At 44.7% G+C, this 71,149-nt stretch overlaps 3 protein-coding genes and 2 long non-coding RNA genes across 6 annotated transcripts; 3 read left to right on the forward strand and 2 right to left on the reverse strand.

Moving 5' to 3' along the window:
* Nucleotides 1-5,327: 5,327 nt before the first annotated feature.
* Nucleotides 5,328-18,924, reverse strand: dnajb6a (DnaJ heat shock protein family (Hsp40) member B6a). 2 transcript variants are annotated; one of them, XM_018757914.2, is made up of 10 exons: nt 18,783-18,924; nt 16,131-16,218; nt 15,898-16,007; nt 15,285-15,344; nt 14,965-15,075; nt 14,595-14,738; nt 14,331-14,481; nt 13,674-13,744; nt 8,195-8,371; nt 5,328-6,555 (listed from the first exon to the last, which is right to left on the reverse strand). In XM_018757914.2, exons 2-10 carry the CDS (start codon nt 16,193-16,195, stop codon nt 6,455-6,457), a joined length of 990 nt encoding a protein of 329 aa, XP_018613430.2. In that variant the 5' UTR covers nt 16,196-16,218; nt 18,783-18,924; the 3' UTR covers nt 5,328-6,454. The 2 variants fall into 2 exon arrangements, with proteins under 2 accessions (XP_018613430.2, XP_018613429.2); XM_018757913.2 differs by having other exon boundaries at nt 5,328-6,558.
* A 691-nt stretch (nt 18,925-19,615) lies between these two features.
* ube3c (ubiquitin protein ligase E3C) lies at nt 19,616-31,436 on the reverse strand. The gene is made up of 24 exons (XM_018757903.2): nt 31,298-31,436; nt 30,029-30,149; nt 29,629-29,682; nt 29,356-29,430; nt 28,437-28,583; nt 28,189-28,304; nt 27,759-27,916; nt 27,410-27,563; nt 26,737-26,957; nt 26,475-26,626; nt 26,209-26,396; nt 25,101-25,187; nt 24,783-24,940; nt 24,457-24,698; nt 23,664-23,768; nt 23,436-23,523; nt 23,212-23,309; nt 22,974-23,106; nt 22,608-22,855; nt 22,192-22,404; nt 21,314-21,502; nt 21,155-21,221; nt 20,930-21,060; nt 19,616-20,638 (listed from the first exon to the last, which is right to left on the reverse strand). The coding sequence occupies exons 2-24, from the start codon at nt 30,092-30,094 to the stop codon at nt 20,468-20,470; spliced, it is 3,261 nt and encodes a 1,086-aa protein (XP_018613419.1). The 5' UTR covers nt 30,095-30,149; nt 31,298-31,436; the 3' UTR covers nt 19,616-20,467.
* Nucleotides 31,437-33,767: 2,331 nt separating this feature from the next.
* Nucleotides 33,768-36,148, forward strand: LOC114910988 (uncharacterized). The gene is made up of 3 exons (XR_003797836.1): nt 33,768-33,836; nt 34,756-34,845; nt 35,399-36,148. It is a non-coding gene; the product is annotated as an uncharacterized LOC114910988 (long non-coding RNA).
* A 1,774-nt stretch (nt 36,149-37,922) lies between these two features.
* LOC108937486 (uncharacterized) lies at nt 37,923-41,515 on the forward strand. The gene is made up of 3 exons (XR_001966348.1): nt 37,923-37,990; nt 41,285-41,356; nt 41,489-41,515. It is a non-coding gene; the product is annotated as an uncharacterized LOC108937486 (long non-coding RNA).
* A 21,472-nt stretch (nt 41,516-62,987) lies between these two features.
* On the forward strand, nt 62,988-70,169 carry LOC108937569 (sonic hedgehog protein A-like). Its single transcript, XM_029253686.1, has 3 exons — nt 62,988-63,397; nt 67,781-68,042; nt 69,141-70,169. Exons 1-3 carry the CDS (start codon nt 63,065-63,067, stop codon nt 69,833-69,835), a joined length of 1,290 nt encoding a protein of 429 aa, XP_029109519.1. The 5' UTR covers nt 62,988-63,064; the 3' UTR covers nt 69,836-70,169.
* The last annotated feature ends 980 nt before the right edge of the window (nt 70,170-71,149 follow it).

Here is a 71,149-nt window from a genome sequence, read left to right on the forward strand (position 1 = left end):
TTTAACCCATTGGTACCCTTCTTCCACAGATGATACTATTTTATTCCACAAGAAGGCCATGTTTTACGGATATAACTTATAATCAGAGTTGCCAGTCACACACATACAAACACAGAAAAACTAATCACATGACCCAAATGCATGTAAATTACACAAACTAAACAGATAGGCTGATCACACAGTGATAATCACATAATTTGTGTATCAACCCACACTCATTTTATTGCAATGGGATGGGCTAAACTTTTGCTAAATCTTCTGAAAACTCAAAAACTCTGAGGATGCAGTCAAACAGTCAACGTTTTCATATCAAGGTTAAGTCTTCTTCAAGGTCAAACCACCTGAAACCCTTCGTCATATATTCTACAGTTTTGATTAACTGCATTATAAGAAGTCAGACTAAAGCTGCTGCAAAGGTGTGTGACTCATCCAGGACAAACAAGTTTATTAAAGAAAAAAAAAAATCTAATTCTACAAAGTCCTTTGGATATAACAATGTATGTTTATAAAAGGAAAAAAAAAAAAAAAACACACCTTTGACACGATTAAAGGACAACTAATTGTTGTTCTTCCCCAATTCAGTGTGGGGTTTATAAATATAGACATTGATCACAATTTGCAGCTTTGCCAGTTTTTTCCGACAGCACAAAGATAAAAGCATGTTCCTGTCCAGCATGAGATGAAACACCCACCACCAAATACATCGGAGGGACATCAGGACTGGAATGTTACTGCTGTGGCCAATGGCTCAGCCCAGAGGACTCCGTTGGAAGGAGTTGTTAAACCTTGTGATTCAGCATCCTGTGACAATGATTAGTTCCGTTTACAAGTACCATCTGCCATTGCATCAGAACTGGTAAAAATATGACACAAAATACTTACCTTTCTTGAGTTTAACATCAAATGTTTGTTTACATTGTGCTGTGATGGACTGGTGTCCTGTGCAAGGTGTACCTTGCCTCACCCCCTGTGTTTCTGGGATAGACGCTTGACCACCATGACCCTGCCCTGGGCATGTGGTTACTGATAATGAATGAATGAATGAATGATGGATTCTGTATAACTGCTATTTTCTTGTTGAGTGCTTTGGAGTAGCTTGTTGACCATATGTAGAGTTTCTCAAGCTCTGTCTTCCACTTGTGTCACAGCTGTGAAAGTGTTCAGCCCTGGCTTGCTGGAGGCCTTCAGCTGCAGAGAACAAATCTCTTTTTTCACACTCCATATCTCTGTGTCTTTCCTCCTGGCTTATCATCATCATCACTGAATGACCCCAATATCGCGACCTGTCACTCTTCATCAGGGGGCTTACAGCATGCCGGTCTTTTGCTGTACACAGGGGACTTTAACCATTTGCATACAAAAATTGCTTTCTTCTTGCTCAATGAAGAAAGCCTCCTTTGCATAATTACTGTTGATAAGGAGATGTGTGACAATACTGTAATTGGAAATTAGTGTGAAAATATAAATTAAAAAAACAGCAGTTCAAAGAGTCATGAAGCTGGATGAAGGACTGTATAACCCTAAATGGAACTAGAAGAGGTCATGACTGCATTCGGCTAGGATATACAGCTCATTAATATCTAAATTCAATGCCACGGACAAACACATGCACGCGTGCACACAACTACACGCACAGAGTGACGAAACACAGTGACACACCGGTCCAGCACCCACCATGTCCGCTGCAGCTCTCTCCACTGCTACAGAAGCGATTGTGACAGATCTCATTATTATTCCGCGAGACATTATAATAAAGAAGTTTCCCATCCGCACACATTGCGCATCCGGAGGCACCGTTGTGTATTTCCTTAAACATAACTAATTCATGCTGTTTTTTATTGCTTATACATTATGAAGAAAAAGAAGCTGCATACAAAATCATGGTTAGTATATTAAAAATTGCCTTAAATGTTGTTTTCATAAATGCAGCACACATTCATTCAGCCATGAATTGGTTAATTTCTTAGAAATATTATCAGTCTCTGAAATATTAGTGTCCAGTCACATTGCAAATGTCCTTGATTTTATTTTTGACTGCTGTGCCTGTATGCCTCAGCTATTGTAATGCTTATTTTATCAGTAACACTGCTTGTATATATTTGTTATTCTAAATATATATGGATATTAGCATGTGTCAACTGATATTGGATATGATGTCCGTTTTATTTATTGACCAACACAAGTGCAACTGGTTTGACTGAGAACATCCTAAGTTATACCAGTTTATCAGGAGTAACACCTTGTGTTTTCACACCAATATTTTGATACCCTTCAGGGATCATGGAACGTATTCAGGTCTCCTCCCCCAGCTGTCCGTGAACAAATAACAGATACTGACCTCTGACCTTTCCTTTGCATGAGAATCAACATCAGTATTCTGAAGTTACTGTTGGTTCAACTGGGACGACGCGAATGGTGGCTCCTGATTTATAACTGCCTACTTTTAATGAACGTGGGGGGGGGGGGGGTATCGAGCTCATCTGCATTGGAGATTAGACCTCTCTGAGAAAATCATCCATCCATAATTCATTACACGTTTCCTGTAGAACCTGGAGAACTGGAGAAGCCTGCGATCCTAGCAACAGGATCATAGCAACAGCAACAACTCTTTCTGACCTATCAGGATGCACGGTATCTGATCCAAAGGAGCTGACTGGCTGAGGTATTGGGGGAGTGTGGTTTGACTCCACCCACAAACAGCTAAATATGCTTATGAGTGGAGCCCATGTGTACTTTGACACAGCTTTGATCTTAAATCTTAATATTGTGGAAAACGGTAGAGTTTCCCTCTGAAAACAATGTTCAACAAACAATAGTTTTCATTCATTCATTCAAAACACACACACACACACACACACACACACACACACACACACACACACACCATCTGAAACCACTTGTCCTATACGGAGTCGTGGGGAGCTAGAGCCTAACCCAGCAACACAGGGCGAAAGGCTGGAGGGGACACACCCAAGACGAGACTCGAACCCCAGACCCACCAGAGAGCAGGACCCGGTCCAACCCACTGCACCCCCTTATTCAAAAACAGTGTTACACAAAAGTAAAAGCTGATCACTTACACCACCATCATGCCCAAAAACAATAAGCATTCTAAAGGATCTACTGTAATAAATATTAACTCTGACAGCAAGTTATAACAGTATCTCTGAATATGCTTTGCAAACACGTTATTAAATTACACAATCTACTGAAGTTTATTTTACTCTTCACTGCAAGATTGCAAGGGAAAAGCAGCACGAAAAATAGCAGCTTTGTATAAACAAATTCTTATGGGAAAAACACTGCCCTTGCTCTGATGAATCCAACGACGGCAGAAAAATTAACATACAACCTCAATCACCAACTTGCCGTCTTCTTGAACAAGACGGAGCTGAGAACTCTGATGAACCTGACGTCTGATGCCGAGAGGTCCTCATCAGTTTAACCTCCCGTCAGATACGATCCGTGGTTTTCCATCCATCACCGTGATCATCGCTGACGTCTCTATGAAGGACAAGTTGTCAGGCCTCCGTGCCGATGGTGCAACGGCACAGCAATCCCGTGTTACCTGCAAACCCCAGGGGTAACCCGGGCCACGACCGGATAATGAGGGTGGAGCAGTGCTTCCCATAGTAACAAAGACAGTGACAGGTTGTCAGGCCCGGATCAAGATGGCTGGTTTCCAGCATATTCGCTGCGCGTGTATCTGTGGCACAGCAGATGGCACAGTGGCCAGAGGTGTCACCTTAGAGTCTGAAGGAGCTGGATTCCAATCCTGGTCTAGTACCCTTGATTACAGTACTTACTCTAAACTGATCACACCATCACAACCATGGAAACAAGGCACTGTATGCCTCCCTCAAGTTTTCAAATTGAGAAAACTCGAAACTTCCACTGTTTATCATGAAGAGAAACAAAACTGACAGTTTCTGCTCATAAGTCATAGAATACTTGTAGACAAACTTGAAGACATGGCTGATACGGAAAACTGTGCTGCCTCCTATCCTGTCTGTTCTGGTCTCAGGAGAGAAATCCCCTCCTCTGGCGCCCCCTGTAGTTGGGAATGGGCCCTGCAGGTCCCTAGCGGCACTCCCACAGCTAAGCTGCAGTATGAAAATATGTATTTATCTTTAGAATAGCTTCAAAAATATTTAATAAGAAAACAATGATTTAAGATGCTTTTAAAATGTGCTAAACAATTAGCAAACCAAAAATGTACTAAATGTTAACCTATTATATTAATACTTCTCCAAGCTACATTTTCTAATTTTTGAAAATAAATTATTTCAATATTTATTCCTATACTTCGGTATGCATATTTGTAAAGACATTTAAATTGTCTACATTAGTATTCGTCATTAGTCACAGGCACTGCAACAACATTCATTTAAACTAAAGAACGGGATCTTCATCTTTCCCACCTTTCTTCTGTTTGCTTACCATGTTAATACCATATATGCCCTAGAGAGTGTGATGCTGGGGGGCGTGGTGGCGCAGTGGGTTGGACCGCAGTCCTGCTCTCCGGTGAGTCTGGGGTTTGAGTCCCGCTTGGGGTGCCTTGCGACGGACTGGCGTCCCGTCCTGGGTGTGTCTCCTCCCCCTCCGGCCTTACGCCCTGCGTTGCCGGGTAGGCTCCGGTTCCCCGTGACCCCGTATGGGACAAGCGGTTCTGGAAATATGTGTGTGTGTGTGTGTGTGTGTGTGTGTGTGTGTGTGTGTGTGTGTGTGTGTGTGTGTGTGTGTGTGTGTGTGTGTGTGTGTGTGTGTGTGATGCGTGTGTGTGATGCTGGCCTGGGGGTCTGGTTTGCTGTGTGGGCAGGTGACCACAAGCTGTGCTCTTGCCTCCCTCCATAGCTACACCCCTCCAGCTGTTGAGTCCTTCATGGGTCTCTTTGGGGGGGGGGGCACTGAGGTCAGTGGTGGGAACTCCAGGGCGTTCTCCACCTTCTCTTTTCTCCAGCTCTGCACTTCACAGTGCCACAGTACTGCTCAGAGAACACCCACAGTACCTTGCAGGCACAGAGAACATGTGGTAAATCGCTGCAGAAAACATCTCCAAGGGATGCGACCATGACGTCCCCAGTTGTACAGGTCACATTCAGCATAGAGGAGGCCAGGCTGTGTGATTAACACTTGCTCTAAAGATTAATTTGTTATTCATTTTTAAGTCACCATATTTTTGTTACTGTTATAGAAGTTTTTTTTTTTTTTTAAAAAAAAAAAAACAGGACTTTTAACTGTTTTCCATACAGTCCCTAAAAAGTTTCCCATGACGGTCACATTTTCCACCCATCACTACTTGCTGAGGAAAAATTTGAGGCAGATCATTGATTCATTTAGGTGAAGGCTCAGTTATTGTTTATTTAGGTCTCACTCTTTTCTAAGTCAACTTACAACATTGCGCTACACACGGCATTTTACTCATTTGTGGAGCTGGGTATCAGTTTACGGTGAGTACCTTGATCAAGGGTACTACTACTTGGGTGGGGATTTGAATCCATCATTTGCAGACTGCAAGGCCAGAGCTATAACCCCTGCATCACCTGCTCAAGAAACACTGCATGCACAAAATTCTCTCATGAAACAAGACAAGTGAAAGCCATCTGTGATATAGGTTGGGATGAAAGAGGAAAGGCAGAACACTGAATGTCAACATAACAAAGATACGCAGAGGGTCAGAATAGGTCTCGTCGGTGCCATCAAAGTGATGTTTTGCTCCTAATGGAATTTCCTCATCAGTGCTTTGGCTTCATCCAACCTGGTCCTGCAGAAGAGCATGATGAAGTGGTGTGCGATCTGTCCTCCTCAAGGAGAGCTGTGGCTGCCATGGGAAAGCCAGACCATCTAGAACAAACCTTTGCACTGGGGCAAAAAATGGGGGTCTCATTCTGGGTGTTCGATTTTCCATCCCCCCAGAATGCGAACTGCTTTCAGGCTGAGTTATCGACACAGTGAAGAACAGCTTTGTTACACCTTATGAGTCATACAGAGATCCAGCCTGTCCCGTCTGTCCTTAAGCGTCCATCGACCCCCTCACCTAGTGGTGCCATTCCCACCTGTCTCCACATGACCTCGTGGGGCAGTGAATGAGAACAGAAATATCATGCCCTTGAAAGATAGACTAGTCTCATATTCTGGGCCAAAGATAAACATCATGACAAATAATTACATGAATCTTTCCTTGATCTATAACACAATTCGTTTAAAGGTCTGGACCAAATAATAATAAACAGTACAGACAAACAGAATAATTCATAAGAAATGAGGGTAAAAGTGGTCCCTGCAAGGTACAAGTACCATCCTGAAAGGTTGAAGCCAATGGTCCATGTGCAGCTGTTTACATTGTTAATGCTTTCACTGATTATGATATTTGCTTGTTTTGTCATGTGGTTATTGGCAGACTGTCATGAGTGCAACCCAAACATGTAAAAGGGTTTGTGGGGGAAGTCGAAAATCACTGAGGGTCCGTTCCGGCTTGGTGAATGAGTCTTGGACGTTTCTTCCTTCCCTCGTCCCCCTTCCTCTCTGCTTTCCTCCACTTGATGTCAGGGTGTCCTGCTGAGACATAATTATGGCAATATATGAGATAGGAGTGGTAGGAGGCAGGGGATGCATCCTCAGAGTGCTCTGAAACAAACTTTGAAGGAAGGACTCAATCTGAGTTCAGGTTGGTGACCTCCCTGCAGGGCTGGAACAACAGAAACAGAAAAAAAATCACAGCTTCAAATGTAAATTTCAGAGCTGTGGCTTCCCATCAGCTCCTGTTTTAGACACACAGGATGGACTGGACTACACTTCATCAACCTGCTACAATACTGAAATACACTTTTTTCAGCAGGTTTAGTTCAGTCAAGTCTAACAGACTAATCTTTTCAACAGTCACTTTTAAAACACTGTAATAAACCCTCAGCTCCATATACAGATTATGGTGCAAAGAAACTAACTGCACTGAAGTATCACACATCTCCTAAGTTTTCTTTCTTCTAAAGTAATGCACACGTATTTTCTATGAGATGTATGTCACTTTGCAGAAAAGCGTCTGCTAAATGAATAAATGTAACTCAAACACACACACACACACACACACACACACACACACACACACACACACACACACACAGTCTGAAACTGCTTGTCCCAAGCGGGGTCGCAGCGAACCAGAACCTAACCCAGCAACACGTGGTACAAGGCTGGGGGGGGCACACCCAGGATGGAACGCCAGTCCGTTGCAAGGCACCCCAAGCGGGACTCGAACCCCAGACCCACCAGAGAACAGGACCCGGTCAAACCCGCTGCGCCACAGTACCCCCCTACAATAAATGTAACTGTAAAATGTAAATATAAATTCAGTACATAACACCAGTGTCAATACACCAGGGCACATTACAAACAACTCAGACTGGAAGTCTGTTTGCAACACGTTTTGTTTGTAACTCCAAAGTCACTTTTACCCACTAAGCCCCTTTTATGCACTAACCCAGAATCAATAAAAAGTAAATACTATGTCACTTGAGGTATTCAGAGGTTAAGTTCTGTAGATGTTTTTTATATAGCTATAATGAACTTAAAAACTCTGTTGAACTTCACTGACACGCAGTTAAAATGACTAAATAAAAAATGTCATCTCTACAAACAGATATTGACCAATTCAATACATAAACTTTTGTGATGTTCCTCATCTTGTTATTGATCACTGACACTTGGGAACACCAGGCAAATGCTTTAAACACTTTGACCTGTAGGGTGGTTACACATTTTCATTCTGTTTAGGTGCTCTTTACTGCCATCTATTGGATTGGAAGGTAAACACAGGTCACGTTTATTCCGATACAAACGGAAGTTTAAGAAAATACAATTAAAAATAAATTTAAAAAAAGGAAAATGTATTTTCAAAAATCCATAGTTTTAATGTTTGTAATATTAGCAGACAGTGACACTGGGTTTGTAAAAGCTCTTTAGAGGCATCATTACTGTAATTTAGAGTCTTGCTGTCATGTTCTGCAGCATTCGAACAAGCCCGTATGAGGTCTCTGCTCGTGCAGAAACATAAAAGTTACACCGAAGTACCGAATAAATTTCCCTCATCTGTGACTTATGATGCATGTTCTAAAAGAGAACATTTAGACTCTACCTACTTGGATGCCACACACCTCCCTGCCTGTTAGAACTAACACAGTGAAAAGGAGATTCAGACCTGTAGCCCGCCCTGGACCCTGCGGGTTGCTGTCCGGCAGCCGCTCCTCCTGGCGGCTGCTCTGCGAGACTCTTCCTGGGCATCGTGGGATTGCGGCCTGTCCGGTGCTGGGGAGCGGCCTGTGGATGGAGCGCCGTCGCTGCTGCTCCTCCTCCAGACACGCCTGACTGGCCACACCTGCAGATTGACAGCAGTCAGGGCAGAAGCTCACCACATGTAGACAAACATCCACTTACCCTCTGCTTATTCCTCTCGTGTGTTTTGGAAATGGAAAAGGAGGAGAGAAAAAAATACATACAGGTGCATAACAAAACATTTATGCATTTGACAGATGCTTCTCTCTAAAGCAACATGCAGCTCGGATATTTCAAATCGTATCAAGTTTGTTTATCTTATGCTAAAAAAAAAAAAAAAATAGAGGAAAAGGAAAGAAATCGATACCATACCTTTGGCTGAAAAGTTACCTCCAGATATATGTACTTTAAAAAGGGGACAGAGCACAGGCAGGAGGTTAGTGCAGCGCAGCGCAGAGTCGAGCAGCAAAGCATTTTCCCTTTGAGCCAGAGATTGAAACAAAAAACCTAAATAATTAACGGTTCCTGATGCACCGACCAGCTGTCATGCCGCATTGTGTATAAATTCTGTACATGATTTTCACTCTGGTTTGCCCTTGATTTAGGCTCCCCATAGAGACAAGTGCGCGATGCACCTGAGGGATGCGAATTGTAAATGAAGCTGCAGGCCAGTAGCGGTCAGCTCCCATGCTGCCCCACACATTGATGCTCCCGCCCCCACTATTCCAATCACAATTCAGGCAGCACACACTTTATTGTGATTAATCATGTAAATAAAAATGAGGATTCTTTCTTCCTTTCAGTCGGTAATTTACATTTATATTGAATTAGCGACGGAGGCGAGAATGAAGGACAGTGATTATAGGTGGAGATCAGCAGTGGATCTCCCTGCCATTGTGCGGTGTAATTGAAGTGGGCAGCAAGAGGGGGGCCGCTCTGCCCCCCATACCCAACCCCTCAGCTCAACTCGTGTTAATCAGGGAGGCGTCTGTCTGTTTGTCCGTCTCCAGTAAATATTTAACCGTCATGTCACACAAATTATGCAGCAGAAAAAGACGCTGTGCAATCTCTTGCACCCCGTTTGTCCTTTGCATTTAGGGTACTTAAACTATGTTTTACATTTAACAACTACGCTAAAGAGTCAATGTTCCATTTGAATAATGATATTTTGGAAAAAAGCATTATTTTTTACTACAAAGTAGCTGTTAGTCAACTGTACACTCAGCGGTAAGGGAAAAGGGAGTAAATATTTCTCTATGTCATATAGGGCCTGTAAGAATAAGGAAAATAATCCTTCTTCTGGATTAAAATATTATAAACCTTTATTTACCTGAAATCTTTCCTCAAGGTGACTTATACTGTTAAGTCTGTATGCTAAGCTGCTTACAATGTTTTACCCATTTATGTATAGAACAGGGTAATTTTAATTGCATCATTTCAGAGTAAATATCTTGATGAAGGGTACTACAGCAAGATGGGGATTCGAACTTTAGACTTCAATTGGAAGGTGACAATCTGAACCACTATGTCACAGAAATTCAAACCTGTTTGTGTATTTAGTCCTTACTTTAGTGTGGTGTCAGGTGTGTGACCTTGCAACCAAGTGGTTGTCAGTTCAAATTCACCAGAAAAACATACAGCTGTATAAATGCATTAAACTGTAGTCCCATTTACCTTCAGCAAAGTAACACAGTAGTAAGAAAAATGAGTGATGCGCTGACCTTTCAGAACAACTTCACACACCGTCCTGCATTTTAACATACAGATACCCGGGGACCACATAGAGGCAGGAAATAATTGTCAGAATGAAGTCATAAAGCGAGTTAGAGAAGTACCATAGTGCATTTACAACACGGGTAGGGAGTCTCGCATCACACCCCGTTACCATGGCAACAGAAGAGCGACAGCTCTAGAATCATAAATTCTTCATTTCTTGAGCCCCAAAGGCTCAGCCATGTCTCAGGGGGCCAGACAACATCCAAGCATTCCTTCAGTTCAAGAGCATACACCATGCAATTGTTATCTCATTTAATTCGGAAATCACGGCAGGGAAAGAATAATTATTATGCAAATCTCACTTTGTTATTAGCATTTCACTGTGGTTTGCTTCTCATACACTGGCATCAGTAGCTTCACTTAAAGAGCTTAATTTTTGATAATAAAACTTTCCATGTAAGTGCGAGCAGTACCACTTTCATGGACCAGGCCAGTTCTGTACTCGGACCATAGTGACATCCTCTAGTAAAGATCCACAGGTCTAATTGTGGGGGGTTTCTTGGGTCACATGAAAAACTCAGAATCACATTTTGAGGCCCTTGGCCAAAAGGGCTTTGGATCTGTGTACAAATAAATACATGAACAAGCCAGCATTTTTGAAGAATGTGTCAATAAGAAAGGGCAGAGTCTCACAACCTCATCAATATGCATTTTCATTTAATTAAACAAATGTTAAGAGAAGGTGCTTGCTGAGGCCCACGCTGCTAAAATGAAAATGTGATCCTTTTAAAACATATAAACCCCAGTAATTAAAAACATGAATCACTGTAACGAGATATTGAATATCCACACAAAAAGGCTTTGGCTGTCCATGAGAAAAGCCAATTTCATTAAAGATGCAAAAGCACAGTTCAGCCTCCTTCAATTTGTATTCTTTGACCTGGCTGAAGACCATGAGCCCTCAGGAAAATCTTGAGCGAACGGCCTTCGAAGGGGTGGGAACCTGCCATTTAACGAACACACAGAGGAGGTTGTGGGGTCGAGGGCAGAAGAAGATGGCTCGGCGTGATCCTATGACCCGAGGGGGACTGATCACTCCTGAGACACATCATTAACTAACCAACCACAGACATCTTTATAAAGGCTTAGTGCGTGCAATGCTTTTAAACACGAGTTTCAAATTACTATATTTTCGTATCATGAAATATTACAAGAAATGGTTCTTCAGTACTGACGTACAAATTAGTTGTACTGTTCAGAAGACAAAGTGTGTATACACACACACACACACACACACACACACACACACACACACACACACACAGAGAAAAAAGGAAGGTGAGAATGAACGTTCAGATGTTGGCAAATGATAAAAATTGTCCAATGTAAACTAATCTAATTGAAAATGCAGTAACAAATCAGAAAACGGTGGAATGTAACATTCCTCCTGTGAGGACACAACGTACAAAAGAAGCTGTAGCGGAAGGTCTTACTGAGCACAATGTCTAACTGCTTCTGGTTTCATACCTCTCGAACTTGAGATTCTTAAATAAACACTAAAATGCAAAGACGACAAAAACACAACCAGCAAAGGGAGCCACTGCAACACGACACGCATCATTAGAAAGAACTGACAGCTACACAACACGCAACACCTGCATGCACACGGCTTCTTACACACAGTCAGGACAGGAAGTTGTTCCATAACCTGTTTTTATCTCTAATTCCAAAAATCACTCTTACCACAAAGCCTCACTCAGTACGAGCTTAATAGTAAAAATGTCCCTTTATTTGGAGCTTAGATTCTGCAAATATAAGTTATAATAAATTAAAAACACTTTCCAAAAGTTAAACTTGTTTCTACTTTGAGCCATATTTAAAGGTAAAAATTATTTGAAATGACTGAAAATAAAAATTCATCATCTCCACAAAGTCCTGTTCAATGCCAATCTCTAAGTAGTTCACCCCATAAACATACCAGCTGTCTCATGCCCAGGATCAACACACACAAGGTGTAAACACTGTAGAAGCAAGTTTGATCATGGTGGTCTCCCTACTGTGTGTGGGTGCTCTTTACTGCCATCGCTTGGCTTAGAAGGTAAACATAGGTCACATTCATCATGCTTAAAACAAGCGTTAGAAAAATGTTCCGTTAACTGCAATTATAAAACCTTTTGTGACAGATTATATCCCTGAACCGCATTATTTCTACACGGCAAAAAACGGAAAGCACAAAGCTACAGCAATTTTAAACCAAACGCAAAGATCATACATCATGTGATCACAGACTTTCATGGCTGATTTACAGAAGTCTAAAACAATATAACTGTTACCAATTGTACTTATACAAATTGCCACCATAATCTTGCAGAAATAGAACTTAAACTCCAATTCAATGAAAAAAACGGAGGATTAGTGATAACCTTGAAAAAAGTGAGGTTTGCCAAAATGTTTTCAGGGGGTCGCTAACATGCGCCACTACGAGGGTCTTATACAGCAGAATGAATCACAAAAGCACAAGTGCAGCAAGATACGACTTTAATTTCACATGAAAAACAACAAAGGAAAATGCTGGACACATTTAAGACGGCAAGTGCGGCAAGGAAAGGGCTCTAACAAACTGGGGCTTTTACAGGAGGCAGGTGGACCCAAATTCCCCTTGGTGTAGCAAACACAACACGTACGTTAGTTCAGTACAGACTACACATTTATCCCATTTCAATCCACGCGGACCTGTGCTGAGCAGTGCCATGAAGTAGGACCTTATACCTCTCCTTATCAAGTCCATGGACATTACAAACACGGAGGAACCTCAGCTGTAGACAAACACATAAGCTGCTTTCGTTTATGTTAAGAGCAGCGACACTGCAAAGCAAGCATCTGATTTGACAAATATTCATAAATTACAAAAATCAGCCATCATGCAGATGTGCTTGTGTGCATAGCTGGCAGTTTCTACATCATACACAGCTGCCGCATCCTCCGAAAGGATGGAACTGGAGTTTATTCACCCCCAATATTTGTTTTTCAAAGTACACAAAATCCCCAGGAGTATCCATATATATACAGCACTAATAACAGGGGGGTGTTCAAGATTTTTTGGACTTAACATTAATAATATGAACAGGAATCACTGGCAATCATGCATAAATATAAAAAAAATTAAAAAGGAGAAATTCATTAACACAATCTATCAGTCTAGCAGTATTTACAAAAAAAATACTGAAACTAATACAGTGGGTTTTAATATTAAGCACTACCCATCTCTTCCAGTGAAATATTTCAGTGTCCGAATGGAAAAAAGCAAATGTTGTGCTTTATTGAAAATGTACAGCTTTTTTTACTTCCCTAGGCAATGCGCATCCAAATGAGAACCAAAATACTGCAAAGCGGGCAGAGGGGTTAGAGGTTGGAAGAGCAGGCGGAGGCCCAGGTCCTGCTCCGACTGGTCCCCAACAAATGAACAAAAACAAAAAGATAAAAGCACCAACTTTCTTTGTAAATACATCAAACGGGAACGTTTCATGAAAAGGTGACTGCACTGTGAACGGTGGCGAAAAACGGTACGAAACCAACAGACATTCATCTGAAGGGCATCAGATGGACAGCAGGACGTGACCGCGGGCCGATGCCGACCCTCGAACTGAGTCAGAGTCACTTGTTATCCAGCCTCAGCATCTGTTCCTTACCATTGATAGTTAGAGATTTTAACTGTCCGTCTTCCTCCACCTCGACTCGTTCCTGTCCGTTCTCTATCGTCCTGCCAGGAACAGAGCATGAAAATGGTATAAACATGTTGCACTTTCACAGATGCTGACATGTTTCTGTTATACGTACTGTGTTCCTCCACCTCTGGTCTTTCGGTGTGTTACTCGCAAGGGTCCAAAATAAAGTCTACTGGTTCTCAGTTTTGTCCCTGATGTGGCAGAATGAGTTTCCTCTGTCCCTCAGAGCTGCTGAATCCTTCCCAACATTCAACATAGGTCTCAAACCCATCTCTTTCAGAGCCATTTCTCTCCAGATCTCCTGGACAGCTACATAAATGAGTCCAAGACCATCTGCTATGACAGTGTTTCTGCTATTTAAATGTCAGTTCTGTAGGCAGCTACTTGAGGGATGTGAACCAGCAACATGGTGGTATCAGACAGACAATCTGCGTGGTGATAATCCTGCGTCTAAAGCTTTTCGTCTGTTGTTGACGAGCTATTGTTTACTCTGAGCTGTGTGTCACTTTGGAGAAAAGAGTCTCAAATGAACAAGCATGTAATTTGCATGCTTGCAAGCATGTAACATGTAATTTCATTGATTCCTGAGGTGAATGACTGTCAGGCTCTTCAAGGAATTACCTCTTAGTGGTGATTTTCCTGCCGTTGACATACTTAGTGGAGGTGGAAACTGAGCGGAAGCTTCCCATCCCACCGCCGCCAAATGAAGTCGAGGAAAATGAGGCAAAGTTCCCACCTCCCATCTGGCCAAGGTGTCCAAATGAGGTGAACCCTGCACAAAGATCAGCAGTCAGCAAGTCCGCCCAAAGGGGGCAGCGTTTACCACGTCCCTGCAATGACAGACCTCTAATGTGAAAATGATACCCAACACCTGGGGGCACCGACCTGGGTCAAACCCTGAAAATCCAGCTCCGAAAGATGGAAACCCCCCAAAGGGAGAGAAAAAGGACCCAGCCGGACTGCTCCTGTGTACGCTGCGCTGGTGCCTTCGACCACCACCAAAGAAATCATCAAATGGATCATCCAGGCCTGTAGAGAGAGGGAGGGAGGGAAAGACAAAGAAAGAGAGAGAGATTATCATATAGCAGTTTGATCTGGGATGTATCTACATAGTGACATGAGGGGCAGAGTGTTGTCAAGATGACAGTGCACATGGCAGAGCACCACTGATATTAACTGCACAGCGTGCGTGTCTGTGCAGACCTTCGCACACCCTGCCCACACCATCAAATGGGCTGAAGGAGACAACGCTTACCGAAGAAATCAGCAAAGGGATCTCGCCCGCCAAAGAACTCCCTGAAGACATCCTCTGGATTGCGGAAGGTGAACCCTCCGCCAAAGTGGTCGCCGTTGTGGTAACGTCCTCCTACCAACAAGAAATGGCACAAGGTGAGTATTTGGGTGGAAACAGGAAATCAAACCATCGGCACAAGTCTTGTCACAAGCAGTCTTGAAATGACTCCTTGGTGAGACTCTGCGCTGGGCACCAGGCTCTGACAGATGTGATCAGGTTCCACTCCCAGTGTCCAACAGCCCAAATACCACAATAAATATTCACAGATGCTATCATCTCACCTCCTCCACCACCAGTTAGACCCTCCTTCCCAAACCGGTCATATATACTGCGCTTGTTGGCTGAAAAAGAACACAGCGTGGTAAAAATGCGGTAAACTGAAACATGAGTGAGTTAATACAATGCATCCTGTTCCGTTTCTCAAAGCAACAGACAGAAATCCATTTTAAACTCTGCGCATTTGAGTTTCCTGAATTATTTACTAATACATGTTGTGACAAATCTGTTGTCATCAGTAAAGGGCTCCATCACTTATAAATAATAAACCAAACATGAAATGAACACCTGAAACATGAAGTCAACAATTGGGCCCAGCAGCAACATCCCGAGAGCACCCAAACACCATTCATTTAGCAAAACACGTTTGTAACTCTGGATTATGGGTTTACAACTGAGATATGGACATGGATGTTACAGGTCATCTTCCATTCAGGCTCCAAACCCCTGTCCTACTACCAGCTCTTCTAGAATTCACCTTAACACTAAGCAGTAATGCTGCATGTTACTGAACTTTTTCCCTCTCACTGATCTTCGATTTCCTGCCTACACTGTGTATGTGTGTTTCAGCTGTGCATCACATCGCAGACGCTTATCAACCCAAAACCCGTGTCTCACCATCAGACAGAACTTCATAGGCTTCCGACAGCTCTTTGAATTTTCTCTCCGCTTCCTCCTTGTTCTCTGGATTCTTATCCGGGTGCCACCTGAGTGCCAGTTTTCTGTACCTGGGCAAAAGGGACCAGAGGCAAACCCTCAGAACAGGGGATGTGTCAGTCCAGTCTGATCCACTCATCGGGCCCAGAACAAGAACGTGCTGGTCACTTGGTTCCTGACCGTAAGCCACTTACGCTTTTTTGATGTCTTCTTGGGATGCATTCCTCTGTACTCCCAAGACCTGGTAATAATCCACCATATTGATGCTGGCTGCAGTCAAGTCTACAGGGTAAACAAACAAAGAACAGGGGGGTGAGTGTCACCACATTTAAAACATTGTATTTACATGTTTATCTATAAAATGTCCCCTGTTGTAAAAGGAAAAACTTTCAGATGATCAGGCAGGAGTAGGGAAATCCCTGATGGACATACTACAACATAACTAATCACCCTGCATGACCCTAAGAACTGGCACCACTTGGGATGGGTATGCTGGAGCCAAGAAACACATGGCAGCAGGGGGGTGGGGGGGTGTAAAAGAACTTCAGACCTTGCATGTCCAACATCCAATTCAATCACCAAAAAAAATAAAGAAATAATCTCTCACACACGTAGTAGTCATGCCCCTGGGCCACACCTTCTAGGCCCCAACCCTAAAGGCCTCCAAGTAAGGTGATGGAGCCGTAGGGGGTTGTTACTCACCTGCACACTGATCTTATTGTGGGGGTTGCTCTGGATTATATTCTTACTTCTTTACTTTCTGATCTTCCAAAAATTCTTTTCCTTCCCAGCTCATGTGTTTTTGGTACTTTCTGCTATTTTCAAACTGTGACCTCGTCACTTCCTGAACCAACAAACCCTACACTGAGTCAGGTCCCATAACACAGATCAGTCAGAATTTCTGGCTTCTCTGCACTCTGCTATCAAACATAAACAAGGAGAAAGAGATGCAGGCATCCCACACTGTATGTCAGTGTCATTATTTACTGTACTGGGACTTGAATAGTGTACAATTTTATAGATTTAGGCAGCTATATATTTTTTGAAGGGGGGAGTGAGGTGAAGTCCCTTTTATGAGTAATACAGGAGGGCCTCTCCTGGGATGTGAACACACAACCTGTTACTCATCACACCATCTGCCGCTAGGGTTTGGATTCCACTGCTCAGAGCCGGTCCCTTTGGTGAAGATTTGAAACAAAGCTTGAAAGCTCTGATAAAGAGGTGAGCCAAGTGCTGTCAGTACATGAGCTGCTCTGCAGAGCATGAATAAGAACATAATGGATTTCCAAAACAAACAGACAATGGTTTCTACACACTGCACCTCCTATACTGGTAAGAAGAACAGTACAATGAAGGTACAATACATAGTAGAACCACAAAGTCAAAGACAGTAAGCAGTCACTTCTGGGGAAGGGATGTCTGTTATTCCATCAGTGTTCTGCTCCACAACATCCAGGACTCAGATATGGACATTTAAAGCTCCTCTTTCTGCCTGAAATTAGACCACACTTGCAAGGGGTCTCAGGTGGACATCTCCAAACTCAACAGCAGAACTCGCAAAAGGGTCAAAGGCTGCAGATGCCATAGCAACACATTTTAGACTGCAAGTTCTGTATCACCAGTTTACTGTTCAAGTACCACACTGGGCACGATGAAGACCAAATAGCATTATAAGGAAGCTAGAAATTCAGTTATGCACAAGCATACAGAAGGAAAAGAGTACAAAACAATATCTGTGAATATGGATATCCCAGTCAGTCCTGCTAGCTCACTAATGATGAAATCAAAGGTGCCCCCCAAAAGTTATATCGAAAGCTCTTTGTTTTCAAATTCATTGTTTAAGCTGTAGACCTTATGGGGTTAAGCATATCTATAAATGTAAATGCATCAAACAGTGCCAACACTGTCCCATAAAAAGTCATGCTATGAATTAAAAAAAAAAAAAAAAAACTTGGGGGTTGCCACCGGAAATCTAACACTCACTCACTAAAAGAACTCTGGTTCAATGGCAGAGAGTGGAGAAAAGGTGCATCAGGGACCTGTATCATTACCCCTCCATGTTGGCTTATATGGCAGAGGGTGAAAGCAAAGAACCTTTTACTCCCGAAGAACCCTATTAAAATATGGTTTTTCCAGCTCAGATACAGGAAAAGACTGTGCTTGGTCTGTGTGGGACCAAACTGTGCTTTCTGGCCACAATGCGCTGGCCTCACACAGCACTCTGTGTGCACAAACACTGCTCAACAAACAAACAAAGAAAAAGGAAAGAAAAGAAAAAAAAAAAAAAAAAACACTATTTTTGAAGTGTGGTGGTGGGAGCACAATGCTGTGGGGGATACTTCAGTGTCCAAAAACTGAAGCCTGGAAGTAACCTTAAATCTACTCAACAAACAGTGAGCGATCCCAAACAGAGCTAAAACTGGAGCATATGATTATGACACAACAATAGTTTAAGTGGATCCGAGTGCTTAGCATTTCTATGTATATGCATCGAGATAACATGACATGTCATAAGTGTACACACCAATTGACTGTAGCACAACTGGAAACAGTGAGTTATCAGTGAGTCTGGCAATGATCTGATGGCGAAATATTTCCTATTTGAAACAATAGACAATCCAACCACGTGATTAGCAGCAGCACTAGGATTATAAACCATAATAACTGAGTCAGGATCATAACGGAACCACTTAAAACGGATCATAAGGACACATGACAAACACGAGAACGAGTTTTATCAATATAACGGACCAGTAGACCGCACAGTCTCTCAACCGCAAATCAGCACTGTGCTACTCACGGACGGAGCAGCAACGTCCTCGGTGGGATTTTATTCCCCCTCTCACCTTCGTCGTCAATCTTTTTTTCCAGACGCTCCTCCTCCGATTCAATTCCTCGTTTTTTCGTCCGTTTAAACCCACCGTCCAGCTACGTTCCGCATAAAAGACCCTCTCTCGGATGGCTTCATGAACGGCACAGGTTCGCTTCCGGGACACAGGACGTCACTTCCTATTACAATTGTGGCGGAATGATTGGACTATTTCGGACAGTCGCTTCCGACAGTGTAACGTCACTTCCTGTCCAGGTGGACCGTTACCGTCGGCAACACGAAAACCTACTGTAAAAGGCCACCAGGTGGTGCTCTTTTGCCGCCCAACATTTTTATCCTTCAAATGCCATTTGAAAACACGTTTTTTTCTTCTGCGCAATCGCACTGCTCTGTTCCACCTCGTATAAAACGGCACAGCGAGTAGCGCTGCTGTCTCACAGGGCCTTGGTGGTGCGAAAGGACATAGGTTGATCCCCACTCAGTCTATGTGGAGTTTGCATGTTCCCCCCGTGTCTGTGTGGGTTTCCTCTGGGTGCTCTGGTTTCCTCCTGCAGTCCAAAGGCATGCTGTTGAGGTTCACCCATAGTGTGTGAGTGACAGATACAAGTGTGTTCCACTCATGTATGGATGAGTGACCCAGTGTAAGTAGTGTATCTAGCAGTGTAAGTCACCTTGCTGAAAAAGGTGTGTGGGTTGATAACACTAAATACGAGTTCAGTGGAAGTCACTTTTTAAGCATCTGCTAAATAAATGTACAACGCAATGTAAACAGACCCCTCGGCTATCTAGCCAGCCAAACTCGGAATTTGAGTGTTACTTTAAAATATCCTTCAACGTGATATTATGGGGATCTCGTTTTTATTTAAATGTCACAATGACATCGTTCACACAGAGTTCATTTAAATACATCTGTCTCACTTTGTTGATACAGTTTCTAAGCAAAGTGGGGCACACACTTGTCTTTTTCCACTTTTAATAATTTGGGAAAACAGAAGCATATCCAATGCACAATTAAGAGGAAAAGGAAAAAAAATGTACATTTACTGTGTAAAGGACATCAAAACAGTGTAAACATACATATATTCACAAATCCATCATCAGGTGTCCAGCTGTGATCATATGTGCTTCCAAATCAAACCAACACTACAGGCAGACCGAAAGAATTTGCATCCTCTGGTGTTAATGTATAAAAGATAACACTTATGATATAAATCACAAACTAGATTTTTTTTTTCCCATTTTATGATGACTGCCAATGGAAAAAGGGCAAAAGTTAACAGTCTGGCATCACCCTGGAAATCCCTTTCCACACACAGACGGCCAGAGGCAGAGCATGCCGGAGTTCCGCCCCAGCTGTCACTTTTCACCATGCCGTTTTATTGCCTGCGTTTCAGCATCTGGAAAGTGCCGGAAACAGCTGTGCCCCTTGGGCGTGTCTTTGGTGAATGCTCTGACGCCGCAACACCGTGCCCCACAGCAGAACAGCAAGCCTGGTTTCTGGATGTCAAGCCATTCATATTTTCCTCCCCCTCCATGTTCTCCGTCTTAAGCAGCACAGGTTTCGTTGTCAATGTTCGCATTAAATACAATTAAGGTCATTTAAAATGAAAACATTAAAACTTAGGACAACCCCCCAGTGCCCTTTACCATCACCAGACTGGTCTTCAGCAAATCTCGCCCCCCGGCCCAAGGGGCCGGCGCTCAGCTGAGCTCAAATCCAGCTGATGACTCGATGGCGTACAGGAGCTTGTTTCGCATCAGATTTGGGTCGCAGAACTCCGGTAGTTTGAGTAGGTTCATGCAGGTGCTGGCAGTGGGGAGGCGGTCCAAGTCGTTGCCCCCGTTGTGGATGCAGAAGGCCGGGTACAGCTCCTGGGTGGGCAGGGCAGTCAGACGAGCATTTGCACACGTGTACCAACATATGCACAGACCAGTGTCTCTTTACAGGTTCACTGTAGTACAGAACTTCTTCATCTCACCTCACCTGACCTGAAAAAAATACTTATACTTGAAAAAGAAATGTTGTGCTGTTACACATGAACGTGATTTTAACCCCACATCATCAGGCAATACCATGTAACAGACCAGCAGACAGCAGGTACCCAGTGTAACTCACCCATGTCCTCTGTGGTGCCCCATGCTGGACCCCAGCAGCATACTAACCTTAAAGCCTAGCAGCGGAGGCCTGGAGCAGCTTGTCACAAACCGCAGCAGCTTGCGTTTCTCCTCGTCCGTGAAGCCTTCCACCACCTCCCAGAAGATCTTGATCACGGGATGAGTAGCCGAGTAGCCACCTGCAGAACAGTGAAACACACCAACAGCTTCACACCTGGGGTGGCACCCAACTCTCCAAATCTAGTCAAACTAAATTCAGCGAAGACATCCTACCTGAATAGTTAGTGAATTTCTTCAGGTCCTCCAGGCAAATGGGAATATGCGCACCAGATATGAGGACCTGGGAAGAGGAGGTGGAGGGAGGGCCACCATTATTGTAAGAACACTGAATGCTAAATATGCATTTACACATTTATGTATCAGCCTCCCTACCTGCATCTCCTGCTGGTCAAACATACGCAGCCATTCGAGGTTAACCACGTTGGCCAGGCCCTGTCGGAAAGCCAGGCAATGTGGCCGGATCTGCTTGTTGAGCCGGTAATCAGCCACCAAATGGATGTAGGCGATGCGGTTACCGTTGGTTACCGGGATGTCCTTTCCCCCTGGCTTCAGTTCAACCACCTGGGAGTGGGGGAAGACACAGGTAGGTGCAATGGATTATTTTCTACTTATGGTTGAACCATTATATATAAAATAAAAATGAGTGCTTATAACATAGAATACACTAGCTCTTCACGGTACAAAGTTTTCAAAGACATCTATAGTGCAATCAAACAGAACAGGAACGGAGGAACAGCATAATTCAATTCATTTCCACATCATTTACAGCTCTTGTCTGGTGTTTTTGAATGTCAGTAATTGGTAACAATACAAGGAACATTACATATGTATGAGATGAATCAGTCTATAAGGACTGAATACAAGCTTGTGGAAAGAGTATTTTTATTTTCACAGATAAAAATACTGTAATAAACAGTATAACTAACAAGCAGAGCCCCCTTGCACAGTAATTTTTATTTACAATAACAATATCCAAATTTTTTTTTAATCTCATCAGTAAATATATTCAAGGCTGCTGCATTGTTAACCTTTAACTGATTGTGACTTAGTGGTGGAAATAACAAAACAAACCCGTTTTGTTACAAACAAAATGAGCTTTGCTGTGGTCATAACCCTGCGGTAGGTATGAAAAAAAGGGGGGGAAAAAAAAAAAAAAAATCAGATGTTTTGAAATTACTCAAGACACCAGATGATATATACCCAGAGGACAGTCCAGGTGGGAAAGCCTAAAGGCAAAGAGGAGGTCCCACCTGTGCCTCACCAAGGTCATTGTTGACCACGGTGAAGTTGAGCCCCAGCTCCTCTACATCCTCATCATAGCTCTTGAGGAAGAGCAGGTTGCGGTAGACCTCAGGGTCCAGGGAGGCCAGGTGGTGAATGTCCACCTCGGCGCTAGTGCCGAGTAGCTTGGACAGGAAGAAGCTGGCAAAGGGGAGCTCCACGAGCATGTTCTCATACAGCGCCTGGACAGCACATACACACACAGATGAGTAACTTACACTTCTTCATCTTAACCATTGATGTCCCTTCATCTTTTTGCTGAAGGCTCCTCATGGGGACTGGCAACATCCCACTTCATTTTGTTTCGTTAACCACTGAAACTCCTGCTACTGCCCATCCATAAGGCCAGTCTCAATCATACAAGCCCAAGTTGGGCCAGCCATACCTTTCCCAGAATCCTCCCCAGGAAATAGTAATGCCTGGTGAAGGAGTCTCCGACGAGCATCTGGGCACTGGGGCTGGGGTACAGTAGGCCCTCGTTGGTCGTCTTGAAGAAGCCCTGGTTGGGGTTGAAGCCCGTCTTCAGCAATTCGTTGAGGAACTCCCGGAAGATTCCGCCACCATCAATACCGGCCTCATCCAGACCGTGTGCATTCAGGAGGTGGACGCGGATCCGCTTCTTCAAATCCGGTTCTGAACACACACACACAAAAAAAAAAAATACATGTAAGTGGAAACATTATGGCCTGATTTCTGTATTCATCATCAGTAAAGTACAACAAATAGTCCAAAAACCATGTGCCATTCTTACCGTTTTCAGGAGACAGCTTGTCATATGCGTCCTCATAGATGTAGTTACGTCGGATAGTAATGTTGATTCCATCGAGAAAGGGTCCGTCACCCTGGATGTCCCTTTTGTCTGCATAGATCAACCGCTGAAAGATCTGAAAGGAAGAAAGAACACCGTTGTCAGTTTCAAATGGTCACTGACAGCTGCTGAGGTAACCCTGAAAGGTCCAAGTGGGCCCAAGGGAGCGAGGGGGCGGTACCTTGACGCGCTCCTCAAAAGGGACAACGAACGGGAGCTCGGTAAGGATGGCCAGCTGTCTCTCCTCAGATACTGAGAGCTGCGGGGACTCCAGGCCCACTGAGAAAACGTCAGCCACAGGATGGAAATACAACAGGCATGAACAACAACAAGGGATGAGGAAGACGCACACAGCCTCGCACACACACACGTGGGTGTGTACAACACAGCTTTGTTCCCTCTTACCATCCAGTGTGGACTGTAGTGGTCCGATGCGCCCCATCCTGCGGGTTCTCCACACATGTCTGGCAGACGGTACATACAGCTGAGTGACCTGGAAATTGCAACCTGGTCAGAACAGTACTTGTGCGCACACACACACACACACACACACACACACACACACACACACACACACACACACACACACACACACACACACACACACACACACACACAGAGGAAAACAGCTACCTTATCAGCTCGGATGTTGACCTCCTCTGAGAGCCAGTGGCCCAGGGGACAGAAGGGTCTCCTGGTGTCCCTTGCTTTCACCATCTTCACCAGGTTAGTGATGACCTAAAAAGCAACAGAAAACCTCCACCTGAACTCCAACCCAAATTCAGAACAGAACCAACTTGTGCAACCAGCTTGTCCACAGTCTCTACTGGTTTACAGAAACATTCCTATGAATAACTCTGTTACCCTATATACCAAATAAACCTTTTTTAAATTAAAAAAAAAAGACAACTATAAAACAAGAATTTCTGCATTTATATAAAATTAAGTGTAAATGAGGGCCTCGCAGCTCCCGAGCTACTTGGGGGGTGTGGGGTTCAAGTCCTGCTCAGAGTGCGCATAGTTTGCATGTTTCTCCCCATGTTTGCACTCCTCACACATGGACAGAAAGAGGCACTGGAAAACCATGCAAGTGGTCGCTCTGAGTCAGAGTTCACTTAATGGCATGTCTATTCATATAACTGAGTGGATTAAAACTGTTCAAAAATAATTACAAGATAATTCATTTTACATCTTTTCCAAACGTGAATTAAAGAAAACACCAAATGAATAGAAAACTTTTTAATTTAAATGTCTACGGTTCCTACAACAGCTGGGTGCACAATTCAAGGAAACTTTGGAATCAAATTCTAAAAAAAAAATATTTTTCAACAACAGACTGAAGAAAAAACTGATTTAAAAAAAGACAAGACAACATGAAGAGTTGTGACTATAGTGCAATATGGTGAGGAGCGCCCTCTAGCCTCACCTTGAAGAGCTGCACCCAACGCTTCTGCTCAGCTTGGATTCGCTGCTGCACTTGTGAGTTGGTCTTGACCCCGACACTGCGGAAGGCGGCCACGTATTCCTCACGGTGTTCGGGCTTCGTCTCGGGGTACGCCAGCTTGATGATCCCCAGACAGGCATCGCGCAGGCAACGCGACAGCAACACAAGCTCCATTGGCGAGAAGGGCATCATGGACGGCCTGCTCGGGCCTGCAGAGGCACCCGCTGGGCATGCATGAGAACAAGCGGTCAGGATCCCAACAATCACATACCTGCATGTATGTCAGAGATAAAGGCTGTGAGCAACACCTTCTGCTGGGACGCCAAAGAACTCGCTGTCATGCACGGAGATGAGGGAGTGGCTGAAAAGGGAGCTGAATAGGTAGAAGAGTGGGATGATGCGGTTGGAGTCCTCTGGTGACATGGGTGACCCCCGCGAGATGACTTGCAGCAGGGGCACCATGGACCTGAAAGAGGAGAAAGATGATGGTACAGACTGTCTGCTGAGAAAGCTCAAGGTATTGGACTCTGAAGGCTGGCACTGACTCGGTGCTTAAGTGCAGGCAGAAATCACCAAAGAGGTGGGGACTGCTCATATACACGCAGTGAAAATGTTAGTTGACATACCCCGTGATCATCTTGGTAGTCATTGACGTTATGAGGTGCCAGAGGTGCCTGAGGAACCGGGCATTGAAGGCTAAGCTGTACAGAAGCCTGAAGGCAGAGAGAAGACAGTGAGGAATGGTCAAAGAACACCAGGTATGTCAAAGAGCATGTCTCACGTTCAAGTACAAGTTTTATTTGTCACATACACAACCATACTTAGTACGACGTGCAGTGAAATGCTTTTCCAACTGTCCGTAGTACAGATAAATAAGACAATACAAGTAGAAACTAAAAACATACTACAGACATATGAAGAATATATAATGATGAAAATATGATAGAATAAGTAATAAAATAAGTAAAATAATATGTGGAGTCTAATATTAAAGGTTAAATAAAAAGTGCTATATAGTGCGGAGGAAAAAAAAAAAATCTAAGCCTCATACATGGTACAGGTGCACTTGGGAACAACCGCAGTGTACTGCATCATGGAGATGTGAACTAATATTAATATTTTCTCTGAGATGTACACTGGTTTGAAAAAAAGCATCTGCTAAATGAATAAATGTAAATGTAATACATTCCAGAGAAACTTCAGCTCTTAGTTTATATTATTTAAAGTACATCGGCTCCACATGTCTCAGTTGAAGCATAGAGTATGAGGCAGGGTACATCCACATGGGACACCAGTACATCAATCACACATATTCATTCAGCCCCCCACACACACACACACACACACACACACACACACACTGAGGGCAACTGAGAGTGACCAAGTCACGTGAAATACATGTCTTTGGACTGTGAGAGGAAACCTATGTGAACATACACACGCCATATAGACTGAGCCAGGTTCAAACCCATATACAATGCACCACCGTGTCACCCAGACAAAAGTACGTAATTAACCATTGAAATAAAATATTTTTAACTTATTACAACATCAGAGAATAAATGGAGAGGTCTGTATAATGAACCTTTTAAGAAAGCTTTTTTAAACATAGTGGTAAATGTGACTTAGGTACAAGCAACAAACAAAACAAGTTATGAACAAATTTCCAGTCTCAGTTGTGGTTATTAGTCAAGAAGCCTGACCATCTCACGGCATGATAACGCATGACCTCACCTGACCCTGGGCACCATGAGTCGGTGCTGCACCATGAGTGTGTGGCACACAGATGCCATCATGGTGAAGACCTCTTCACTGGCGGAGTCACGCCACACGAGGCTCAGCAGGGCGTTGGTCTGCTGCTTGGAGTCAAGCCTGTGGATGCACTCCTCGGTGACCCTCTGCACAGACACTCGCCCGTCATCCTGTGGGAAGCACACACTCTCTTAGCAGGCTGTCACTTGGGGAAGCCATAGAACATCCCTTCATCTGATCGCTGTTACCTGTGCAGCCAGACCCTGTGCAGTGCTGTCGTCCTCCTCCTCAGAGTCACTGGACACCTCCTGTCTGGAGCTGACCTCGGCCACAGGCAGGAGTGGCAGGAGGGTCTGCAGAGCGTGCAAGTACAGGAGGAGGCCTTCCTCCGACAGGCATGCTGTACACACAGAGCTGACGTTACCTGATGCTCCTCAATACCACCTCTCCACCAGCAGGTGGTGGACACAAGCAACACGGCAGAACCCTGGTGCCAAAGCACCGCCTCACCTAGGTTGGCTTCGCCCACAGCGAGTACAAAGTAGAAGAGCCAGGGTGCCTGGCAGTGCGCCATCTCCGAGGTGCCCACCGTGCTCTGCAAGGAGGCCAGGAAGACCTCGAAGGGAAAGGCGTGGCGTGGATCCTCCAGGGCCGGAATGAAGAAATGGAATATCTGCTCTGTGAATGGGGCGGATATGAACTCCTTTGTGAAGGCGGAAAAGACGTACTGTCTGAAAGAGAGCAAGAAGATGGTGTCAGTCTTGCACTGGCAGGAAGAGTAATGCTGTGAAATGTTCCGTCTGTAATTCTTGCTATTCGTACCTACTACTGACTTCTATGGACAACCATGATAAACACATACAGATGCGCATGTATATATATTTGTGTGTGTAAATATATATATGTGTGTTAACATATTTCAAGCTATGTAAATGAACTGAAAACTCAAATACTTTTACTTAACTTTTCATGGATTAATCCAATCACACCACTGGAACAGGTGGGACACTTTCACTTGTCAAAGTGAATTCTAGATAGTCAGTAAAAACTAAAGGCATTCATTTCAAAAGCAGGACAGGCAATGTTTTAGTAAAGGAAAGACTAGGAGGCAAAACCTTTTCAATAAGAAAATGGCATAATAAATAACTAGAGGTCATGAGTACACCTGAAAGGGGAATATCACCTTGCGCCGGGTGTGCAGGAGGAGTAGCTAAAGTGCAAGGGTTTGAGTGTGTGCTCCAGGAGGGTGCTGGCCAAAGGTACGTGGGGGGCATCGCTATACTCTAAGCTCGCAGGAAGCTTTTCGTTCACCAGAATGTACAGTGACTGGTAGTAACCTGAACAGAGAAAGCAAAGATCAGCTTAATCACTGACGTCAAACAGCACACACTGTGGGATCCCTCCTTCGAGACCACAAGAAAAATTCACTTTACAACATAAGCCACAGATCGGCGGTGTGGAAAATACACTTTTGGTTTCACAGCTGTTACATCAGACTGAGTTGCGGTGGTAAAATGGCCCCAGTGTCTTACCTCTCTGTACCATATAGTGCAAAATCTGTTCAATCAGAGCTGCTACACAATTAGCATCCTGAAGAACAGGCAAATAGGTCGTCTCGGAGGAAAAAACCTCGAGCATCCTCATGGGAGCTGTCACATTCAAGCTGTCTTGCTTACAAGTCTGTAAAAGCCTGCAAAGAAAAAGGTTTGCTAAAGGTTTACACTTTATTATTAACGTTAAAAGGAGGCAAATGCAAATCATCTTTGTCATGAACCCCACAAGAAATATTTGGAAATATGAATGTTTATCACAGCACCATCAACTCCTGGGATGCTCCTAAATGGGATCCCCCTGCCACTGCAGATTTGTAGAGGTTCCCACTCAGAATGGAAACCCTGCGGGAAGAACCCAGGTGATGTCAGAATCGACACTGAGGCTTGGAGACACAGCCTGTGTTCTTACTTGCAGCACAAACCCAGAATCCTCTTGATCTGAAAGACGCAGGTGTGCCTGTCAGAGCCGGTGAGCTCCTTGACAAACTGCGCGTTGGCCTTTACCAGGCATTGGCACATCCAGATCTGCAAAGGAACACAGGTCCATTTCACAATAAACATCCTGTGTCCTTAATCAACTGCTGGCAACGGCTATGTCACCGACAGGATGGGCTACACCTGCGGCTCTGAACAGGAAGTCACCAGCAGTGGCCTTACCAGTCGGTTGGAGTCTTCGCTCTGCCGATAGAAAAATAAGAGCTGTCGCACTAAAAGGCTGAGACTGGCTGCATCGTTGATGGGAAGGCCCCCTGCAGACTGTGCCTGGCTGACTGTGCGGTCAAATTTGCTCCTCTGGATCGCATGCTGCGGAAAAGGGGGGGACAGGAATCAGTCTGTACACATGCGCCAACGCACACACACACACACACACACACACACACACACACACACACACACACACACACATACAACAAAGACCAGAATTTTAACTTCCTAGTAAACTGACACTTCATCACAGCTAACCCCAGATGTGACGTCAAAGGTTTACCACAGTAAATTAAGCATGTGCCCTCATCATTCTTGTTAAACATCATCAGGTAATCTCAACTATTACTGATTACATGTACAGAGTCCCTCCAGAAAGTTCTGTCCTACATTTGTCTCCTTAGTGCTGAAAGAGGTGTCTTCATTGCCACTGTGATTGAGTCCATCCATCTGGTTGCTGCTTGCTCTCTTCTTCTTTGTTCACCTTTTCTCACCAACATCTTTGTGAGAGAATCCAATCTTCTCATGATGTGTCCAAGTATGACAACCTCAGCATCATCATTTGTTTCCAAAAAGAGTTGGTCTGATTTGAGCCAACATCCTGCTTTCCAAACTATCCATAGTGTCCTTAAATGTCTCCTTCACCACCATAGTTTAAAATAAAAATAATAAAAAAAAAAAGGTCCATGTTTTCAGGTCCTGCTCCTTCAATGTCCACCTTTGACATCTATATGGTGTTGCTGAAAACACTATTCCTTGGCTAATTGTAATCGTCCTTCTCACAGACATGTCAGAATATTCAAGCGTCTTTTCCAGATCTTTCACTGCAGCTGTTAACATAAATAAGCATAAACAACAGCGTTTTTTTCACCTGCTGTTTTCTGACCCGGTATCCTCGGATGTATGACTGAATGATGATGGCGTTCCGCAGCCTTCGCCGGTCATCCTGAAGAGAGACAGCCAGAGGCAATCAGAAAAGTCATTCCAGGTATTCAGGCCATTTTGACAAGCTCACCTTTCACATAGCAATTCGTGCTCAACACAGAAACATCTACTTCACCAAGATTATTAGAGCCTCCCAGTTAAAGTAGCCACACTTTCCAATTAAACACAACGACCCCAAGCGTGATGTCAGATGCCGCACCTCTCGCTTCCGTCGCTCCTCCTGCGTGCGATGTAGCAGAGATGCCTTCTCTTCCTTAGGGACACAAAATCAACAGAAAATCAGAACCAAAATTACACCATTTATTCATTATGGCCAAAAATTTAAAAAAAAAAAAAAAAAAAAAAAAAAAAAACTCACCACAATTTCTCTACAACATTAGGAGGAGAAATCTTTATATATCTCATCATGCTCAAAACACTCAAATTATAAACACACGCACGCTGGAAACTGACGTCAGTTTGTTACTAGTTCAAGTCCCTGGAGAGGTTACTGAGCAATGTCCTCAACCAGAATGGCTTCAATGATCAAATCTGGCTGCGCAGACAATCTACAGCAGGACACATACACCAGTAAAGGTGCTAAAGGGGTGAACCGGTACCTTTTTACTAGCTCCTCCGAGAGACACCTTGGGTCGCGTCTTGAAATCTCCCTCGAAGCTGAACATGGTTTACGTTTTCATTTAACCACACGTTGTTGCCGCAATGCTGCGCGAATGTCACCTGCAACAAAAGCAGCAAAAGGGAAAATGTAGAAAGAATGCATCCTCGGCACCTGGACTCGTCCGAAAGATCGGTCCGTCACCCGCTGTCGTCACCTGTCCCTGCGTCACCAGGAAGCGAAGCAGCACCCCCACAGGACACAATCAGGGCACTAATCATCAATGTCCTCAATGTGTGAAAGTGGGACAACATGAAGACCACCTAGAGATGGCTGTAACTTAACATGCGCGTAGGTGAACTTCGGGTGTTGTCAGTGTTTAAAAGACACAGACTGGCAGGTCCAGTTTTCAAAAAAAAAAAAAAAAAAAAAAAAAAAAAAAAAATCGCCAGAAAACAGTCAACAGAGTCATAACAGAGGAAAAACTATGGGCTAGTGAGGTAAAACGATGTGCAGCAAGGTAAAGGTTGGCCACCGACTGTCAGATACATAAAATGCAACTGACAGGCGGACGAAAGCAAAGCCGCACGTCCAATGGAGACTGACAGCTCAGGGACGGATGTGCTGCGGTGTGCGTACCACACCTGTCCAGGTACACACAGCATCTGTGTGTAACAGCTGGCCTGCACACCAGTGAGTTTGGCAAAGGGAGAACCTCTGAAACGCGCTAAAAGGCCGCAGGGGGTCACACCTGTGACAGGTGTCCTCTGACGTCACCTGGGCGGGGTAACTAAGGAAGCCACGTCCGTCACTGTGCGGACAGGTCTCCGGCAGACGAGGACGTTCCAGACACGGTTCGTGTCCCCGCTATCTCCGATAGGACACACCGGCCACTCGGCAGCGTCGAGTCGTTTTTGCGACCAAAATTAATTTTGGCGAAATGACTCAGCAGACCGGTAGGAAACCCGTCGTCGACAGGCGGAGGCGCCACACAGAGCGACAGACAGACAGAGATTGTCCGGGAACCGGGGAAGAGACCCCTCCTGGACATCGCAGCCCCCCCGGGTATGTGGAGGACCCCTGCGGAGCCTCTCTGTCGGGGGTCCCAGAGGCAGAGCGCGGGACCGCAGCGGACGGGAGTGCGACCGACCCCGACGACGTTCGTGCGACTGCGCGTCACCGCCAGCAGCTGTGCCTCAACCTCCCTGTCGCCTGTAACACACGGCCTGGCACCGGTTTGTCATCCTGTCACCGCGGACACGCCATTTACCTGACAACAGGGCCACCGCGGGCGGACACAGCGCGCCGTCTCGCGCCGGGAAACACAAAAAACGACGGCGCACAACAACAAAATCCCTCTTCCCCCTTTCCCTTCTTTTCCAGAAACGAAACCCCGTGATGCGGAAGTCCCGCCCAACCGCCTAGCAAAGCCATATTTTAATTGGCCTGCGAGCTTGTAGCTGCTTTGCTATTGGCCCACACTGAAGTCATCACAAGGGGACCTGTTTCTTGACGCGAAGCCGCTTCCTGGAGGGAGTGTGGCGAAAGTGCGGCGGAAGTGCGGGACGAATTGGACACCGGGCGAATGTTCGAGTAACGTTTCGGCAACGTTCCGGCTGCTTCCGGTTATTGAGTCATTGTCTGAGTCAGGGAGTGCGGGTCTGTTTGGGCTGCGGTTACGAAAGCGCTCCTTTACAACACTAGAAATGAGGGTCACAGCCGTAGGGACACTAGGACAGTTTGGACTGACCATAACTGGTAAAGTGACAAAACGTGAACTCATTCTAATCTCATAAAAAAAAAAAAATGTGACGCTGACGAAAGAAGAACCGGTTTTCTTGTCAACTGAAGCACATTCCAAATACATTCCTCCACATGTATGAAATGTGTGTGTGTGTGTGTGTGTGTGTGTGTGTGCTGAAGATACACACGTATTCAGAGTTCCTGGCAGCTCCAGGACTCCTGTATCGGAGTCTGTCCGTTCACCAATAAGCGCTTGTCCAATGCAGGGTCCCGGTGGTCCGGAGCCCATCCCAGAAGCACAGGCTCTGAGACAGGGTACGCCCTGGATGAGACGCGACTCCTCGGCAGGGCAGTCTCACACGTTCCTTTGCTCACGCAAACATAAACACAAACACACACACTGTAGGCAATTTAGAGTCACCAGTCCACCTAGAACACATGTTTTTTGGACTGTGAGAGGAAACCAGAGCACCTGGAGGCACCCTGCGCGAACAAGGGAGAACATACAAATTCTACACAGGTTTTACTGCAGATGCAGGACAATGGAGGATCTGGGGTGGTACTGGTATTCCAGCGGAGCGGGAGATGAGAACCCCCTGCAGTGTGAGGAGACCCCGGAACATCTCTCTGGGATATTTCTGATGGAAGACGGCACACCTCTGGGTGATGCGTAACCCAAGTGGCCCTGGTGCTCCGGTGTTCATCCTCTGCGTCATGCAGGATATCAGTGACAGCAAATGTCTCTCCTGTCTTCGAGGACACAGAGGTCTCTCTCCTTGGACGGGTCCAAGTCCAGCTCAGCTGTTGTTGCATGTTGTCTACAAGTAATCCCCTAAAATATATATTCACCCTCACCGCTAAAAAAAAAGCAGCTTTATCTTTTTACACGATTTCCACATCGCCTTTTTAACACAAAGTCTTGTGAGACAGATGTGCAAAAGCTGTATGTCCCTCTCACATTTATCCATTTAAAGTGTTTTACACGGTGCAACTGGATCCAAGTGCGGGGAGGGGGGTGAGGCTGCTTTTCAGTTTGTGGCAGCGACATGCAGACACAGCTGCGATATTTCAGGGGTCAAAGTCAGACTGGGAATGGCTTTTCAGTGCCCTGCAAATAAGGACATTAAAAAAAACTGAAAATCGGACGAGGCGGTGCAGTGGGTTGGACCGGGTCCTCCTCTCCAGTGGGTCTGGGGTTCGAGACCCACTTGGGGTGCCTTGGGACGGACTGGCGTCCCATCCTGGGTGTGTCCCCTCCCCCTCCGGCCTTACGCCCTGTGTTGCCGGGTAGGCTCCGGTTCCCCGTGACCCCGTAAGGGACAAGCGGTTCTGAAAATGTGTGTGTGTGTGAAAGTCAGACAGCATGAGTACCAAATTGTCACACTTTGGATTTTATTCAGCGAAGACTAAATGGACCTTGCTCCACAGATCAGATACATTCGGTCTTTGCTTTTTACTCTGCGCTCATCAGAGTGGCAAAAAAGACACTATAAGTGAAAGTGAGTGAAACACTGTAATGAAATACACCCTGGGGGAAGTCCCTGTACTGCGGAGTAGCAGTGACTCATTACAAGTCGCAATTTTTTCGCCCCACGCTGCCCTCTTGTGGACAACAACGGTATTTCCTTGTCACCTATAATGACTACGCGTGTTTGTAGTAATCATTTATTTATTGTTATTTATTTATTATGTTTAGTTTAGTGTAGTGTAGATTAGGTTGTTGTGTGGGTGCATGTTGTGTTCTAATTTCTGTATATGTATTTTATCATTCACCTATCCCACTAAAACATGATCTGAATAGGGGAGACGTCAGCTGTTGCGAAAAGGGGATCACCCACAAATGGTAGGTAAAGTGTACGGTAACACCCTAGGACCAGGCCAGGGGACCAGGCCAGGGGACCAAGTCACGGGACCAGGCCAGGGGACCAGGCCAGGGGACCAAGTCACGGGACCAGGCCAGGGGACCAGGCCAGGGGACCAGGCCAGGGGACCAAGTCACGGGACCAGGCCAGGGAACCAGGCCAGGGGCCAGGGGACCGCCCCGCTTGAGCGGTGAATGTTACCGGGTAAGTTCCTTTTAATTATTTATCATGTTTGCTTTTAAGCCTTGGGGTATGTTTTTAGTGTTTTAAAGGTTCTGCCATGCGGTCTTTATATAGCTGGTCTTGTTGATTTTTATTGTTTTATTTTAAATTTGCCGGGTAGGCTCCGGTTCCCCGTGACCCCGTAAGGGACAAGCGGTTCTGAAAATGTGTGTGTGTGTGTGTGTATTTTAAATTTTATTATTGGCATGGCCGTTTTTAGGATTAATTTATTTATTGAATAAAGATTTTAATTACCGGAAATGATGACTGGAGAAACTTATTTCTGTCGAGTTGGACAGCGTGTTGAACCAGACGCCCTGATGGGCTGGTGATCTATTCTGATCCGCAAAAAAATAAAAAAATATATTTAAAAAAATAAAATTTTCTGTTGCGCACAGGGAACCCGAACCCCAACCCACCCTCCCGGTCAGGCTTCACACAATAAAATATTGTAACCCAAGTGCAAATGATATTTAATCGATTTCGAATTTCTCCAGAATGAGCTATAATTACAGGTTAAATGTTCTAATTGTTTCTGTATCATTTTCAGTGTAGTATAAGTAGTGAAAAGTAGTAGATAAATAGTAGATATTTTATTATCTGCTTATCTGTTTCATCACTTTGTGTTAACATGTCATATTTGTGTATGCATGCTGTATATTGTATACTGATGCAATCGAGTGGAATTTTCCTCTGGAATGAGTAAAGTCATTAATTAATTAATTCATTCATTCATTCATTCATAACAGGACAAGGGTCTTCCTATATACATATTACAACATTCTCATGGGTAAACAGCAGATTAATAGATTATGTACTTTTCATAAACATGTTATTGCCATCATTTTGGATCCCATGCTGTGCAGTAAATGTCAGAGGTGCAATTCTGTCTCCCTCTCAGCCACAGGGAATTAGATTTCCTTCACGGGACGGCATCTGAAGGTCAGGGATCATCGTAGCTGTCGCCTGAAGACACTGAGCTGTTTTAAAGGTATGTGGATCCACACTCTAGAGTAATGATTCCTGAACAACTGCTCCACGCTTGTTAACATATAGCTGGATTAATTTCTCACCACAAACCCACTGAATAGCGCTGGTTATTCATGAGAAGATTGAGAACGTGCTCCAAATTTATTTTGAAGCCATTCAACCCAGGCTGGCTGTCCCGGTGGTCTTAACCAGAGTATTTCAGGGTAATTTAACCTATTGGAAGGGGGGTGCAATGGTGCAGTGGTGCAGAGGGCTTGGCTGGGTCCCGCTCTCTGGTGGGTCTGGGGTTTGAGTCCTGCTCGGGGTGCCTTATAATGGACTGGTGTCCCGTCCTGGGTGTGACCCCTCCCCCCTCCAGCCTTACGCTATGTGTTGTTGGGTTAGGCTCTGGTTGGCCGTGACCCCGCTTGGGGTATATGGTTTCAGACAGTGTGTGTGTGTGTGTGTGTGTGTGTTAACCTGTTGGTTTGTTTGCATAGCTCACATCAGACAGCTCAGTAAGTTATACAGCGGTAACACAGGAAAAATGTGTGTTTGTGTGTGTATATATACAGGGATGACAGCAATACCATACACCACAGTGGGTCAGGAATTTAGCTTCTGGCCAGCAACCCTTGTTCCTGTGGTCCAGACACGGAGAGCCCTTCACAACCACAACCCATGAGGTAAGACCACCAAACCCATCCACATGAACTATAAAGGGGCAGCGTAATCGTGGCGAACCTCAGATAGTCCACCATGCTGGAGTTCAGGCCGTCCGTAAAACCACTCGGTCTCTGGCGCTCGTTGAAGGAGCCAGTGCTGCAGTTTCTACCACTGCTGTGGGTCGGGACCTCTCCTGTAGAGGGAAGGTGGGAATGGGAAGAAGCAGGAGCCGCTTTGTGTCTTCTCTTTCGTTAGGCGACTCTGGGACCAGGTTGGACCGCCGAGACCTGGATGGATGACACGTGAGTGCCGTTGAATGACTTCTAGTGAGAAACGAATCTTCCCCATGTAACTGCTACACACACATTTCCATTTGGCTCGTGTGGACAGCAAGGGGCGCGGTGGCTTGCTGTAAATGCTGGAGCCCTCATCCGCTGCAGTACTGCCCGTCGCCACAGGGGGGCCCTGCGTGTCTTTCTTCAACATTGCTGGAATATTCCTTCCCCGGTAATTTGCGGCTGGTAAGAGCGGTGAAAGGTGTCAGTGCTGCTCTCCCGCGGACAAGTGTGTATTTTCAAGTAATGGGAAGGATTTGTCGGAGCGGCACAGTAGCACAGCGAGTAGCGCTGCTGTCTCACAGTGCCCGGGTGGTGCGAGAGGACGTGGGCTCGATTCCTGCTCAGTCTGTGTGGAGTTTGCATTTCTCCCTCTCTGCGTGGGTTTTTTCTGGGTGCTCCGGTTTCCTCCCACACTCTAAAGATATGCTGTTCAGGTTCCCCCAGAGAGAGTGTGTTCCACTGATGAGTGACCCATTGTAAGTAGTGTATCTAGCAGTGTAAGTCACCATGGTGACTAAGGTGTGTGGGCTGATAACACTACATAGAGTTCACTGGAAGTTGCTTGGGAAAAAAAGCATCTGATAAATAAATGTAATTCTGAGATTCTGGGGCAATCAATGGCATCACACTGTGACTGAAATGAAGACCTGTCTCTGGGGGAAGGATGCCAGCAATGTACAGGGATCTTTTTTAACTTGGGGTATATGACAACATTATTGTGTTTCAGTGTTTTTACTCTAGTAAATAACTGTTCACACAAAAACCAGGGGGAGTAGAGGGCATGGTGATTAAAGTTACTGCTTTGGATGGTATCCAGAAGGACATGGGTTTAAATTCCACCTCCTGCTGTAGTACCCTTGATCAAGCCACTTATGCTGAATTAATACTGTAAAAATGACCCTGCTGTGTAAACAAGTAAATCAGTGTAACTGAGTAGTGTAAGCTGCACTGAAGAAAAGTGCCAGTTGCCTCTTTCACAACAATCCTTTATATCATATTTGCATGAATGTGGAGGTATAAAAATGACCCGAGGCCACACGCAGTGTCACAGGCGAATCTGGAGTCGCATACTTAAACTGTGTTTACCGTGTTTACCCTACTGCCCCCTGTGCTTTTAAAATAGCAAACAGGATAAGAAGTGTCTCACAGGCTGAAGTGTTTGGACCACAGCCAGGAGCGCAATGAAACCAGGAGGCGGCGGCGGCGGAGATGTGTGCAGCGATAGGCCTCAGCGGGGGGCCTTTTCCCAGGTTTCCCTGCAGCTGTTAATCTGGCCTCTTGTCTCTTTGACTCGCCGCGATTTGCAGAAACAAAGTACCGCGCTCCTGTACCCAGAAATCCTCCCTTTTGATGCACTTGGGTGAAAATCACAGTACCGTACCACGTATCGGATGGAGCGGGGAGGGGGTCGGGCATAGTTCAAGAACCACACACCGTGAGGAACTTCTGCGGTCTCCATGGAAACGGGCTGTTAAACAATCTGAGTTGCATGCGGACTGTTGGGATATTAATAACCCCTTGTAAGTAGTGTATCTAGCAGTGTAAGTCACCTTGGTGAATAAGGTGTGTGGGCTAGTAACGCTACATAGTATCCGTTGTAAGTCGCTTTGGACCAAAGCGTCTGCTAAGTGAATAAATGTAAATGTAAAGGTAATAGAGCTCCTCATTAATGCCTTATTTCATGTTATGTTATTTATTCATTTATCTGACACTTTTCTTCAAAGTGAGTTACACTGGGAGGTTTGTGCTCGCACTGATTTACCCATTTATAGCACAGGGTAATTTCTACTGTATCAGTTTAGGGTAAGTAACCATGCTCAAGAGTACCGCAGCAGGAAATGGAATTTGTTCCCAGGTCTTCTGACTGTAAGGGGATGCCTTTAGCTATAACGCCACCTGCTGATGGAAGGGGTGTGTCCATGTCTCCTCTCCCTTGTCGTTTCCCTGTCACCACACACACACAGCCCTGGGAAGTAACTTCTCGGCAGAGTCTAAATAAAAGTATAAATGTATAAATAAAGAATAAAAGTATAAATAAAAGTTATATTTGTTTTGGCTTTGTGAATCTCTGGCACTTCCTGCCATCTGGTGAGGTCTTGGCTGAAGGTTCAGGAGACGCAGCAGGTGTGAAGATGTGAACAGGATCAACGCTCCTAAACCCAGGTAGGCGAGGCTAAAGAAGTCTCTCCTGCTCAGAGTCATTAATGTCAGTAAGATGAAAGATCCTTATTAAAAAAGAGCTGCAAGAGGGGAGCTCTGCACTGACTGGGAACCCCCGGCAGTGCACAGAGGCACTCTTTCTTTTCACTTTTAGAACCCGGGCAGAGCAATCAAGTCCCGGCAGAGGGACAGCGGAAGCAACTTGACTTCCAGTGGGTTTCTGCCTCTGTGTTTCTGGAAAAATACCTCTTTTCCTCCCAGCTCACACGAGCTGAAACCTGCACTGACAGCCAGAGAACACAGAGCCCAGGGCGTTTTTTCGTAACGTGTCTGACATTATTTTTCGATTAGCTTCAATGGAACTGCGATTACACAAGCTACTCAACTTACAAACATAATTGGGACTGGATGTCTGTTGGTAACTCGTTTTGTTCATAACTCCAGCGACAGTTTTACTGCCAAGTCACAATCAATACAAGGTAAAAACAACACAGACTCCCCTCGATTTATTCATTGTTTTGGTTTTTGTAAAACTCTTAGGTACACACACATTGTCTGAAACCGCTGAGCCCAAGCAGGGTCATGGCGAACCGGAGCCTCACCCGGCAACAGAGGGCACAAGGCTGGAGGGGTGGAGGGGGGGGGGACACACCCAGGACGGGATGCCAGTCTGTCACTAAGCACTTCAAGTGGGACTCGAACCTAAGACCCACCAGACAGCAGGACCCGGCCAAACCTGCTGCTCCTCCATCTTGGATGCAACTACAATAAAAATACTATAAATGGCTTTTCACTGTAATATTTTTATTCACTTTAAATTTTATCAAAAGGAAAACTGATTAAAAGTGATTAAAAGTAAATATGTAATCTCCACAAACTCCTATTCAATGCAAATTGCTGAACGATTACAATCCCAAAAAAAACATGCAATGTCCTCTCCCCCCCCCCCCCCCCCATCTTGCTATTGACGACCGATGCTCAGGAACACCAGAGATGGGCTGTGAACGCTGCGGAAGTGAGTTGAATGTGCTGTAGTCAAACAGAACTTTTCATAAGTAGATATGTGAAGAAAAGGCAATTAAAAATTAAAAGTTACCTGGAAAAAATGCGTGCGTCTTCAAAAAATGTGTAACTCAATCATTCATAACAGAGGCGCCCAGTTGTTACGCATTATAGGTAGAGCAGAGTGCAGTTTACCATACTGGTTGCTAGAGGGAGGACCGTGGCCCTTTGTGGTTGTACTTGCCGCCCCTCCCGAACTCAGACCTGCAACCAATCCTGGACCTTCCATGGAGGACAAATAACATTCCAGTTGTGCTCAGGTGCGCACATAACTGCTCCTTGATTTTATCTCGCTGTTTTCCGAAAGTGCTATTTCATGCTGTTGTCATTTTCCTTTGAATACTGTAAAAGGTGGGCAGAGCAGATCAGACAAGTGATTATCAGAAATTATCAGAAAAGAACAGCAGCAAAGAACCTAAATTATTCCTCCTACATATTCAAAATGTTGAAGCTTCCAACATGGCCAAGATTTCCCTCAACAGAACATTTGGCTTTTATAACAACTCAATGTTTCTCATTTGTTTGCACGCCGACACTTTTTTTATACTGCACTTATTTGTCCTACTATCTATTACACCTACACATTATATCCTAAGGACCTCAGGTTGGCATCATAACCAACTGATTGTAAAACTTCTGTTACTGCTGATTTGGAGCTCATTGGCCTGTGTTTCCTTGTCTTTGTCTTTATGATCACATCTACATTTGTGCCGTGCATGTTTCTAGGAATGACCTGTGCACAGTGAAATGGCACCACACTTGATCTACAATAAGGAACTTCTGCTGAAATTCCAAAATCCTCATTCTCACATCCATTTCTGATGCTGCAGGTGTGGACAGCTAGTAATGGAGTGGTTACAGCTGTTGCCTTTAGACCCAAAGGTTACAGGTTTGAGTCTCACCTCTTTCTGTAGTACCCTTGAGCAAGGTACTTACTGTGAATTGCTTTAGTAAAACTATCCAGTTGTATAAATGGGTGCATAATTGCTACAGCTTTGGAGAAAAGGGTTAGATAAACGACTGTAAATGTGCATTTAGAGGAGGAAATAGAATTTGAGGGCTAAAGGGCAAAACCATGAAGGACCAGATGGTTAGAACATTGATGCTCAAAACTGTGGGAGCATCTTCAAGGCAAGTGAAGCAAATGTTCATAACCTCTGTTGTCCAGAACTGGACCAGCTGTCCAGGCTTGAGCTGTAGTTGAACAGCCTTTGACCTGATATGTTCACAAACACTTCAGCAGAGCACATTTTACTTTCTTCCCTGAACAAGCTTCGGCAAGTTCAAGAACGACACACTTAATGCTATTTTTTTTTCAAAGACAATCAGAAATATGAAGGTATTTTCTTTGATACTCAGAGTTTAGGACATCACTCAACATCGTGTTCCGAAGTAAAGCCCCTCGACGTTTTTCTCTTAATCCGTCATATTTGTACCATTTTTTTACTTCTTTAACAAAAATCTTTCCAACCCATCAAAACCGTTTTATGCTCAGGGATACAGAAGTCCTGTTTGTACTGTTAAATTCAACTCAGAAACTGGTGGACAGACATGAAGGAGAAACAACAAGCGAGTGTCCTTCTCTCCTCCGGCCAGAAAGGATGTCAAAAGGATGTCCTTTTAAGATCAAACCAAAGTGACCATCATCACGAGACAAATGTGCATCTTTCTGGGCAGAGAACTAACAACTGTCTGCACACGATGGTTATAATTATTATTTATTCACATATGATTTATGTTGCTTTTCTCCATGATGACTTAAAATATGAAGTTTACGCAAAAAGACCCATCCATGCATCCATCCATCCATCATCAACAACCGCATTCATACGCCAGGGTAACATTTCCTGTATTAAAGGGTAAGTACCCTTTTGAAGGGTACTAGAGCAAGAGCAGGATTTCCAACCCAGAATCTTCTCATTGCAAAGCAGCAGCTCTAACTACTGTGCCACCTGCTGCTCCCAGATGCATAATGTTGCCCTGAAATACAGCACTGCAATAATTTTTTTTACCTAAATCCAATGACAAATACAAATCGGGGACCACCTGTAGATGCTATTTATAGATGCTCTAACATATGTTAAATCATTAATGTTTTTGAAATGTCAATATTGCAATGACTTAAGTAATTAAATAATTAGGAGAGGAGATTAGAGGAAAGACCTGTGTGCACATGCTCCCCACATGGAAGTGTGATCCCCCTCCCCCCCCCCCCCCGCCCCTGTGTAATTACAGGACATCTTCAGCGGCGTCCCTGCTGGGCCCTTGCCTGCATTTCTGAGCCGTCAGACCTAAAAGACACAGAAGGTGAGCTGAGCACCTCATGAAGGACGCTTTCTTACATCTGTCATCGGAGCAGATCTCGGAGCCCCTGTTTGCCTTCTCCTCTCCCATTAAATACCGTTTTAAAAAGCTTTCTATTTAACTTTTGTCTAACAGAACCTCTTGCTGAGTCGTGGTATTTAACAAAAAAACAAAAATCCTCTCATCATCGTGCCAAGAAGCCAGCGACTTAGGAGGACAGAGGCCTGCTGCCGCAGCCCGCCTTTGAAAACAAACCCGGCGCTGAACCGCTGCGCAGACCGTCTGCGCAGAGACACCGTGAAAGGGCCCGGCTAATCCCACCCTTCATCTGCGCTTATCTCTGCTTTCGTGCCGGGTACACCACCGACAGAATAACAGCCAAGGCATCAAAAAAGGTACAAAAGAATGGAAGAAAGGAAGGAGAAACAAGACAGGAATGTAAAATAAACATTTACACTCGTGTCCTGCTGGAAAGGAGCACGCTGTGGTTGCAGGTCAGACCACGGCCAGTAGGGGGCGGTGTGACGGCCGTCCGGTCATGACCATGAGCACATGGTACTCTGCTGTTCTTGCTTGTCTGGAAGTTTGCGAGGCCTCCGAAAAACAGTTGCTGAATTTCACATCTTCGGCAAGTGTTTGGAAAGGGGATCCTCGGCTATCTATTTGGAAAAGAGCCGAAAATGATTCCGAAGACACGGTTCCGGGCGGTTTCCCGTTCTCCTTTCTGAGAACACAGATAAAGCATCTTCCAGCGCTCTGATCTGCTCCATATGCTTTCACTGCCTTGTCTATTGAAAAAAAATGTTCTCCCTATTAATTCTAAATGCGGCCACTCCGGCGAAAAGACTGTTTCTGTATCCCGACCGTATCTCTCCATCTATTGTCAGCTCGCTTTTGTTTACTCTGAGCTGTACATCTATTAAAGGAATAAATATACACGTGCCGGTAGTGTAATGGGTACACATGCTGCTGCCTTTGGACCCAAGGGTTTGCTTCCCACCTCTGGCTGTTGTACCCTTGAGCAAGGGACTTACCCTAAATTACCCAGCTGTATAAATGGGTAAATAACTGTAAGTCACTTTGGAGAAAGCGTCAGATAAATGTAAATGCTACCCTTCTTACAAAAATACCCCAGGTGACCTGCTAAGCAATGACGGGACCATGCGAACGCAGGTGTGAGACCGAAACGCGTCCTCCTCTGACTCTATCGAAGAGTCAGATCGCAGTCATGTCCTGTTTGGGCGACCGCGTCAAACGCTCACATTCTTGAGCACCCCGAGAGGAAGCACTTGGTAAAAACAGAAGCGGTTTCCCGCTCTGTCTCGGAGCCTGACGACGGGACGGATCGACATGAAACCAAAGTGGCTTTGGTGCTGCTATCGCATTGCCTGGTGTGAGCTGAGCGCAGCTCTGCACAGGGTCACCTGACCGTGGTGACACCAAACAGCAGATAAAGCTTTACCGCGGTGCCTAAGCAGCACTCCAAAACCATTCCCAATGCCTTTGTGTGCATTCTTCCCATTTTTGCACCCGCATCAAAGGAATCGTGTCCTTGGAGAAGAAACCCCAGTCTTTTGTTGGAATTAAAGCCGTCGTCCACGATGTTGTCGAAATGATAAAAAAGGCCTGTATGCGGTGAGGTATAAAGGCACGGCAGCACCGAAGCAGGGGAGCATGACGTGTCCAGCTCAATGCGGCTTCCTGGGGGCTCCTCAATGCTCGCAAGCAGTGACTCTGGCTTTATTGACATAGCAGGGGCAGGTGGAGACGCTATTCACCTCATCCTGCACAGCGCCGGGGAGATAAAGAACGTCTTTTCGGAAACGTCCTCGTGGGAAAGCTCGAGGTAGCGCAACATGTAGGGGAGCATTGATAAAGGCCGCACGAGAACAGGAACGATTCAAACCGTGGTCCTGTATTTGTGAGGCCACGCCTACGCCTCCACCTGTCCAGCTACCCGAACCCCTCGGCACTTCTGTCGATTGGCAGGGACTGAAATCTCCTTCCCCGGAGTCTCTCTCCACCTGTCTGTCACTAGTCCTCGCTTTCGCCTGCGTCAACCTGTCAGCTTTCAAAACAAACACACAATTCTCCAACCCCCCCCCCCCCCCCCGCCAACTGCTGATGGCCTCCGAGCACAATGTTAACAGGTCTCTCTGACCTGGAACGTGACCCATGCCTCGGGAATGTGGCGCTGCACGATCGGCACAGCTCTCGAGAGCACGCGACCTGGTCCCCCAGCCGCGGAACTCGTATCTACACGAGTCCGGGAGGCTGCCGTGCATTGCTGGCGCTGGTCAACAAATCAGTCGGGGACCAGCTGACCAGCAAACATCTCATGCAACAAAACACCAGTGAAACCACTCATTTCAAAAGTGCACCATGTTCATTACTGCAGGTCACCAGGGTTCTTCCGAAAGGTCGGATTACTGTTTGAAGGAGCACACAGACCTTTTTCAGGTGCAGGAACTAATGCTGCACGCTTTGTGGGGCCAGGCCGAGAGGGTAAGTGCCATCAGGTCCGAATTTGACTCAGTGTGATCGTTCTTGCGGTTTTCTCAGAAAGGGACGACATGTCTTTGGGAGGAAGCCCATGTGAAAACGGGGAGAACATGTTAACTCCATATAGACTGAGCTGGATTCAAACCTACATCCGAACACCCAAATGCCCCAATGTGAGACGCTAGCGTTAACCACTGTGCCACCAAATGAAGTGAGTGTACCATACTGCACTTGCAGTGTAACATCACAAATTGAAATTTAACCTGTCACACAGCATGACAGATGGCCTTTTTTTTGCCAGATAAGAGGATGCTGACCAAATGGACTGTTTCTGGATTCAGCCGTCTTTCTTCTGCAGCTCTTAAGCTGGACAAGATACTAGGGAGAAGGGAATCAGAATAGTCTTGGTCTCTAGTATCCAGGTCAAGTTCCTTCTCGCTGTGGGGCTTCTCAAGTACGGGCTTAAATAGGGGAGCTACGGCAACTGGGTGTTTCATTGTGGTAACTTGGTGTATGTGTTTGAGTAGCACGGTCACCAGCATGGGTAGGAGGTGTAGGTGCGGTTGTGTGTATGCGCGCATGTGTGTGTGTGTGTATGTGAGATGATCCAGGTAAAATAATGGTAATGTGTTATTCTCCACAGTGAGATGTTCATGTGTCTTGAATATGTGTATGTACTCATGTGTTCCTGCATGCAGTTATTGGCCTATGAAGCCCCAAATGTTTCCTTGTAAAAATGTGAAAGATTAGTGCCAACATTATTATTATTATTATTATTATTATTATTATTATTATTATTATTATTATGGATCATCATCATGTTTCAATGGCTGTCACACTGAAAAGAAAAATATCTGTGATGTATGTTTGTGCTAAAGAAAGTCATTCTGGTTGTTATCTCCTGGATTGATTGATATTCCATTTTAGGAAGTATTAAGTTCCCGGTTAAACCACGCTGTCATTCCTGAGCCGAAATGGGATCTGAGTTCAACCTGCGTTGTGTTACTCTCCTCTCCGCCACGGTGTGATGCAGGGGATGCGAAGTAAGAGCGGACGGTGTCCTGACGGGGGCCTCAGTCCTCATTAATCAATCTGACTGACTCCTCGTGACAGTTTATTTTCCGCTTGGAGAAACCTGAAGGGATGCGTCTCTAGATTTGCCGCTATGCGGCCTTGAGAGACAGGAGGATAAGAGGCGGCTCCGAAACACTGCAGAAATGGTGCAGAATTCTGGTGCAGCAAATAGAAATGGGAGCGCGGTCAGAGAGCTCAAGGGAGGTCTGTCTGGCTTTTTCTTGAAGTCCTCGTCTAAAAGGCTCCAGGATGTTCCAGCTGACCATCTGAGCATCCGTTTCTTACTGGTCTTTAAAAAACCTGATGGGAGGCTGTTTTTTTACCTGCTCCTCACCATGTCCTTCACTTAGAGATGCACTCATTGGTCACCAGTGCTTATGGGTATTTCCATCACTGCTGTCCATCCTCTCCCATTCTGTTTCCTCAGCTGTGCCACTAATAGACTAATGCTCAGGGACTGCGTACGGGGTATGTGCTTTTTACTATGCTGGATGAGATGAGTCAGCATGCCCCCGTTTGCTGCTGTTTGGGCCATGACAGCTAATGGAGAGTAAATGATATAATCTAATTTGTGACCCTCACTATAAGGAGAGGCAGGTCAGCTCATCCTCATCCGCATACAGACTGCCTATGTAATGGATTTAAACGGGCAAGAGAAGAGAAGAGAAGAGAAGAGAAGAGAAGAGAAGAGAAGAGAAGAGAAGAGAAGAAGAGAAGAGAAGAGAAGAGAAGAGACACCAACATGTGGTTGACATTCTGGAATATTCCTAATGATACAGACTAAATATAGCTGCTTTCCTGTGATGCCATTCATTCTGAGGATCGTGTAGAATAGTTCATGTTTGGTCACAAGCAGGTCCCATTGAGACACATAGTCATGAAACGCTCCTGGTTCAGCAGATCACCGAGGTGCCTGATGGTTCAGGAGGAGCCTGAAGGTGTTTCAGGTGTCAATCCAACTCCGGGTCCTGAAAGGGAGTCAAACTGAACTGCCCCCTTCACACTGAACCTTCTACTCATTTCCACGAGACACCAAGAAATCCTGCAGCACTGAAGAGTGATAATCCTGACCATTTAACAAGACCGTTCGCTTAATTATTTTCACATCTAAATCATCAGTTAACCAATAATTTTCATGATAATAATCTCACTGAGCCTAACAGTTCAAGCAGCTCCATTCTATTGTACTGCTCCAATGGCAGGATCTAGGCTCCCTGGGCTTGCAGGAAGGAGACTGCCAAATGTCACATTGCGCAATGCAGCAGCAGATTGCGCAGTGCAGTTATTCTCAGTAACAAACCCCTCGGCCTGTATGCATGGCCATTCTCACTGGGCAACTTGTACATTCACCTCTGTTTCATTGCCGTGACGCAGCACAGAGTGAATCAAAAGGCCGTATTCATGACCTGAGTGGTTCAAATTCAGTCAACCATACATATCTGAGAGTCAGAATGGTGAGGTCCCTTGAAGGGCAAGACAATGGGACAAAGATGACATTTGCATTTACAGTTTTAAAGGGCATCCAGAGAGGCAGATTTCTCCTGGTCACAAAGATCTTATTTAATTAATCGCAACGGGCATCACCCTGTGGACGACTTTGTCCGTGAAACTATATGACACTAGTCCAGTGATGTGTAGGAGAGTACCTATACGTTTCTGCGACTTCATTAAAGCGTGCAAAAATTATTTTGTAAGAACTGACCCCCTGTGTCCTTTGACCTCTTGGTGAAGTTTGCTCGAAGGACGCATTTATGATTCCTGTACGATAATTAAGAACAAAAAGGCCCATGGCTCAATCAGTACAGTCCTGCCAGAGAGACCCTCAAGAAAACAAATGTGGTGTTTATAAATTAAATGCAACCCATACAGTTTTGATCGTAGACTTTAGTTTTTACTTCATTTGCTAAGAGCTGCATGACCTCATGCTTTGGCCTCAACAATGGATCTTCCATAAGTTTAGGTGCAGTTAAAATGATAAGTAACCGCAGGTGTCTCTCAATGTAAAGCGCACATTAGCACTTGAGAAGTTATTGATCTTTGGCCGTTTTTTTGATGAATGTTTTATAGACGTCTGTGGTTCTGAGGCTGTGGGATCTCAGGCCTGATTGCTGTTCGCCCTTTCCTCCCCAATTACGCCAAGACCTGCTGATGGCTCAAGCCAAAACGCCAGCAGGTGGATGCTTTCTGCACCAATCACTTCCAGCAGATCGCCGGTGTTCATCTCTGCCTTCCTGTCATCTACGTTTCTTCTGTGTCTCATAAATCTATGGCTTTATCAAAGTGCCAGTTGTGTTGTGCTAAATGAATTAAGTTGCCTTCATCCAATAGGTGTGCAATAGGTGTGCATGATAGATTCAGAAAAAAATTAAACCAATAAGGAATACATAACAATATAACAATAAAACCAAAAATGATACTTCACTTGTAGAACCCTGGAGCCAGTGTTTCACGCAAAGCTGATGTGACGTCGTGTCTTTTTATGTCGTTATAATTCAAGACAGAGGTCCTGTTAATAACTACGGTTAAGTTGATGAACCCATTGTTTAATTAGGATCCAAAAAAATGACCATAATTTATCAAATTCATCACCATGTGCTGCACCCAAAGTTGAAAGGTGCTATAAATTGGCTTTAAATTATATATCAGAGGGCGGATTTAATATTAAATACTCCTGCAGGATCACGTGACTAAATCAGATGTTGCACAATGTTTTATGGAATATCATACTTCATGGGGACCGATGCCCTGTATCAAGGGATGTGATTAACATGGAAGAGTTCCCTCTTTCGCTGTCATAAATCTCAGAGTAATAAGACCATATTCTTCTGAAGCCATAGGAGGAAAGGGTCTGGTGTGAAGGCGCAAGATCAAAGGCGTCTGGATCACAGCAAGGGACCTATTGATCCAAACCAGCACCATCTCACCCCGAAACTGCCACAGCCGCCGCTCTGTGCCCTTTGTACATCTCTAGGTGGCCTCATGCTCTGATGTTGACATGCTGAAAAGACAAGACCGTGGACGACACTTGCACGATGGAACAAAAGGCTCGGACCAAACGGAACAGCACCGCTGCGGTATTTATCACTATCTATTTTGAATCATATGCAGAACTTAATGGGGAGACTCCACAACCCGTCTGAGCAAAGGTTTACCAACCAGAATAGTCTACATGGCAGTGCCGTTGATGTGTATGTTTGATAAATGCCCTTGTCTTGATCGCAAAAGGTGAGCGGCAGGTGATAACAGGAGCAAGTTGAGTTCTCCAGAAGGTGATGAAGACCCAGGACACAACCATGGCCCAATTGGGCTGTTCAGCAACATTTCCTCCCGCTACTGTTAGGGAATGACAAAAGCACAAGAGAGGACACTTGAGAGCTCTTCGGCACACGGCCGACACATACGACCTACAATCTGTACCTCTGCAACACCAGCACCTTTGGCTCATACAGTTAACGACATTTACCTTTTTCCAGAGAAACTTTCAGTGTGAAGCCACAATTCATTTATTCAGCTGAGTAATTTTTACTGGAGTAATTCAGAGTAGGTACTTTCCTCAGGGGTACTACCGCAGGAGGTATGAGTCAAACCCGTAACTCTAAGCCCAAAGGCAGCAGTTCTATCCTCTATGCTCATTGCCATCCTATGGCATCAGTGGAATATACTGTGGTAAAAAATTAACTAGTGAAATCAATGCAATAAAACGATACGATCCCATATTAAGTGACGAGGGCAAAATCTGTTGGTTGTCAGTCCCAGTGCACAGACCACCCAACTCGTCTGCATACTGGGGTTGTCTTATAAGCACAGTCACCTTGATCAAATAATCCAACAATGTCAATGGTCAGTGATTCCTACTGTAGTTTTTTCAGTAAGACCTCATTCACTGCTTGAAAAGATGCTCAGAAAGAAATACGTCTCACAAGTTTGCCCAAATGTAGTACATTAAACTGACACTGAAGGCTTTTTCTGGGACCTTTAAGCTTCTGTATTTGGTTTGTACAGTTTGGAACAAAGCAGGCATTTTGAAGTTGGCTTTCAAAAGTAAAAACGAGTAGGAAACCAGGGCAATCCCACACAACAATTTACACACTGCTGGCTTTGAGACGCTGGAAATGTTCAACTTTGAGTTCAATGAGCTCCTTTTGTGTTCAGAAAAAGGCAGAAACAGCAGTATCAGGCACATTTGGATAAAAAACAAAGAGTGACACGCACTGAAGTGAAGTGATTCCACAGGCCATATCAGGGGAACAGCCTAAGAGTGAACATGGAAGTGATGGCTTAGTTACTGGATACCAGGCTGATCCATGTCTCTTGGGCACTTGCACTCCTTGCTACCCTTTTAAAGAACAAAATACACAGTGAGTGGAGAGCTATAGCTCCAGCTTTCATAAAATGGAAGGAAATGTTGAGTGTCTGCAGGTACCATATTGGTTAGAGCTTCCGCCTTGCACTTAAAGGTCCTGGGTTTGAATACCTGTTCCTGCTCTGGTATCTCTGGTACGCTTGATCAAGGTACTTATTCTGAACTGCTCCAGCAAGAATAACCCACCTGTATAAATAACTGAATCAGTGAAGTTAGATTAGTGCTGTAAGTGTCAGATAAATTAATCAATAATGAAGTAACTAATGTCCAACAATAGCTGTGTATGGTAAGAGTGAAGCACATTCCCCCATACTGTATCTCCCCTCTTCATTTCTCTCCACCAGCATGATGGATGAATGGATGGATGGATGGATGGATAAGTAAGTCAATAAGGAAAATTAGGATGGGACAGGATAAAGTCAACTGATTTCATTTGGCATAGTACAACTGGCTCTTTGACAATAGGCTCCTGAAAATGCGTTGCCATAGCAACACGAATGCCACAACAAGAAGCACTGATGATGCCACAGAGGGAGGAGACCTGGATGTGCAAACAGTGTGTACCAACAGGAGAAATGTTCTTTACTTGGATGTTCTACATGCGTCTGAGCAAATGTTTACATGACTTTTGGTAGGGTACCATTTTTCGATCACTTGGTTGTCATGGTTACCAGTTTATCTAGTGGAATACAGATGGGTGGGAGATGTGTTTCCCATGACAAAAACGTACATGCACGTGTAATAACAAAAAAGTGAGAAGCAATTTTCATTAAATTATCAAACTGGCATCTTCCACCCCAACAGGCAACTTCTGCTCTCAAAGAAAGTTTTCTAGGATTTTTGTTTTCTTTAAAACATAATGAAAGATGGTGACCTTCAAAATACTTGTATTTGCTGCAGTAATATGGAGACAAAATACATCAATTGACCACTGGGCTGCTGTTTTCCAGCTTATGAAATATCAGTCCATGTCCCAACAGGAGACACGAATTGGTCATTGAGATAATAGACAACACGCTCTGAAAGCTTCATTCACTAAATAATGATATATCACTGCAAAATATGATACTAAAATTCTGCAGAATGTCGCTATTTGGATTGTATAAATCTGGAGTGAAAAGAAGACTTCCAGAAAAATGTGGTTTTCAGAGCTTGGCTGGTGTCGGGATGGAGTTTCTTTGGTGTTTATATAACTTGTACATAATCTATGAAAGGATGATTTTACAGTGAGCTGGACCATTTCATAGCTCCTGGCAACTTCAAGCAGCATTAAAAGTTTTTGAATGCGATTTTTAAGGGATTTTCAAATTTTCCATTCAATAGAATTTGAATAGTGCAAATGGCTATTGGCCTTTTACTGCTCATCTATTGTCAAGTGACTGGAGTGGAGGACGGTGCTGTGGTACTCAGCCAGAAAAGTTACAGAAAAACATCTTGTGGTGTCAGGAGGTGAAAGTTGCATTCGCTTATCAGTACAATAATACCAGCAATAATTTTGTGTTATGAATAGACTTTGTGTTGCTGTTGTCCTGAACAAGTCAGACGGTCGCTGGTAGGAGACACCTGTGCTTTGTGTTTTTTCCTATTCAATGTATAAAGGAAACATTGTAAAACTTCTTACAGAAATGTTCGGTTTTTTTTTTTTTACTTTTTTGCATATCTTTTGCATTTCTGTCAGATCCATGTGAAATTAACGTTTTTTTTTTGGGTAGATGAGGAACTTGCAGGAACAGAGTAAAGAGGCCCGTGTACCGCAGTGCGGTTAAATGCGGACCGCAGCAAATGCCCTGTATTCCACTGATGAGCCATACAAAGCCCTGGAGACCAGAGGTCCTTTGAATGAAAGCAGGGGCCCCGATCCTTCTGTGTCCCCTTTCATCAGGCCCTTTAGCTCTACAGCCTGAACACGAGTTTCTGCCCCCCACGACCTTTCACCTCTTTAAGTGACTGTGTGCGGCAGCTCCGAGAAGAAGAGAAGGCCTTCACGTTCGGAGATTATCCTTCCTCTGCTGTCCTGAAAGAAAATGTCCATCTGTTGGACAAGCGGAGGAATTGTCCACAATGTTGACTCAGGGTGCGGGACTCACTCTGTCCCCAGGCTGGGTGACACGAAGATGGGGTAAATAAAACAGATGTGTGTCCGTTCATAAACATCACCAATCAACTGGAACGCTTTCCCCACCAAACAATGACTCCATTAATTTGACTAAGGAAGCCCTGCTGCATCATGGGACATCCTGGACGAACTCCTTCCCTCTTTGACTCGCCATCCTCTGGCCTCAGCTGAAATACAGATCCCCTCCTGCACACAGTCACTTCCTGACAGGTAGCGGATGTTTCACATTTCCTCGTTCCCCTACCTATGGATGGAGCTTCTGAAGAAATCCGGAACATTCTGGTCGCATTCCGTCCCCAGTCTTAGTTAACACGGTTTGCGGTTCTTATGAGGCGTGAGCACGTGCCTGTACGTGCAAGACCTGTATCGGCCTTCCGATGGTCCATCCTTGCAGGGCCTCCCGCTTTCTTCTCCTTCTGTCTGATGTAACAGAGGCTCAGGCTGGAGACCTCCTTTGGATTCCTCTGTCTCGTGCAGCGTCTTCATTAATTCTGGACAGACGTATCGATTTCTGTCTGCTTGCCCCCCCGCACCCTCCTCTTCTCCACGCAGGATCTTTTCGTTTACCTTGTGGAATTCTTCCTGGGGCTGAGCCGGGGCCCAGCTGGCGTGTTGCCATGGTGACGGCCCATCCGATCAGGCCACTGGACTCGGGTTCTGACTGGAGGAAAATGGTACCACGTAAAGAAATTTTTTCCCTCCTTTTCCTTCTTGCCTCTTGTGGTCTCCGAGGTGTCGGGACAGACAGGAGGAAAAGAGGAGAAATAAAAGCGGGGGAGATGAAAGCTTGGGGAAATGAAATCCGAAAACCTTTGTCCTCACAAGGAGGGGCCTCAGTCTTAGTCAACTCCAGAACAAAATAAATATAGCAATATGAAAAGTCTTGTGTTTTTTTCTACATGAATGAAAGACGGAAATGAGGTATGAATATGCTTGTTTGAATTTTCTCATAGGACACCACTTCACTGCTGAAAGAGTTAAGAGTTATATCATCAGTGTTACCATGGGAAGTTAACAATTTATAAAAAATATGCCTTGTTTTTTGGCAGTGTTTCTATAGTCTGATCACGTGTTGATTTTTGTAGTTTTCACATAAATACTATAACTACTTTTAGGGCTGATCTGCTTATACAGCAACCAGCAACAACTTATACAGGCTTCTTATGACTGTACCTCACCTCATCTGGGTAAAACCTAAATATTGTGTGGAATTTGTCTTCAAACACCCATATATTTAACCTTCACAGTGCTGGAAATAAGACTCTGTGAGTGTGTGTGTGTGTTATGTACCGTTATTATAATGGCTGTCACTCAGACATGCTGAACTGCATCTAACATGTCTTACAGAAATAACAATATAAATATGCATTATTATTTACATGTGTATAAACAAGTATTAATTCATTAAATAAAAATGTAATAAATATAAATAATTGTATAAATATATTTATAGAACATATATACTTTTAGATTACTCCCTATGAATTATATTATGTTTAATTACAGTAAATCTATACATCGTTGATATCTATGTACAAAAAAATCCATGAGAAAATATTTTTATTTCTTGAAAGCCTATATTCTTTATTTAGCTGATGCTTTTCTTCAAAGCAACTTATAGTGTTGTGGTTATAATTATATACCCATTTGTACAACTGAGTAATTTTACTGAAACAATTTAGGGTAAGTACTTTGCTCAAGGGTACTACAGCCAGAGGTAAGGCTCAAACCTGCAACCTTCAGGTCCAAAGGCAGTCGCACTAATCACTACTCTACCAGCTGTCCCCTCACTTGTAAGCAGAGTCACAGTAGATGATTCATGTTCAGTCCATTGACACATGCAGCACATTCTAAACACATGATGGGTTTAATGCTCAGCGTTTTGGTTTCCTTCCAGGGAGATGTTCTTGCAGAACAGCTGGTAGCATAGTGGTTAGACAGGCAGCCTTTAACCCTAAATATTGCAGATTCTGATCTCAGCTGTAGTACCTATGAGTAGGGTACTTATTTTACAAATGCTCCACTAAAATTATGCTGCTGTATAATGGGGTAAATAATTGCAAATAACTTAACAATGTAAGTCACTTTGGAAAAGGTGTCACCTGAAAGAATAAATGTAAAAAATCAATGCCTTTTACTCATAGTAACTGCCTCTGATGTATTGCCACATTGTTTCTTTTGAGACCAAATAGTTTTATAGAAAGTTTTACCCATATTCAGAGCTCATTGTTCCTGGTTTTTAAACAGGTCTTTGTTTATTGAAAAGAGACTTATCTGACCAGGAATATTATTTAATGGTGCTTGATGCATGAATGAATTCAATAAGTTAATGACATCATTTAAAATGGGTAGCCGCTTGATCAAATCCTTGACTGGCAGGTGAGCTCTTTTTCTAGTTTCACCTGGACTGAACAAGTAGAAATTGTTCACATTGTCCCATACCCAGGACTTTTGGGAGCACAACTTCAAGTGGTTCCACAAAGCTGATTGTGCATCAGTCTCTCTGTCTGATGTTGGACTTTTACTTCCCATCAGTGGCACAGCAATTAGGACTGAAGGTGCTGGTTTTTAATCCCCACTCTATCTATAGTACCCTTGATCAAGGTAGTTGCACCCTGAACTGAGATGGTAAGAACACCGTCACACACCGTCTGAAACCACTTGTGCCTAACTCGGCAACACAGGGTGTAGGGTTGGAAGGGGAGGGGACACAACCAGGACGGGATGCCAATCCATCACAAGGCACCCCAGGCGGGACTCAAACCCCAGACCTGCCAAAGAGCAGGAGCCAGCCAATCAAACTGCACCACCGCACCCCCACTGGTAAGAATACCATGTGGTGTGAAGTTGATCATCTAACATTTAAAATTACCTCGGACAATGCAAGTAAATAAATATTAAAAATAATACGAATAACTCATTTATTTAGTGGATGGTCTCACAGCTCTTCCTGGAACTGAAACAACATGCCCTGCAGTGGACCAGGAACACTGCTCTTTGTGCCAGAACAATTGCAGATATTCATCTCGGCAGGAGCTGCAGGTTTCTCGCTTCACCCTTGGCTAGACCTCAAGTGCCCAATTAGGGGTCCGGTTAGGTTTAATTGCTCAGACAAGACCCCGCTGTCCATGTAGCGGATCACAGAGACACGGGTGCGAGGGAACCCGCTTCCTGTAAAAACACTGCATTTGTGGTGCTTTCTTTCAAAAGCGTGTTAGGTTACACGTAGTAAAAACATTATCAACCCCCTTTGCTGCTCTGTGGTTTCACTCTTCGGGGGGGGATGCTGTGAGATGCTCAGATCCGTGCGAGCAATTCTATCTTCGCAAGACCCGCTTGTGGTTTTCCACACCGTTGGCTTTGCGTGTCGATCCTCGGCGTCCTACGGCCCCGATCACTGGGTATGACGCAGGGAAGTATTAGTGGTCAACTCACTATTCTTCTGACGCTGCGTTGGTCCATTGACTCGCCCATCCAACTCAACCACACTCAACAACCTAAGAACGAAACGTTTTCTGGGGAATGTAAGCAGTAGAAAAAATGTACAGCTTTTGCATTGTTTAAGATTCCACTTTAGCAGGATAGACACGCTTTTGAATACACACATGCTTACATTTCTCCATTATTGCCCCTTTACCCATCCAATTTATGGAAATAAATGTGTTTAACATGCTGACGCAGAATGTACGGTAAGAACAGAACGTCTTTCAATTTTGACTCCGGCTTTCTGAGGTTCTGAGATATGAACCCTATCAGGATGAGGACCACGTCAGGAAAAAAGCGGACAGCAGCTGGCATAGAAGTTAGCGTTTACCTTGATCAAGGTACTTTGTCTGAATTGATATAGTAAAAATGACCCTGCTACATAAATGGGTAAATCACTGTAAGGAGCTGAGTGCACAGATTTCACATTGTGAACTACCTCAGGGATCAACATCAGATGAATGAATAAATGAAATGTATTTCTCCCGCTGATTACTGACTCCTGCAGTCTATCATCCCTCAGCTCAGTAAAAGTGAGCAGGACAGCCGGTGCAGAGAGCAGTTTTCCAGTGTTTCACTTGAGAGGCACGCTGCAAAAATCCTTCTTTATGAAGACACGGAGAGAAGGAACGACGGCTCTGTGAGTTATACATCATTCTTTGAGCTCTAATGGAAAACCGCAGCCTCTTTGGTTTCATATTTGAAAGAATCCAACAAAAACAGACATGGCACACAACTGCCACTTATTAATAGCCAGTTATATTTTAGAAAAATTAAAAATTATAGGAGCTCGGGTAAAAACCAAAATATTTTTAAAAGAAACTGGTACGTGGTTCTGAGAATAGTAGGTGTTAGAGATGGATAGTGGGAAATACTGTAATTGCTTTATTTGGAGAAACACTCGGGGAACCAGGAGCCAGATTAGGTTGACTGGTGACCGAAGATTTGCACGTTCCACTGAGCAGCGGCGCCCTAATCTCTGAATCCATTCCAGCCTCCACATCGTGCACGATACGCAGTGGGACAAAGTGGAATTAATTCATAATTTAAATTCAAAGCTCCTCAACAGCAACCTGACTGCTGCAAACAGTAAAGCGGAGCATCATTATTTAGCCCAGACTGCGATGGGCTGCAAATGTACTGAGTGCTACAGTACGGACCTCGCTGTGCCTTTCTGAGAGGGGTCATAGGCCCAGGTTTCCTCGGAGCCCATGATCCCTCCATACTCGGGTGTTAAAGCACAGCAGAAGCACCTTTTCAATGCTCAGGTCAGGACCCCCGTGGCCACAGAACCAGTCAACCGCCTCTGAAACATGTTCAGAATGAGAGTCTAGAGAGAGTGGGGGGGGGGGGGGGGGCTGTAAGCGAGGATCTGACTGTGATACCCTGTCTCCGTTTTCATGTTGACACAACTGAGACTGAAAGAAATGTTGGACCTGAAGCAAGAAGAGAGAACTAACCTAAGAGGATGAAGATGATGAGCGTTATGAGCTCACAGCAATGTTGCTGAAGAACTGCTTTGTGCTCTGTTACCAGCAGGATGAGAGTAAGGTCATGGCGCTCTTGAATTTTTCTTGGTAATTTTTTTGTAATTAGCAGGTTCGATCCCCACTCGGTCTGTGTGGAATCTGCGTATTGTTCCCGTGTTCGCATAGGTTTCATCCGGGTGCTCTGGTTTCCTCCCACAGACATGTGTTTCAAGTGAATTAGTGACTCGAAATTACGCTTACTGTGTGTGAGTGAGCGAGTGTGTTGCCCTGGTGTATAGATGAGTGAGTCACTGTAGTTAAGTACTATAGCATATCCAGCACTGTAAGTCTCCTTAGATGCAAAGATGTCGGATGAATACTACATAGTGTTCGTTGTAAGTCACTTTGGAGAAAAGAATCTGTGAAACGAATATTCTAAACACAATTAATCATCTGCAACCCGTAGAAAATACTGACAGCAGTGGGTGTTTATGGGGAGGCTTGGAGGGTAAGGCAACTTACACTAGGAGGCTTGTGCACTTAGCTACTGATTTACCCATTTGTACACACACACACACACATTTTCAGAACTGCTTGTCCCAATTGGGGTCGTGGGGAGCCAGAGCCTAACCTGGCAACACAGGGCATAAGGCCGGAGGGAGAGGGGACACACCCAGGACGGGACGCCAGTCCGTCGCAAGGCACCCCAAGCGGGACTCGAACCCCAGACCCACCAGAGAGCAGGACCCAGTCCAACCCACTGCGCCACCGCACCCCCCTTGTACACACACACACACTGGCTGAAATCGCTTGTCCCGAGCAGGGTCGCGGCGAACCGGAGCCTAACCCAGCAATACAGGGCATAAGGCTGGAGGGGGGAGACACACCCTGGATGGGATGCCAGTCCATCACATGGCACCCCAAGCAGGACTCAAACCCCAGACCCACCAGAGAGCAGGACCCAGCCAAGCCCACCCCAATTTGTACAGCATTTACAATTTTTTATCAGATCAGTTCATGGTCAGCACCTTGTTCAAGGGCGCAACAGGAGCGGGATTCAAACTCAACACTTCTAGATTGGGTTGCAATAGCCCGAACCACTACGCCACCTGCTGTCCCAACTTCGACCAGCATTTATACTGGAGTTGAATGTGCTTCTATACAGATATCAGTTAGACAGGTGAAAGTCATACTAAGGTAAGGAACATCCCGTACATAAAAGAGGAATCAGATGTAAGCGCCAAAGTGCGTGAAGAGGTTTAAAACGTTGACTTTAAACCTGCTTTCGCTCCCGGGTCTGCATGCTCACAGGTTGTTGCGACAGGTTTCGTCACCCGCGTTTGGGTGAAAAAGAAGAGACATTCTGTGTGTCAGTTGAGGAGTGTTTTTCTCCAAGGCAGGGCGGGCCTGCTGCTCCTCTCAGTCCAGCTCTGATCCATTATGTCTCAGTAAGCTCCAAACAAAGCAGAGCCGCCGAGCCGTCATCACCTCCCGACGGGTTGGAGCGGCTCCTCCGGGAGCTGCCGCCACATATTTGCTTTACGAAGTTTGCGGACAGAAAATGAGTTTTAAAACGCCTCGTTTCACTGAAAAAGCATCCGACATGAAAGAGACGGCTGACGGGAGGGATGGATTTGAATGGTTTTTTTTTTTGTGTGTCCCGATGAAAAAGCTGATCGGATCTTTGCCTTTTCTGATGCAGACGCAGGTGATTCATCATGCAGCCTGTCAAAGGGTCCTTTCCACAACACGACCCGAACAATGGTGCTGTGATTGCAGCAAACGGCTTCGATTGAAAGATAGGAGCGGCTTCCACGTTGGGCCGCTGGCCCAAAGTCGGCTACGCCGAAATGAGGTCTGAACCCTGAGCTGGCGCTCCGGCAAGAACACCTCATCATGCAATGAGACCTCACTGGAACTGTTTAACACCCCCTTGAGTCAGAACAGACAACTGCATAATGCATCCTTCAGACCAATCGCTGTCCTGAAACACAAGCGCCAACTGGAGCATGTTGTAATAAAGCCTGTGGTTTGAAAAGAAGACGATAAACATCAAGAAGCCAACGAATTATGACCAATTAGTTGCTGCCTGTCATGGTAAACCAGGTAGAAGGTGGGTAAAAGTTTGCTTTTGGCCTCTGCAATTCCCCACATTGTCCTGCCATCAATAGGGGTAAAAACAGTCAAGATGTGTTAGCTGAAAGTGATCTCATCTAACCTTAGGAAGGAGGGTGGGGGGGCTGGTGCTCCAAACATTCGGGAACAATGTGACAGGACAGCATCCCTCTTATTGAGATGTAAGGGCCTTGGACTAATACACACATGGTGCCATTTGATAGTGTGTTTTCATCCTACAGGTGCCAAAGTTCAAAAGATCAGTGTGGACGGGTTGCCTGAACCTGAATCTTCTGGCTGCTGGTGTCAAGTGTATCGGCTACGTGCTACGCCACCTTGTTAAAAACTTTTGGGTAAAATGCATAAACACAAAGTGATTTCCCACAGATGAATCCATGAGAAGAGAGGAGGAGAAATACAAACACGGCCCAGAACTGTAATGTTTAGAACACAAAAAGGACAAAATACGGCTGTGAAAGTTCGCAAAACGTTCGACTGACCCCTTATTTAGGCTTTGAAGCCAAACAAAGAGTACCAGTGATAACCAGACAGGTGAGTTCAAAGTTCAGACAGGTGAGTTCAGAGTTCAGCATGTCACACACCATGCTGGCCTGTCCAGAGCCTTTAACCGTGTTAAAGACGTGGCATCTTGGCTGTTTTGGTCATTCACTTCTGATGATGTCCAGTTATTTGATGAAACCAAAAAGAACATTTTTTATGGAGACAGCTGCTTTGAAGATCCTAATGGCTCTTTCTAGAGCAGGTGTGAAGAAGGAGAAATGAAAATGTTGTCACGGTATAAAACTGTCAAACAGCTATTTGAGAAATCCAGAAACTTCTGTACTGCGTCCTGGCATTCATCAGCGAAGCCCTCCACCCCTGAGGTGTCCATCCAGAGCCCGTCTCTTGGACAGGACTTCCCTTCCTATTTGATTTCTAACAGCACAGATCCACCTGCATACTCCTATTTCATTAGTATTAATTCACATTTCTTACAGTGATTTACCTACTTACACAGCTGGGTAATTTTTACCGTATCATTTAAGGGTAAGTATGCAACCTTTATCGAGAGTTTTACAGCAGGAGCAAGGACTTTTCCTTGGGTCAATCCGGTTGCAAGGTGACGGCTCTAACCACTACGCCACCTGCTGCTACATGCTATGACATCTGCAACAGGTGAGCTGACACAGAGACAGGAAAACAGGTAAAGGCTCTCCATTGTCTTATTCCCTCTCGAACCCATCGTGTGCTGTCCCAGAACCTTGGAGAGACACCGGATTTAACAACCGTTCATTGCAGGAACCAATGAAAAAGCATTCTGGTATGTCACTCAGACCAATATGTTTTTTACGTCGTCTTTTTTGTTTGTTTCTCATTTATTTAGCAGACGCTTTATTTAGTTTTTATGAGCCTGAACTGTGATCATAGAGTATGACCTCGCTGTTAAAACTTTAATGCACAGTATATAATCGCAATGAAAAGAGTGTTACGAACATTTCATACTTTAAAACCTGTTAATGCAAATTCATGGAAATCAGCTATTGGCTATTACAGTGTGCTGGTGCTTTAAATAATCCGGAAGGACAAAAACACAAGGTGAATCATTTAAGAGCACGTGAGGTATTGCCTCGTGTGTATTTACCGGCAGTTCCCTCCGTGGCTGGAGTGTGTTCCTAGACAGGAAGCCGTCGCTTTGAATTTTTACTGCTCGGTAATTGCAGATGAAGCCGAATGTGACAGCGGTTAATGTGCACCCTGCTACGTGTTTCGCTCAGCATCACCAAGACATTGTCATGAGCACTAATGCCCGTCTTTGACCGCTGCCTGGCTTCCGGTGTTGTGTCACTGATGTCGGTCGCCGTTTGACCCCAGAGTGATATAACGTGCCGGATGGTTCGCTTTGCACCCGCTGTGCACCCAGATCCACAGTGGGTCTGAGGATGGAGAGCCCGCAGGTTGAGGACCCTGCTTGGTACTATGGGCCAACAGAGGTCCAGCTCTGTGTCAGGAGGGTTATGACCTTTAGACTCATGACCTGTTTGAGGAAGCAGGGGCCATGTGATGTACTTCCCAGGTCAGAGTTCAAACAGTGTGTGTCTGATGACTTACAGGGCCTGCCGAAAGCACAAAAAGTGCACGGCCTCCGCCTGGCACTTGAAACTCTTCCTGATAGGAGATCAATCATATGGCAAGCTGATGATTTATTTGAGTGATCAGTTGTGTTTTGTGGTATTTATGCAAATCTTTCCACTGAGATTTAATCTTTAAATCTGTCATTTGAATAAACAAATCTTGAAAGTAATTTCTTTTCTGCTTATTTCTTTTACTTAAGAAACTTACATTAAATTAATTCATTTATCTCATGCTTTTCTCCAAAGTTGCTTAGTGTTAAACTACTTACAGTGATTTACCCTTCTACACAGCTGGGTAATTCTTACCGAGCAATTTTTTGTAAATGCCTTGATCAAGGACATTACAGCAGGATGTGGGATTCAAACCTGCAACCCAAAAGCCCAAAGGCAGTAGCTGTATTCACTACCCCTCCTGCTGGTCATAAATGCATATATCCATATATTACATTTTATTTCACTGTTGCCTTGAATATGTAACCCTTTTCCTGCTTAAAAACCAGTTTAAATTAGTAAATGGTACAACAGCAGGGTCTGTTTCAGGACTTCAGCCAGCAACTGTTTCGCAAGTCTGGCTCCCACACCCACGTGTTGCATGTTGCCCAGAACTGACAAACATCTAGGACGTGATCCCAGTGTGAGGCAAACTGACACAGACCACAGACAGATGCAGAATGTGCTGCTGCAGAGACTGTTTTGAGACCCATCTGTTGACCCTGCTTCTGGTAGCTGTGCAAGAGAGACACTGATGTAGTCCTCACAAGGATAAGTGGGGAGGGCAGGTGGGGGTTCCAAGTGTGTGTCTCTTCCTCACCACTACTGACTATCCCAGGAAACCCCTGTTGCGGGGTCCACCACCCTTTCTTTCTTCGTGTGGATAAATACTGTATGTATAGAATGCACTGCATGCTGCCATAGGACCCGGACCAGAGGTCACATGGCAGCAGCTTCCTGTGCTTCTGTCTGCAGATCAGAGGTCAAAGGTGGGAGAGCGGGCCTAGGTCCGATTTTACCCACTAAAAGATGACTGGGATGAAGGAGCAGAGCCTGGAAACAAACTGAGAAGAGGACAGAAGAGGACAAAATCCTCCTGCTCCCAGCTGGGCTGGTGCATTAAAACAATCCTCTATATGTCCGTTTATATGATATTGTTATTTTACTTCAATAGTCAACGAGCACTTTGTTTCTGTTTGGCTTCATTGCTGTTGAGGTGAGCCGAAGGGGTCATGTACCTGAGTACATGGAACTCCCTGTGAGCTCCTGGGGCCTTTTTGGTGTGCTTTTTTGGGTGACACACACCTCAACACTGAACAAAAGATTACATTACTACCAATGCTCACTTCAGGCCAGCAGGTGGAGTACTGGTTAGGCCTGTCACTGAGACATTTGAAGATGTTGGGTCTGAATCCAGCTCCTGGTATAACATGCTGAATCAGTAAAAAAATACCCATCTGTAAGTAAACAATAGTAAAGATGATGATCCACCACTGTAAGTCACCTTGGATGCATTTCAGATGAAATTATTACGCTAAATTGCCCTTGATGTGTGTGTGTGTGTGTGTGTGTGTGTGTGAGAGAGTTTCTGTCATTGCCCTATGATAGACTGGTGTCCTGACCAGGGCATAACTTGGCCTTTATATTTCTGGGATAGGCTCTGAACCACATGATCTTGTACTAAACAAGTGGTTATTGATAATGGGTGAACAATTTATTATAAAGAATGAATCTTTGTGTCAGTGCTGAGGCCACACCGTAATCACAGTAAGAAAACTGTGAAAAATAACAGTACAAAACATCAGGAATGATGGCAACCTATTCATTCAATATACAAGTATTTCCAGGGCCAGAAAAATTATTTTAGAGATTAATATATGACTGAAAATTCCATTAATTGTGTGCTCAATTGCCATATAGTCATTCTGAGACTCGTACACGCTTAATTTGCTCACTTTTGATAACTGAATGTCCATAACTGCAACTATAAGGCCTGTATATAGTTGTGTTCATTCATTAGATTTGGATGATGGTGAAGGACAGCAGATGACTGAATGATGGAGTGACTGAGAGCAGTGCTCTGAGGCTCTCATTATGTTCATACACAACTACATGACAAGACAGTGAACACGGGCAGGAGTTTTCCACACACTCGAGCCCCTCCCCTTCAGGTGAATTAGAGAAATGTAAAGATGTCTTCTTTCTTTAACATCAGAAGGGTTTGTCTGTTTGGGCCAATCAGGTGGCTCCCGCTCCACACCCCCCCCCCCCCCCCGCCCCCACCGAGTTATAACAGGGGGATTTAAACACAGACCGCCCGCATTAGCCCCTCCAGTCCTGCTGTCATCGTCCGACGGCTCTTTTGGGCATCCTTGGATCAAAACCAGAACCTGGCGCCTAAACCACCGGAGCACGTGCAGGGAGAGAGCGCGAGAGGGAGAGGGAGAGCGGGGGGGAGGGCGCGAGATGCTGCTGCTGCTGCTGCTGCTGTTGCGGCGGCGGTCGCGCGCCAGGGCTGCGCTCGTGGCTCTCCTCTGTGTGTCGCTGGCGTCCTGCGGGGTCGCGTGCGGTCCGGGGAGGGGTTACGGCAAGAACCGCAGGCACCCCAGGAAACTGACCCCCTTGGTGTACAAGCAGTTCGTCCCCAATGTGGCCGAGAAGACGCTGGGCGCGAGCGGGCGCTACGAGGGCAAGATCACGAGGAACTCGGAGAGGTTCAAGGAGCTGAGTCCCAACTACAACCCGGACATCATCTTCAAGGACGAGGAGAACACGAGCGCAGACAGACTCATGACACAGGTACGCTGCAAAAATCGTGATCGCACTCGTTTGTTCGTTCGTTCATTCATTCATTCATTCATTCTTTCATTCATTCATTCATTATACTGTGGGTAACCGCTTGTCCAAAGGGGAGAACCTGGACGGGACGCCAGTCTGTCACACACACTCACACGCGGGGCGAGCACAAGGAGAACAGAAAAAGTCAGCACAGATTGATCCGAACTCGAACCCACGTCCAAACCCACAGGTCTGGAGATGTGAGGCACCCGGGCAATTGCTGGCATGTCGCCCTAATCATAGATATAATAACCATATCATAATCATAGTAATACTGATACAGAGGGACAGTCTAAATAGATAATAATGATATCATTACACTGTACCTGTAGCAATAATAATAATAATAGCACATAGGTACACTGAAATTAAAGCACCATAATAATTAAAAATTATCATCACAGTAATATAAATACACCCACATAGGTGTCTGTAAATGAATTAAGGACATACGATTTGCATCTTGATTTTTTGAAGTTATTGTGCACTGTGCATATTCTGATGTGTGATCTAAATATATGATCTGGTGTATGCTGTTCCATCTGATATGTATTTGTTAATGGTTGATATATGACCTATCTGATTTATTATCTACTCCTACAGATGCGTAAAGTGCATCTGAACAGAGGAGGAGGAGGAGACCCCCCTCCCCCCCCAATTACTGTCTTTGTCACACGATGTCTACATTCAGAGGAGCGGGTAACGCACCGGTCTCGTGCCTGTGACTGTGGGGGGGGTCGCCCGGCGCGTGCTGCGTCGCGTGTCGGGGTGTGTCTGTCCTTGTCGTGCTCTTAGTGTATGTTCGCGTATCTTCAAGTGGAAAGAGCTCTGTTCTAACACTTAACACATTGAATCGCTGGCTGGGATATGTAAGTATGTGACGCGGTTGTTCTGAGAGGAACATTCAGCCTGAAGTAAAAGTAAAAATAATTGCCTTGTTGGGTAACGTCATCATGGTTTCAGTTCTGATGTAACAGAACAGGACCGTGCGTGTATCCGGATGACCGAGTTGCCAGTGCACTAGAAATTAAAGGTCTCTGTGGAAAGTCACATGTTTCTGCTTTCAATTTGGGCTTTTAAAGCAATTCAAAGTAATAAATATGCAATAACTTAGCTCTAAGTGAGCACTAAATGTTTTTGTTAACGGGCCACTTGGATGTCCCGGATGGCTTTTGGCTCTTTGGCCCTTTGGCTCCTTATTTTGTGGAGGATCATGATTAAGGTGCCTCGACTTTACGGAGTCTCACAGGTTTTACCTTCTACAGCTTTTACCCAGGTTGGGCGGGTCACGTTCGGTGTTCCCTCTAATTTCTAAGACTGCGCGCAATCAACTGTCTATTTTGTGCAAGATTTTTAGCCATAGCAGCAATCATGTGTCCTCCACACGAGGATGAAATTTGACGATGAGACTTTACGTAAATGACAAAGCTGTAAAAAAATCTTTTTGTCTCCATTAACAATTAGACAGTTGGCTATTTTCAAAGCATACTGTTTTCGTGACACAAGCGCAAAGCGCGCCAACCGCTTAAAAGTTAGTTACTGTTAGTGTTATTTAATTCTGTCGTCTTAGACCGCAGGTCAGCTGCATAAACACAAAACTACAGTGTTTCCCAGTGATATTTGAACGTTTCCCACGAGTTTATTATAATAAACTCTGTTCAGAACCTCAAAAGCTACTCGATATTCCTGCGACTTCGGTTTCATTTACATGATTTATTAAATAGCAGACGCTTTCCTCCAAAAAAAAGCGACGTACAGATCTCATAGAAATACAATGTTCACACCGCGTAATTTACAGATAGGAGAAAGAGGAACAGTAACTTGCAGACGAGTGATTCTTATAAAGTTAGTTTCTTTCCACTATTATATGCACCGATGTTCATCACACGAGTAGCTGCATAAATTTTACTCGGAACAGACGAATCCTAACCACTTCCTACAGTACAAGCAATTTCACAGTTTTACAGCCCGGCGTTACCGGCGTGTGAGGGTTGAACTCACGACCTTCAGATTATATAAGGCTGACGCGCTACCTACTGCGTTACCGAGGCTGATGGTCGACCCCCAAAATCACATCATTTTATTCCTTCATTATTACATTTTTAATTATCGGATGCTTTAATTGCGCTCAGTGTTTTACCCTGTGCGCTCCGTTAATGAAGCGTGCGCGCGCGCACAAGAGCGCACTGAAGAGTGGGGGGGGTTCCTAACCTGGGGGCGTGGCCTCATCGAGGGGGGTCGTGACGTGGAAAATAAGTCCAACTAAAAAGTTAAAAGAAAAAAATATTCCTATACTTTTACTGTCTATTAGATGGTTCCGTGCAAATGTAACCAGTTTTGCATTTTCTCCGAATTTCTTCATTGTTTATATTTCTAGGAGGGTTCTTAGTTTCCGTCACATTAAACTTTAAGGGCTCCGTGTCCTAGAAGCTCAAGAACCTCCAACTCAGAGTGACTCTTGGTTATATACCAACCTTAGCGCACAGGTGGGATTCATGTAATACTTTATGTGCATGGACCTATCCTATAATTCCTTCAAGAAGCTGAAAGGACAGTTTAAGTTCTAAAAGTTAAATGATAAAAGTTATGATTTATGCAAATTAAATATATATGTGGCAAGGTTGTCCTGTTGCATTTTGTTTGACTTCAGTTGTTATCACTGTGTTCTGTCTATGTTGAAGGGTGAGTGCCATTTTCAGGGTACTCCAGTAGCAGCCCTCTTGGGATGTGAACCTAAAACCTACCACTACACTGCACTCACAACCTATATTTTGCATTTTACATTTTACCACACTGACACCCATGAAGAAATCATTGCAAGGTGTGTATTTGCTGTTTGTTTTTGAGGTACCTGGTGTTGTATCCTGTAACCGGTTCCTTTGGGAGGAGATAAAAGGCAGCTTGTGGATAAAATGAGCGCAAAGAGCTTCAGAAGCTTCACGGTGGATGAGCGGAATCTGCTTTGATTTGAGTCAGAGCACTCACTTAATATTTATTAATATCTAATATTAACCCTAAAACAGATAATTAATACTAATTAAATATCTAACCCTAATCATAACCCAGTTAATAAACCAAGACTTTTTTCCTCTTTCCCTCTGGCACCACGTGTTGGGCGGTTTGGCAACTCATTTCACCCCTGCTGGGGGAAACAAAAGCATTGCTGACCCCTTAATTCGTTCGTTCCTAATGTTGTATAATCTCTTGGGTAGATAAGTACAGACGCTACTGGGCTTCGATCAATACCTCTCCTGTCGGCGGGTGGAGGTCTGGTGGAGAATGTGAGCGCATGTGTTGTACAAACCAAGACCAATTCACAATTCACCAAGACACATTAATGAGACTTTATATAGAAACACATTAACATTTTCTGGAGCTCTTAAAACTCTGCAACTTATTCTGCTTATACATCACAATATCTGGGGAATGTTATGTAGACACATACAGAATGTGTGTTATTTTTCCCCCCAAAAAAGGCGCTTTACGTGTCTGTCTCTGTTGTTCTTCACCTTGGTTCATCAATAGAATTTAATGCCCAGAGAAGTAGGTAGACTTGCTATGAAAATAACACTAAAAACTAAATTTCAAAATACTAAAATAAAAACATTTCTATGCTATTACTATCTGTGGAATAATTCTGTGTGAATGTAATCAGTTTTCAGAGCAATAAACTGAGTGCAGTATTTTTCCCCAATCTATTTGCGCTCATTTTTCTAGGAGGGGTCCTTAGCTTTCATCAGGTTCTTCAAGGGGTTTGTGGCCCAGAAAAGATTAAGAACCTCTGGTCTATATGTTCTACATGATCTTCAGACTTAATGGAATCTGAAGAACTTGTAAGGACCCAGATCCACCAGATCAAGGAAGATGTTCTGATTGTTAAATTGTTAGTATTTGATAAACTCTTTCCCTCTCCTCTTTCCATACAATCCAATATTCACCACCACATACAGAAGACTGACTGAAATGTGAACAGGAACTAGAGAACTTTAGGAAGTAAATACAAAAATGAGCTGGGAGTAAAAGAACTCAGCAGTGATACGACACAGAGCCTCACAATGTTGATTTAGAGTCTTGATCAATATCCACACGAGTATTCTATTAGTCTAAGTATTGTTAAAGATCAATAATAAACTAAGCTATGATGTAGGTGAAGAGAAATATAGCAGTTCAGAGAAGATACCTTTCACCAGTACACTGATGTTATTGATTTTTTCCTTAGTTTGATTTGTCAAAAAGACACTGCGTAAGTGAGTAAAAATGAGCCTTTGCAGGTTCATGAACCATAACTGGACTTCACTCTAGGCATGGAACATGGGATTTTAGTCATTTTAATGTCTCCCCCAGAGATGCAAGGAGAAGCTGAACTCCCTGGCCATCTCAGTCATGAACCAGTGGCCCGGAGTCAAGTTGCGGGTCACAGAGGGCTGGGACGAGGACGGACACCACCTAGAAGAGTCGCTCCACTATGAGGGCAGGGCGGTGGACATCACCACCTCAGACAGGGACAAAAGCAAGTATGGAACACTGTCGCGCCTTGCTGTGGAGGCCGGGTTCGACTGGGTCTACTACGAGTCCAAGGCCCACATCCACTGCTCTGTAAAAGCAGGTGAGGACAGCGAGTGAGTGGATGTTTGCAGTGTTTGTGATGCTAAAACACACAGGAGGTGTCGGGTTTCTTTGGCTGGATGTCCCGTGTTTTCACAGAGGACCTTCTGGGTGGTCTGGAAGGTCTGGATGTTCTGGATCACCTGGCTACTATGTGGAGTTGTCAAAACTGCTAGATATACAGGGGATTAACAGTAGAAGGGAGTCAAGTGCTGTAAGTGAAAAGTAAAAATTATGTACACACATAAATAGAACAATTAGTACATAAACATAAATTACAAATTATACATACATATGAACGTAGTTGATGCTTAAATAGCAATTGAAAACAATTGTCATCAACAGAATGAAATAATACATAAGTATATATCATTAAAATGATGCAAAATTTTCAATGATACATCTAAGACACTGAGATGCATTGAAAGAATTCTTATCTGTTCTGTTACAGCAGATGAGAAAATAAGATACAAAAAGCTTAAAATGTCATACTTATTTGAACATTTGTGTTTTGCAGTGGACTCAAGTTCCTCTGTGTGTGTGTGCGCGTGCGTGCGTGTGTGTGAGCAGCTGTAGAGGGAGATCGATTCAGGGGACACTGGAGATTTTATTGGGTTTTAATCAGAGTGTCTGGGGTATTGATTATTAATTACAGCCACCTGTTTACCTCCAATATTACTCCTCCCATGAGCGCAAAGTCTCTGTGTAGCTTTTCTTCATCGTAAAAAGCGCGAAGTGTGTGTGTACCCAGCAAAAACGGACGCTTCAAACACACACAGTACGTGTCAATTTTCTACTCCACCAGTCTAATTTGTAGGAAGATGCGCGGCTGTATAAAACAGTGTTACACACGTGTCACACCTGCTGAAAGCGTTCCGGCTTTATCAGTCAGCTTCATCAAAATTTACCATTTTAAGGAAAATAATAAATTACCAGTAATATTTATTGCGTAAAACCAGGATTAGTACCTTGATCAAGGGTCATGGAGGAGGAGTGGGGATTCGAACCCAGTCAGTACCAGAGTATAAGAAAGAACCAGTGCGGGCTACCCCAGCTTTGATCTTTTCATTAATAAAGTGCAATTATTTATTTTTTACAGAAAACTCAGTCGCTGCCAAGTCGGGTGGCTGTTTTCCCGGGGGGGCTCGAGTCACCCTGGAGGACGGCACTCAGAAACGGGTCCGAGACCTACGCGTGGGCGACAGGGTGCTGGCCGCGGACCCCCGAGGGAACCTCGTCTTCAGTGACGTCATAATGTTCCTGGACCGAGACGTGGACACGAGGCGCGTGTTCCACGTCATCGAGACGCGGGAGCCGCGCAGGACGCTCACGCTCACGGCCGCGCATCTGCTCTTCGTCGTGCGCAACGCGACGGCTCCCGGGAGCCACACGGTGGCGATATTCGCCAGCGACGTGCGGCCCGGACACAGGGTGCTGGTCGTGGACCACCTGCTCGGCAGATTGAGGGCCGTCACCGTGGAGCGCGTTTACACGGAGGAACACGGGGGGTCCTTCGCCCCAGTGACCACCGAAGGCACACTCGTGGTGGACGGGGTCCTGGCCTCGTGCTACGCAGCCATCCGGGATCACACGTGGGCTCACTGGGCGCTTGCGCCCGTCAGGTGGACCTACACGTTGGGCTCGTTCCTACTTCCCAAGGGAGGCATCGTGGGGGACGAGCTCGTGGAGGTGGGCGGGGTCCACTGGTACCCGAGGATGCTGTACCACATAGGCACGTGGGTGCTGGACGCGCAGGCACTCCACCCCCTGGGGATGGCAGCCAGCTCGAGCTGAAACGACCCCCTGGAGTGTGTGCTGGAGGTAATGCGCTCAAGATCACACGGGTACACACACGCAGGGATACGCGCACTCACTCAGGGATGCGGACTAAGCCAGAGCCCCGCATTCATGTCGGAATATTTCTTACAGTTTTCTGTGACATGTAAACGTTCAAAGCGCAGCCTTAAAAAACGTCCATTCATTAGTTTTTGCTCTGACTGGGGAATTAATATTCTACATTTTGGGAACCCAAACAGGACTGGGTTTCGGTGCTACGTCACACCTCTGTTCTATTTTTGTATCTCAAGCGGACAAAGACGAGCAGTCCAAAGCCCACGTGGACAACTCATAAGGGGGACTGATAAATTATATTTTTATACAGAATTGTAAATTTCCTTCTTTTTTTTTTTTTTTTACAGATTTACTTTATTGTGTTTTGTTATTTGAATATGTCCAAGATTTTCGGAAATATTTTAAAATATTTAAATAAGCACGAAATATTACATTTGGACAAACAACGTTATTATTATTATAATTATTATTATTATTATTGTTCTTGTTGTTCTTGTTGTTCTTGTTTTTCCTACGGTTGTTACAATCTTAAAAACTCAGCTTCTGCGTCATGTAATTTCTTCAGCTATTTAAACAATTTTATTCCGAATAAGTTTCACGAGCAAAACGTTTTCTTCCAAAACATGAAATGAACTCTGGATAAATGTATTTTTATGGATGTTTCTAACCTGGAGATGTACATATATTTATGACCATTTAGCTTCCGCGTCTCAAAACATGTGGAGTTTAATTATCAGAACAAAATGAGGACAAAATTAAAATAAACATATGTTGCATGTTTTATTTTAGGGAAAAAATAATTAGACTCTGGTATGAATATCATTTAACATTTTGGTATCCCAGGTATTTGAATTCCAGAAATCCTTTAAATCAAGGCTTTCATATTTTCTGCAGAGCCTTTCCAGTATATTGTTCGTTGACAAATGTATAATTTCGATGAAGGCGCCTCCGCTTCTTCATTTTTCCACATTACACACACACACATTTTCAGAACCGCTTGTCCCATTTCCACATTACAACAAAGCTAAAATGAGTTGTCTTTTTTTTCAGTGACGAGATGACGGCTTTTTAATGGATCTATACGCTTTCGAGGTGTGATTTTAGGAAACTTGCTCTTCTTTAGTTTAATTTTTTTACAGGAGCCCCGGATAACTGTGTAGAGTTTGTATGTTCTCCCCGTGTCTGCGTGGGTTTCCTCCGGGTGCTCTGGTTTCCTCCCACAGTCCAAAGACATGCTGTTCGGGTTTCCCCAGAGTG

Source organism: Scleropages formosus, chromosome 7 (assembly GCF_900964775.1).
Source record: "Scleropages formosus chromosome 7, fSclFor1.1, whole genome shotgun sequence".
Taxonomy (NCBI): domain Eukaryota; kingdom Metazoa; phylum Chordata; class Actinopteri; order Osteoglossiformes; family Osteoglossidae; genus Scleropages; species Scleropages formosus.

Bases quoted from the DNA above. Each gene is read 5' to 3' on its own strand.
- dnajb6a (XM_018757913.2), bottom strand. From the start codon at position 16,195: ATGGTGGATTATTACCAGGTCTTGGGAGTACAGAGGAATGCATCCCAA. The intron at 14,482-14,594 runs GTCGGTGCCCCC...ATCTTTGTGCAG, and splicing joins ATTTTCAGGGTTTGACCCAG to GGTTCACCTCATTTGGACAC. The intron at 6,559-8,194 runs GTCTGAATCTCC...ATTATGTCTCAG, and splicing joins GGGTCCAGGGCGGGCTACAG to CAGGACACCCTGACATCAAG.
- LOC108937569 (XM_029253686.1), top strand. From the start codon at position 63,065: ATGCTGCTGCTGCTGCTGCTGCTGTTGCGGCGGCGGTCGCGCGCCAGG. The intron at 63,398-67,780 runs GTACGCTGCAAA...TGTCTCCCCCAG, and splicing joins CAGACAGACTCATGACACAG to AGATGCAAGGAGAAGCTGAA. The intron at 68,043-69,140 runs GTGAGGACAGCG...TATTTTTTACAG, and splicing joins CCACTGCTCTGTAAAAGCAG to AAAACTCAGTCGCTGCCAAG.
- ube3c (XM_018757903.2), bottom strand. From the start codon at position 30,094: ATGTTCAGCTTCGAGGGAGATTTCAAGACGCGACCCAAGGTGTCTCTC. The intron at 24,699-24,782 runs GTGTTGCTCACA...ATGCATGCCCAG, and splicing joins CTTTGGCGTCCCAGCAGAAG to CGGGTGCCTCTGCAGGCCCG. The intron at 21,222-21,313 runs GTAGGGAGGCTG...TCCTCTTCCCAG, and splicing joins TTGACCAGCAGGAGATGCAG to GTCCTCATATCTGGTGCGCA.